Source organism: Anser cygnoides, chromosome 2 (genome assembly GCF_040182565.1).
Source record: "Anser cygnoides isolate HZ-2024a breed goose chromosome 2, Taihu_goose_T2T_genome, whole genome shotgun sequence".
In the NCBI taxonomy this organism is placed as follows: Eukaryota; Metazoa; Chordata; class Aves; order Anseriformes; family Anatidae; genus Anser; species Anser cygnoides.
The window spans coordinates 75,707,049-75,779,137 of record NC_089874.1 but is presented as its reverse complement, the minus strand read 5'-3'; the positions used below and the strand labels follow the sequence as shown (position 1 = coordinate 75,779,137).

Genomic DNA, 72,089 nt, shown 5'->3' with positions numbered 1-72,089 from the left:
CTCCTTTTCAAATCTCAGCTGGATTAAACCTAGGAGCAAGATACAAAGTTCTTTGGTTTCACAATTAATTCATTCTCCTTGAGTGCATCACAGTGAATGATGCTCCCCAAAAATATCATTCCATGTCTTAAGTCCTAACAAATGTCAAATTTCAAAGATTCTGAACAGGAGAGTTTCTTAGGGGTGTTTCTTATACCACTCAATAACAGCATAAGAAATACGATATAATCTAAGGTAAGATAGACCCCTCCACTTTCTGCTAGTCTGATTTCCAGTTTTGCAGACTTCATGGAAACATTTAATCTATATGAAACACACTTGAAAGACGGGTCCTTAGATATAAATATACAGTCATTGTTGGATACCGATAAAAGCAGTTTCTATTTACTATCTGTAGACTGCTGATCTTAGTGAATTTGATGATGCAGTTGCTCTATTAAAAAGGAGAAAAAAAAAGTACTGAAAAAATAGAAATTAGTACTTTAAAAATAAAGCAATAATGTATTTATTAATAAAATATATTCATTTAAATTAATGAAACATAAATAATTGGAATAAAAAAGGGGGAAAAAAAAGAGGGATTTGCCCCATGTGCATATTTCCCAAATAAAGTTAATTGCTGGTAAAACATATGTGGTAGTAATAACTATTTTAAAACTCATGTCTCTTAAATGGTTTCTTGTACCTACTTGCCTTTTCCTTCTTTCATTTTCTTTTTCTTCCTTCCTTCCTTCCTTCCTTCCTTCCTTCCTTCCTTCCTTCCTTCCTTCCTTCCTTCCTTCCTCCCTCCCTCCCTCCCTCCTCTCCCTTCCTTCCTTCCTTCCTTCCTTCCTTCCTTCCTTCCTTCCTTCCTTCCTTCCTTCTTCCTTCCTTCCTTCCTTCCTTTTCTCTCTCTCTTCTTCCTCTTTCTTCTTTCTCTTTCTTTCTTTCTTTCTTTCTTTCTTTCTTTCTTTCTTTCTTTCTTTCTTTCTTTCTTTCTTTCTTTCTTTCTTTCTTTCTTTCTTTCTTTCTTTCTTTCTTTCTTTCTTTCTTTCTTTCTTTCTTTCTTTCTTTCTTTCTTTCTTTCTTTCTTTCTTTCTTTCTTTCTTTCTTTCTTTCTTTCTTTCTTTCTTTCTTTCTTTCTTTCTTTCTTTCTTTCTTTCTTTCTTTCTTTTTCTCTTTTTCTTTCTCTCTTTCTTTCTCTCTTTCTCTCTTTCTCTCTTTCTCTCTTTCTTTCTCTCTTTCTTTCTCTTTTTCTTTCTTTCGTGAAAGTGTGACACCAAACTTCCTGAATATTACCATTCCATACTCAGAAAGACAAGGGACATCTGTCAAAGCATGACTTACCAGCCATAGAAAGATAGAAAGAAATAAGAAGATGCTTGAGACACTGTGTCAAAGACTCTAAGAGATAAGAAAGATTATTTCCTGGACCGTATTTCCACCCCATTTTCTGACCTTCAAAAATAAGGATTTAACCTTTTTCCTATTAAATATGATTACTTAAGACTAAATGAATTTACAGCTCAGTGTCTCCCTCTTGTACAAACATCCTGTATGTAGTTCTGAAATTAATTCATTTAAGCTTTGGAGAAGGAAATAGCTTGCTTCCTGCAGTGGTGAATTTTCCTCTTGTGAATCCTCTCCTCATTCTACCTCTTACATATTTTATATTATCATGTTTATGGCTGTACTCATAATCCTACAGAGAGAACATCTCATTAAGTGTTCTATGCAAATTAAGGATTAGGTGCTAGTTTAGTCCACTAAGTTTATAGGCTTAAATAAAGCCTAAACCATCTGGGAACTAATGTTATGTTCTGCATTCTGAATTTCTAAAACCAATCATCTTTGAAAGGTCTGTGAACTTAATGCTCTCTGCCTTGACTAAACGAATGAGGCGAAAATCTGGAACAGAATTCAAACACTTTCAGGGAGTGCTTGGTGTGTAGTATCTAGCTTTAGGTGTAAGGAAGTGAAAGGTTTCATGTTGTGTAAACTGACAATACCAAGTAGTTTAGCCAGCCATTGGATCATACAGCAAATTATATGATTTTTAATAATAGTCAGTGGAGAAAATGAAGCATCATTTTTAATCTTATAACTACCCCACATACCAGTATTAAACGTACTGTGCTTCAAATTATTCGTATACTGTTAATTTATTGAGATCACTGAAAAAAATTTGTTAGCATGAAGGGTGGCTGTCCTGGTTTCAGCTGGGACAGAGTTCATTTTCTTCATAGTGGATATCAAGTGCTGTGTTTTGGATTCAGGATGAGAATAATACTGATAACACACCTATGTTTTAGTTGATACAAGTTGTTGCAGAGCAGTGCTCACACAGAGCCAAGGTCTTTTCAGCTCCTAGTGCTGCCTTGCCAGCGAGGAGCCTTGGGATGCACAAGGAGCTAGGTGGGGACAGCCAAGGCTGTTCAAACTGGCCAAAAGGATGTCCCATACCATGTGGCATAAAGCTCAGCAATAAAAACTGGGAGGACTGGTGGGGAGGGTTGGCCGGGGGGAACCAGTGAACAGGGTAGCTGGGCATCTGTCAACAGGTGGTGAGCAACTGCATTGTGTAACACTTGATATATATATAAACATACCTTAAACATGCCTTAAACATACACTTATCTATACAAATATATAGATATTTTCTCTCTCTTTCTCTCTCTCTTTTTTTTTTTTTTTTTTGAAAATGAGGGCAAATGCTTTAGTTACTGTACAGAATCAAATTGGGGGTGGGGGTGAGGGCAAATATGAATCTGTATAATGAAAGGGCAGGCATTTTTAGAAGGTGAGCTGGTGCAAGAAGAGAGAGACAGCTTATTGCAAGAAAACTTTGTTGAAGTACCTTGCCCTGAGAAAGTATATTCTTTTCCTAGCACTGCAAAGGATTCCTTAAAATACTTAAAATAGGTTTTTTTAATCACAGGTGGATAAAGGAAAGGTTCTTCATTTTTAATACCTAGCTTGAATTTCTCAAAAATGCTTAGAAGTGAGTGGGGTTTTGCTCTGAAGTGTAAAGTGCTATAAAAAAGAATAGTATTTTGGGAGATCATATGCAAAGTGACAGGTCTCCATGAACGAGTAGATGTTTTTATCTTAAATTTATCTGTCCCCCTCTGTAACAATGAGACAATAAATACTATTCTTTAATCTCACAGGGATGTTGTGAAAATTCTTAGTAAATGTGAAGTACTTAAATACTATGCAATAATGAGCACATACACACGCAAAAAAAAAAAAAAAGAAAAAACCAGAAATGAATGAATAACTCTGAGTTCATAGAAGGATTGAAGAGTGTGCAGTAAATATAGTATGGAAACACATACTGCACAAGGCTGAAAGAGAATATTGAACAGCTGTTTGCTAACTAAACATCATCCTGCCAGTGCACTGAATTAAACACAGGGGAACAGACTACTGCAATCATATAATTAAAGACTGACTCAAGATGCATACGTACTAAGCCTCTGAATTAAGATTACATAGGAAATCAGACCTTGCATTTCTTAAATTCTGAGTGCCCACCGTTACAGTATTAACATTTTGTGTGCAATTATTTAGGCTTTTTCTAAAAACACACACTGAGAGGACAAACTTAATTTTGAATTAATTTTATTTTTGTATTATATTGACACTATTAGCAATGCTAGAACATTTTGTTCCATTCAGACACTTGCCACTTGGCCTAATAAGGTACCCGACAACAGAAGTAAGCAGTTAGTTTTTATGGAAATCAGAACAAGAGCAGAACCAAAACCAATGCTTTGCTGGTGAGTTTCACAGAATTCAATCAGGAGAGCAGAATTTGGAGCAGGATATTTTCTGGCCAGTACTATGCTTTTGTGGTCACAAATCCTTCTTCCTCATCTCTTAAATTAAAATCACATTTTGTCCTAAGAGCTGGGCAGGAGCAGCAGATGGTCACTGGTGGTGGGAACATGCTCTCCCTTTCCCATTACACTGCAATGAGCCAAGCAGGACTGGGGCCAGGGCTAGAGACCACCTAACAAAGCCCTGCCGGACCAATACTTATCTCAATCCTGGAGCTGTTGAAGAATAGCCCGTACTAGATATGTAGAAACAGTACAACAAAAAGGTGTATTATAATGACCCTTCTTACTTTCAGTACTTCTTGCAGTTAGTTCTTCAGGGATTTCCTGAGCTAGAGAGTGTTTTACGGATATTGTTGTATAAAGTCCCCATGAAACACCCTTCCTTGCCCTTCAAACCTATACTCTCATCCAAACTTGGGTTTTATTTCTCTGCTTTTTTACTCTCTAATACTGTACTTGTTCTGCTTGAGTCCCCAAAGTTGTCATTAGCAGTACAGGAGAAACAGATTCCTACTCTCAGATCAGCATCCTGGAAACACTGTGAAACAGCTTGCAATGACATTAAAATAAATACATACATACATACATACATACATAAATCCCAGGCTCTGAGTAGGAGTTGGCCCAATACTGAGAGCAAAATTTAGGTTTCTAGTTTCAGGAGTCCTCCTTGTGTTTACTGAGGCTGTGATTTTTAACTTGAAGAGATATAGATTTTTCAAAAAAAAAAAAGATCTAAAAATTAGTAATCTGGTCAAATCAGTGTCATTTGTTCTGATTTACCTTAGTATTGTTCTCTGGAAAGAATGAAACTTTTTGACTAAAAGTTTGATAAAGAAATAAACCTCAGTTATACATGTATCCCCCCCAAAAATAAAATTTACTAGTCTTTTGACAGTTTGTTTTTCAGACTTTCTGACACATCGTAGCTAGGAGCTACAAATCTTGAAGTGGAAGATCCACCCTGAGGAAGCAAAGTCCTTAGAAGTCCCTGCTGAACATTCCAGTGTGCCTGGGACATTTTGATTGCATGAACCTTAATACACGTTCGTATTTTTTTTGACAAAATGCCTCTTACCTGGCCTAAAGTGTGAGTGAAATGCATGAAGTTCCTCTATCTTTTTAGGACCACATACAGCACATAAGATAAAATAAATGCAAACGATTGCTCTGGGATGTTCAGCACAACTTAAATATATATAATGTGTGTGTGTAACTCAAGCTCAATTAAGAAAATAAACCTTTAATTAATGAGAAGCAAATTATGAGGATTTATTCTATATTACAACGAATACATATTCATCTGTGGAAAATGTGAATTTCTAAGAAAACAATGAGATGAAGACCATGATCCTGCAAGATTTACTTCTGTGCTGCTGCTGAATCTCTATCTGACATAAATCAGATGTCAGATTCCTTTTGCCTCTTAGGAATGCTGCAGTTAATGGACGTGTGAATGTTCAGAAAAAGGCTATCTCACAAAGGTGAAAGGGAAAGCTAAAACCCACATAATGTCTTCTCTTGAGTTTTCTATACTAATTTAATAGCCCATATAATCAAGGGTGATATAGAGCAGGAATGACTAAATCAAAGTTTTACTGACTTGGAGAAGAATTTATGGTTTAAAGTTCGAGTTGTATAATTGGGTATGGTTTTGAATCTTATAAGTCAAATGACAGTCTTCTTATTGAAGACTCTAAGGAAAACGCATTATTGAAACAAACCACTGATTTCTAAGAGCTAATTAATAGTGATAAATACTAAGCAATTGGAACTGACATGCTTTTTACCTCCAGGTTTAAAAAAAGAACTGAACAAACAGTAAAAGAATTGTAACAATACAAAGCACTGTTGTTGAACTAATCTTACATTAAAAACCTGTCAGGAACATGATAACTGGCCCAGATTTGCATAAACTATTTTAACACAGAGATAGATTTTGCACATTTATTTTAACTAGGGGTCTCAATTTTTTGCTGTTCTTTTAAACTTTATTTTTAACAGCACTTTTTTTTTTTTCTCCACTTCTAAGCCTTATGCATTTTCTGTTCCCCCAGGAGTCTTCTTTGGTGTTGCATTCCAAAAGAAAGCAAACAAAAAAGTGTTCTTTTCATGTGCCCTGCTGCTTGAATGAATATTTGCATGATACCATGCTTTAGGTTATGTGACAAAGCCCATCCACACACACGGGAAGGAACTCAAAGAGACAATGGCAGCAGGTGAAATCCCAAATAATCTCCATCCCGGATGCTCCCAGCTTGACCCCACGGGCCATCAGCCCATTAGCATCCCACCTCCACAAGCCCAGAGGAGCACAGGACCCACTGGGGCTCATGGGAACCCCCATTGCAGACCTCCTGAGGAACAACCCCTCTGCCTGGGCACAGGTGAATGAATGAGGGCACGATCCCCGACCAAGGCCAAGCAGGAGTGGCTGGTGGGCAGGTGGGGGCCTGGGGGCCATGGGGTGAGAAGGTCCATGGGGCAGCTCTGGGTGTGAGAGCAGAGGGTTCAGCTGTGGGACCGGGGGGGTTCCTGGCCAACCGCATGTGTCTAAGCCATCGCCTGACCAGCAGCTGTGGCAGAGCTGCAGCCTCAAGGGCTTGGACATCCACGGGCTGGCAACCAGAGACTGGGGCAGCTACTGGGAAGCCTGAGTGCCTCAGCCCAGCCGCTGGAGGGATCCACCTTGAACAAGTGCCTACAGATCTTCTCACCAGTGGACTTCCATCCTGTCCAGGCAGAGAGGGGAGCAGGACAAGCCCATAGGTGCTGCCTGTGTTCATAAGAGTGCACTGAATGTGTCTGTGATCTGTGTGGCTTGGTATGTATATATGCATATATGTGTATGTGTTATATGTGCATATACGTGCTATATATGTATGCTTTGTGTGTGTGTGTGCCTGCTGGGAATACAGCTTCAGCATTACTACTGGTTGGATCTGGAGACATGGAGCTACTGGTTGGATCTGGAGTAGCCTCACCTTCCCAGTCCTGTTGGATCTAGCATGACCTATCTTCTTATAACACAACTGTTCTCTCTTCCTCTTTGGTCTAATGTAGTTTGAAAGTTAGCCACTTGTGATGTCTGATGGTTTTTGTAGCATTTTCTTCCATTTTTTTATTTCTTTTCTATTTCTTTATTGTATCATAAATAGTGCTGTAAGCATAGCAAGTATAGGAATTAGGTGGTAAAAATGCACAACAGGTTTATCTTGCTTCATATACCTCCTGCCTATTATTTTTTCTTTATCCTCAACTGAAGCAACTGTCTGATCTGTATTTGTTTAAACAATGCATTGCACTAGGCCTTTATTTGTATTTGTGCTTTAGGGGTTTTGCCAGGGTAAAAATTATGAAACCCTTCACTAACCCATCTGTTCAAGGTTCATTTTCTCAAATGAAATTATCACTCTCTTTCTGTTTGTTGTGGTTTAACCCGGCTGGCAGCTAAACACCACACAGCCGTTCGCTCACCCTCCCCCCTCCCTCTCTGGGATGGGGGAGAGAAACGGGAAAGTGAAGCCTGTGAGTTGAGATAAAGACAGTTTATTAAGACAGGAATATAATAATAACAATAATAATAATAGTGATAATGATAATAGTATTAATAATAATAATGTGTAAGAAACAAGTGATGCACAATGCAATTGCTCACCACCCGCTGACCGATGCCCAGCCTATCCCCGAACAGCCGGCCCCCCACCCCGGCTAGCCACCCCTATATATTGTTTAGCATGACGTCAGATGGTATGGAATACCCCTTTGGCCAGTTTGGGTCAGCTGTCCTGGGTCTGTCCCCTCCCAGCTCCTGCTGCACCCCTAGCCTGCTCGCTGGCAGGACAGAGCGAGAAGCTGAAAAGTCCTTGGCCTGGTGTAAACACTGCTCTGCAACAATTAAAACATCAGCATGTTATCAGTGCTCTTCTCATCCTAATCCAAAACATAGCACCCTACCAGCTACTATGAGAAAAATTAACTCTGTCCTAACTGGAACCAGGACACTGTTACAATGTTCTTCACTGGAACAGTGGTGACTTTTGGTCACAGATTTTGACTGGAGACTGCTTATCTGTTCTTCCATAACTTACACAGTTTCTGTTCAGTAATAATATAATATTTGAACTGCTCTTAATTTTGCAATGAAAACAGTAAATGCTTCAGAAACTGTGCTATCATTAATCTCTTTATCATGCAAAGCTTCTACAACACCATGACGCGCATCAGATTCAGCTTTTCAAAACAATCATGTATGTGCTTAAAAGCACTCAAAAAATCTCATAGGAAGGTTTTAGTTCTGATATTGGCACACCTGAGGACATGGACAGACCAGGGAGTGGGTTTTTGTTGATGACAATGAAAGACAAAATACTGCATGCAGGAGGAAGAATAGGAAACGGAAAGAGAATGTTACAGAAAGTAGAGTAGAAATAATATTTAAAATACCTTCTTTCAGATACTGAGGAACACATATATGCAGCTAAAGGGTTATATTATCTCTACACCTTGGCTTTCATAAGCTCAACTACTGGCCAGAAAAGATGCATGCTTTATTCCAGCTTGTTGTTTACCTAAATGACACCGATCAGCCAATACTGCTATTGATAACTGCAAGTTAGAGATCAGCGTCATGCAGGGCAAACCCTTCTGGGGACGCTTTTCTGTTAGAATGGGGCAAATCCTCTACAGCACGTATGGAAACACATTGTATTATAATTCTCTACACATTCTTAATATTTGTATGTGTCTGTAGATATATTGATTAAAATGCTACATTTAGAAAAGTGTGTATTTTTCACAGCCTAAGTTGTCATCCTGATCTACTTGGTATTTGGTTAACTTAGTTGTCAACAAGCAACAGAAGTACTGCAATTCTTGTGCAAGTAATCCACCAGTTTTGTTTAATGAACAGTTTTACATTGCTTTTCAAAACAATTTAAATCACAGTAGCTCATGCTGATGAACAAGCAACAAATTATTCCACATGCCCCAAAATGAAATGATTAGCACTGAAAATCTAGGAAATTAAATTTTCTCCTATATGGGTAAATTGAGTGTTTTTGTTGTTGTTGTTTCTTTTGGGACAACAAAAATTGTGAAACAGATGTCAAGGGTAGAAGAAAATATATATTCTCAACAGACTTCAATACCTGAGCTTTCAAAATAAATTAGAAAATGTTTATGTTTATTCTGAATTGCCTATAAGAACTATGGACTTTTAGAAAATTGTAATCTTTTGCTGATGGATGGGTTACAAGATGGTTCATTGGTCTCTCAAATTAAACATGGATGTTGGTGTCTAAAAAATTCCGTTTGCTTTGATAACTTGTAAACCTGAGTGTTGTAAATAATGTATTTAATTATTTCCAGGGGTAAGCAGTAGAATCAGAAAACACATGAATACTCTGGATATAACTGTCTCAGAAAAAAAAATAAAAAAATGTCTCTGATATCATTCCAATTACCTGTAATTCCAAATACCTATAATTAGTTGATTGGTAAACTATTTAGCTTCATATAATATTAAAGACATGCTGGTAGCAGCTCATAGTAATGACAGACAGGCCCACCAAGAAAAGAAACCAGATAACTACAGTACCACCACTGTCTGAAAATGGATGTAAGATTTTGGATGAGTTGGTGGAAGGAAGCAGACAGGCCAGTACAGGTGAGTCAACAACTGACTTTTTCCTTATAAAGGAGGAATTATAAGTGAGACAGACTTGCCAACCATTTTCATTTGGTTCAGGAGAAGGAAACAGTAATACTACCCTAAGACTAACAAAAAGATCCAAGTGCAGAAGTGGCAGCAGATACTTGATCAGCAGGCATCTAGCTAAAGCAGAGGAAGAGTTGAGAAAACAAGTATGTCTTCTTTCAGTTGGCTGAACAAAGGGCCAAAAAAAAACCAAACCAACCAGCCAAACAAAAAAGATGGGTTCTAGGATTGTTGTGCAGACACCTGCAGACAGATTTACTACTACTACTACTCTTATTATTATTATTAAATATCCCTGTAATTTACTGGTATTTTTGCATTGGGTAATACTTGCTTGGTCAATCAAATATCTCAAAAAGAATGGCTGATTGTTGTCTGGGTGGTGATGGAAGTCTCCCTTACAAAGGTGCTGGCAACAGGATTTTCATCTTGAGCCAATGAGCTACCCTGAAATGTTTTTCTGTTGAACACCCAGTTGGTTTGTGGTCCTACATGAGCACTGCTGCACATGCATGGACCACTGCTACTGATTATCCTAAACTACTTATAGACCACTTCCTAGCTGTCTTAACTATGTACAAAATATTGTCCCTCATGACTAATTTTGCATCTGCATGGACATTTTTCCCTGATTATTTATGCTATGTACAGTTTGGTTGGTTCTGCAGCAGAAATGCCAGAGGGAGTCCCTGGAATGCCCAGGCCCCACCCAGGACTTTAATCAACACACTGAAGCACAAGAATTGATCTAGGCACAGGAGAAGCTGCATGGAGGAACCCTTAGGACAGTCCAAATTTCCATCCTGGAAGGCCCCTGCACAAATTAACCAAATATGTACATATGAAGGTAGGTACCAGATCAAGAGATCACCTTGTCTCAGGTCAGTCCATTGTTTCAAATCATTTATACAGAGACTGATTGGACTGTTTCTGGCCATCCAGGAAAAGTGCACTGAAGTGCACTGGGTGTACATTAAGTACAGCCCTGATCCCCAGCTACATCACAATTATAACTATAGGACATTTTTAACCTTATATCTTACTTTTAATTTAAACTCACGTATAACTTGGCACGTGAGCCAGACCAAAAAGCAGGGAAGGTTACAAAAATGTGCAGTAAGTCTAGGGCTGGTATGTGGTCAGGTGCTGCCAAGGAATGAGGGAAATCTTTCTTCTGTGGTCACAGCTACAAAAGAAATGGTGTGTGGAATTTTCCTTTTTCCTCAAACCATTTTCCATACATTTTCTAGTCTGAGGCATGTTCTGACCTCAGCAGAGTTGGTTCAACATTTACGAACAGTGTTTGATGTTTTGTCTGAACTGAAGGATCCATCAAGACTCCTGTGAAGAAAGAACATAACCTTGCCAGAAGCTCAAACATTAATGTTCAGACAGACTTGTGTGTTTTGTGTCAATGGTTGACAAACCTTTGATGTTACAGTTAAAAAAGTAAGTAGAGATCATATCCTTTAGAAATATTTCACTCTGTCAGCACAAATACATTATAATTAATGTTGCAGCTTTCCAGAAGCCTGAGAAGCAACATGGAAAGGTAATACATACATGACTACAGGAGTATCTTTCATTTCAGAATCAATATATTATATTTTCTATCAAAGAATGTGGTCTATATGATAACACATGATGACACTGGTGCCACATTTAGTTCTGATTTTCATCATAATAACATTCAGTCCTTCATCCTGTCTCAGAACAAACAAACAAAAAACCAAAAGTTAGAAAATTCAGCATCAATCACTGTAATGGTTAAAGTCATATTCCAACAGGAGGAAAAATCTTTTGTGTTTATGGGATTTTGTGTTGTTTTAGTGTTTTATTTTTTGTTGTATTTTTTGGTTTGTTTAAACTCATGCAGCAACATACACCAGGCCAAGACAGGTTAGAAAGTGGCATTTCAGAAAAGAACCTGGACATCCTAGTGGAGAAAAACTTGAACTTGAGCCAGCAATGTGCCTCTGCAGCAAAGAAAGTCAACAGCAACCTGGGCTGCATTAGCAAACCTATGGCCATCAGGTATAGGGAGGTGATCCTTCCCCCATGCTCAGCTTTGATGAGACCTCATCTGGAGTACAGGGTACAGTTTTGGGCTCCCCAGTATATGAAGGTCATTGATGTCCTCAAGTGAGCCCAGTTAGGACGTTCAGAGACTGAAGCACATGACATGCAAATAAAGGCTTAGAGAATTGGGTTGGTTCAGCCTTTAAAAAGAAAAGACTAACAGGCTGTCTACAGTCACTTCATGTGCAGGCTGTAGAGAAAAACAAGTCAGACTCATCTTGGACAAGAGGAAACAGCTGGAACTTGGTGAAGTTTGGTTAGATACGATTTTTTTTTGCTTTACTCTGAGGGTGGTCAAACATTGAACTAGATACTAAGGAAGTCTGAGGAATCTAATTGCTGTCCATAGAAATATTCAGCCCCAATCAGCTTGCTCTAACTGGTCCTGTTTTGAGCAGAAGGTTAGATTAGATGGCCTAAAAGGGTTTTTTTTCAATCTATTTTTTTCTGTTTCTACATACATGGTCATGAATAAGAACGTGGGAGGAAAATGTTCCCAGATATTGAAAAATCCTGATCCAGATCACATCAGATCAAGAATCTAATTTCTAAATTGATTTTGATTTCAGGAAAGAGCTGACTTTGTTTATCAGTGTATTAGTCATTATCTTATATTCTATTATGCCATATGAGATACTAAATGAAAACTGAGTCACACTAGTAATAATCAGGGATAGTTCCAGTACACTTGATTGCTTTGAATTGCTCAGTATCTGGAAAACAAAATATGAGGCAGTCATTTTTCTATATTAGTTTCAAAAAAGGCACTAAGCTATAAAAAAGAATAAAAATAATAAAATCTATTTTCATGAAATCATGAAAAATTAGAACAGAAAGAAACATGAAAAAATATATTCATAGTGCTGGAAACACATTTGGAGCTGAGGAATACTGTAAGCATTTAAGACCTACTGATTTTGTCTTATGGATTAAATGTAAGATAAAATTCCAATACATTCTGTGAAGGGAAAACTTCTATGAGATTTCTCAATATCTGATAGCACTAACACCATATACCAAGCTTGTAAAGAGTAAAATAAGTTCATGTGGAAGGAATGGCAGGGAAGAATATATAAATGCCTAAACAATTAGTACCTAAATTGGCAAAATAGCATGTATTATTACTTTCAAAAATTACTTTTTTAATATGTGCATTAATAACAGTGGTTATATGGTTTATACATGGAAACAAGTTAATTTCATTACTGAAGTTAAGTTTATCCTTTTGGTTATACTAGCCTGTGTTTTATGGGTCTGATACGACACTTCATGGAAGGAAGGTTGTTTAAACCTAGTTCTAAAAACAGTTGTGGACACACTGCAAAAACTCTTACAGGAAAAGAGAATAGGCACAGGCTGTCCCATTATTTTAAGGAAAAAAAAAAAAAAGAAAAAAAAGAGAGGCAGGCACCAGCAGGTAGAATCAGGCTTGACAAGCAGTGTGTCTGGTAGAGGGAAGTACTATAGAAAAAAGTATATGTATATATATATATATATATAATTTTTTTTTTGAAACAAGAGGAAAACAGAGAGGTATCACTTTTGCTCTATTTTCAAGGGAAAGCAGCCATGTTCTGTTGTTTGCTGAGTATAAGCCAGGATTTACAAAATGTAAGGACTGTGACACTAAAGCAGATCATGTCCCCATTATTCTGCTCCCCAAAGAGGCCACTAGGGAGAGAACCAACATTACTTACCCTAGGAAACCTGGACAGTCTGTTGATAGAAGTGCTGCACTGAAAAAGGTAGTGAAGAATAATTCCTGATTCATACACTGGCTGAATACCTGCCATTAATTGTGAAATATGGTTTGTTCAACTCAACACTTTTATACCAGTGCTACTACTGTAATGAGTTCCCAATAAAATCAGTTAAAGCTGATAACATTAACTTAGCATTAACAATAGTACTGATTAAACTATGTTATAAGCATGCTAACAGGTAGAAAGATACATTCATATATCACAGTCTTCAACAATTTTAGAAAAAAAAATATTTCAGATAAAAAAATAAATCTCACTTTTCTTTGAAAGGTGAGGTTGATTTAGATATGATCTGTACTCTGAGACATTTCAGCCAGCATACAAGGATAGCAACTACCAATGGATCTTACTCAAAATTGTCAGCATCCATTTTCAGGGTTTTGCACTGAGAACTTCAGGAAGAACTATATGAAGACACAATCTCAGACTATAATATCTTTTCAAGCAAATTACAAGCAATCCCTTTGACAGGTTCATTATAAGCCTTTTTGTACTTTGGATTTATTAACTTTTTTACTCATACTGTGAAAATTATATGAGAAAAAGGAAGAAAATGTAAGACTGGGAGAATTCTATTACAAAAAGGAAGAAAATGTAAGACTGGGAGAATTCTATTACATACCTAACAAACAAATGGCTCAATTTTTAGAAATAGATCTTGATTTGGGTGTTCTGACCTCCAGTAAAGGAGCTTCTGCTTATTTTTTGCAAGAATTATTATTATTATTATTATTATTATTATTATTATTATTATTATTATTATTATGGTAAAGAGATAAAAGACAGAAATGCGTCATGATTTCTGTGTAATGAAAGGTGATTTGAAAAAAAAAAAAGGGGGGATTTGAAGTAATGGGGCTTTGAAACTTCTGGGTGTATTACTTGAAAAATATCCAGCTATTGCAAAGACCTAGGAAAAGTGATGTCTTCATCTCTTCCAGTGATCTATTACTACTTTGTGGCTTGTGGCATTGACCATGTGTAGGATTCTTTTGTGAGTATGCTCATATGATATTCAAAACAGTCCAAGTTCAACCTGGGAAAACAAGTCAGTGTCCACTGCTAATGATAAACTACATTTTACAGTTCATAACGTATAGGTTATCTGGATGCACAGACTAAAATTTACGGAGATATTGTGTTGGAATTTCTAACAGAAGAAGTCTGTAGCTCTATCATTTCCTTTCTCCTTCCTTGATCAATAAATGAGCACCAGCAATTATCAGTAAGGTTTTAGAAAACTTCCCTTCTCTCTGACTGCGTCATATAACATTTATTTTATAAAGCTCATTTATTCTGAAGAAACAACAGCAGAACAGAGCAAAGCATGTACATCAATAACTTCATCTAACCTGATGGTATCTTTATTTTCAGTAAGCGTGTCTAGTTCTACCAGATATCTGAGTGTTCAAAAATACCAAGGATTAATTGAAAAAAATGAATATTACTTATTTTACTTCAACTACTTTCTCCATGTATTATATTACTGAGTTGTTTTACTTTTTAATGTGCACATATACATTCATATACATGTATGTATACATAAATGCATCTGTGGTTGGTAGGGGGAGTCTTATTGACTAGCCCACAGTTTGTTTTGTCTGCCTTTCTATTTTTTACTCAATTTTATGCCCTTAATCTCAACGATACTACTGGAAGGCAACATTTGTAATATAGCTGGAAGAAGGAGTTTCAATTACATGTTCATAAATGAGTCCTAAAGGAAATAAATACTGTTATAAATGCACAGATTGACATCTGGAATGAAATATATTTGTGCAGGGAGTGTCTGGTATTGATCAAGAGAAAAAAAAAGAGATTCAATCTATTAGTAAAAGCTTTTCACAGTAATGATTCGGAATAAAGATACTACACATCAAAATGCAAATTAAAGAACCTAAGACAAGGACTTCTTAGTGCCTGAACAAATGAGATGTTTTTATTACTGTTGTTTTGTACTATTAGCACTTATGTGCTAATTGCTTGATTTTTTCCCCCACTTTTCTTTATGCAAATAGGTAAAAATCTCATTTTCTGTATGAGGGCAACAACTGAAATTTAAACTCTGAAAAATACAGTAGCTGTACACTGCTGTATCCTTTGTTTAAATAATTAATCTTAATGGATTTATTTCTGATAGTTATTTGATATACAACAATTTTAAAAATGCTTGTCAGGAATTTAAGAATGAGGATCCAGTGTGCTAAGGAATATGTAGAGGAAAAAGTCACATTCTGTATCAGAAAGACTCTGATACAGGCAACTGAGGGCTTAGGAGTAATACTTATTGTTAAAAGAATCACACAAATTACCACAGAAATTTAAATATAATAAACGCACAAGACATATGGGTAGGATATTAAACAGACACTTCTGAAATCAGTGTAACATATACTGATACTGCAGAACTTTGGAGGAATGACATGAGCTGAATTTTAAGGCAAAATCTGAGGAAAACAATGTTGTTTCTTTGCAGTATTTGTTGTGCATTCCTGAATATTAGCAGCAAAAGTGAGGAAAATTTGAAGCTGATAACACTTTACTCATCAGTAGTAAGATCATGGATAAAGTGGAAGGGAAGTTTTCAGAAGTTATCGTGCATTAGTATTTCAATAAAATATCACCTATGGAATGGCCACAGGAATTTTTTTGTGTAACTATAAGGCTGCAATATTTAAGAGATTTGAAGTTTCATTTTAGATTTTAGTGCAAGGTGAAAAATGTGTGCCCATTTTGCACAAGACTTAAATGCTAACTGCATTTGCATGATCTCTAGAAATAAAGAATTATTTTTAGTTATTAGTATCCTTTTTGTTCTTACCTGAAGTCTACACATGGATAGTAGACTTTAATGTTAATTTTCTAATTTTTATTACCTTAAAAATATATATGTTCTTCATAATTATTTTTTTTAGCATGTTGATAAGGTGCTTGAACGTAGCTAGGTGCTTTTGTGCACTGAGCATTGCTGAGATCATCCAATAGACCTGGTGCATCCTCTCTTGCTGATCATAAAAAGCATAAAATGTGGTGAATTGTTATGGTAATATTTTCTAATGAGACTGAAATATTATCATCTCCAGCAGAATATTAAAACAATACATATTGTAGTGGATACTAACACAATTCATATTTTATTATTTTTGTTTGTTTGTTTTTGTTTTGTTTTTTCCCTAAAGTGGATAAGTTAAGATTTTCAAGAATATGACTCTTGAAGATGTGTGATGCAATTCAATCTGTATTTATCACCTCCCTACATTGAAGCATAGGAAATAAACAGAAGGAAAATTATACACCTGATTCTCCAAATGTTTTGATGGTAAGCCTTAGATCTTTCTTCTGCATGTTCCCAGCTTTCCTACGACAGCAGGCAGTGCTTGAACATACAAACCAGTAAACTAAAAAGGAAGTCAAATCTTTCTCTGTAGTAATTTCTGTACTTTTATCAGAGAATCAGAGTATTTGCAAAATTCAAGCTTATTGACTGGCTGTCAGATAGTCTTAAATCTACTATTTAAATGTCATAGAAAGAAATATATAATAAATATATATCTTGGTCCTCTGGACAAAGTTTCCTAAAAAATCTGGTAAATTATTAACTGACCTATGCCTACCGAAAATTCTTACTGGGTGCTTTGTATTTACCATTCAAATATATGCTTTTGAGCCTACATTTTATTTTCTATAGCATTCTTTTTTATTTCTATAGACAACAAAAATAAAATTTTATTAACTATATTTGTAAGGAAACACTAAATCACATTGTGCTCATGTGTTGGATTTCAATGTGTGACTGTAGTCATTTAACTTACTGCAGTTTTGTAGGTATTATAAATCAAGGTAAGTCATGCCCAGCTATAGTCTACAGCCACTGCAGCATCAGCTTTCAGAAAGAAGAAAGCAAAACCATAGCTAAATCAAATAAATGTAGCTTGCCACAGAATCATGCACGTCATAAAGCTAGGTATAAATGCAAGCAGTCAACTCCTCTTGCCACCGAGAAAAGCCACAAACAAAACAAACAAACAAACAAACAAGCAAACAAACAAAACAGGAGTTCAAGGAAGTTTGGTTAGCAGATAAAAATTATGCTTTCAGGAGCTGCTGAAAATCGAAGTCTACACAGCTGATACTTTCTTAAGCTATTCAGAACCCAAGCTGTGTGTAAACACTGAGAAAATTGGTATTCACAAAAGCCATAGCCTGTTGCAGAAATGTGCCACATCCCCATATTCATGATGCCAGAAGGCCCGGGGCCTGTGCCATGCACTACCCCATCCTAACTAGGCACCACAGCAGGACTGGGCTGAGGCTGCCAGCAGGCACCGGGTGTGAGGGGCTGGGAGAGGCCAGGGCCAAGGGGCAACCCCATATCCCACCCCTGGCCCTTGGTTGCCCAGAGGCAGTATTTCCAAAGGTTTTACAGACCTGGTCCTAACCTGTGCCTACCTCCATCCACCCCACCAAAGAAAAAAGATCACAGACTTATTTTCAGGGTACTTGCTTAAGATATAGGTAGATCCGGAATTAAATCACTGTGGGTCACGAATTGCAAGGGAGGGCTCACAGTTACTCACCAGGTCTCCCTGTGTCCCTGCAACTGCCTGCTGGAAAAAATACAGAACTTTGCATGGCACAAAGAGGAAAGGGGAGAACGTAGTGAGAGAAGAAGCTGTGCTGATTAAACAGTAAAAAAGGCGTCAAGAAGTAACCCAAGAGTCCAGAAAGAAATTGTGGGTATCGGTGATCCCAATTAAACAGAAAGGCTGGGCTGCTGCAGGAGCTGTAGAGGGAGAGACTGGACAGGCAGTTGGCCTCACTGAAGATCCAGTTGTCATCTCTGAGAGGGCTCTTGAGTGCCTGGCACAGCTGGCGAGGCTGCTGCATCCTGGCCTCATCTCTGAACAGCTCCATCGGCTGCCTTCCAGCCGTGCGAGGAATGTCTTGCGGGCCTGCAGCTGTCTGCACAGGCCTACATTCCCTTCCCGTCCTGCTGAGGCTGACGAAGATCTTGAGCAGGGTTTGTGCGCACAGCACAATTTCACATGCGTGAATTACCTCTTTAATACACTGACTACAGCTGCAGTCAACAGGAAAAGAAGGCAACTGAGAGAGCAAGGTAACCATAAAATTTGAATGAGGCTCCAGGAAAGCTAAGTGAGCCACAGCTGTCATTTTCAACTGTTCTGTCAGTCTGGAAGGGGCCTTATATTTTTCTTAACCTATTTTGTAAGACCAGGCTTTGCAACTCTGAAACAAGACAATTGCTATCACAGACTATTGACTGTTAAATTGACTGTCCTCCATTAAGGGCTCTGAAGTAATTTACTGTGGCTGTCTACAATGCCCTCTGTTAATCAGACATATTTCCACCTGAATTTCTGGAAACCTTGCATGTGTTAAACTTTACACATTGCTTTTCTCATGGTCCATGCTCTTATTTATTTTTAGCTTATTAGTTTTAAAAGAAAATGGTATGAATAAGTATATAAATAGATGAGATAAATTTCCAAAGTCAGACATGGCAGTATGGTCAATAGCTTTTCAAGTCCTGTCTGCTTGGTGGTGAGATATTGAGGTTAGAATCTTTATTACATGGAAGGCATGTACGTACAGGAGCCTATGTGTGATATATATTCAACAGAAAAGAATGGAATAATGTAGAAAGCACACGTTTAAAGTTCAGATTTAAACTTATGTAAAAATATTTAAACTTGCCCATGGGTAAGATTTTCATGTTATATCTTGAAAAAAATAAAGATCTAAGTACTGCGTATCTCTTAACATTTGCTGCAGAAATGGAACTTTCCTCAGAACAGTCATGCTGCTTACTTCTTATTAAATATACATATTAAGGAATATGTTTTAATAATCCTTTTATCTGGGAGTTTCAGAAAGCTGTTCTAAGTTATCTGGCAATATTCTTCACTTTCAAGTTCTGCGAAGAACAAACATTCAGTAGCTTTTGACATAAAACACCATGTGGCCTGTGTTGTCAAACTGCTCTTTGTGGAGAAATTATTTTCTGAAACTAACAGGTTGAGTGTTGTGGATTGTTCTAGTGATGCTCACTGCTGTCAAAAAGTACAATAATAACATTCTAAACTTAGCATTTCAATTGTAACTGACTGCCAAAAGAACCCCATGATCTAGCCCAATTTTGCCTTGCTTTCTGCATAATTTTTCTTTATTCTTATTTTTGGGTTTCTTCTATAGGGAGTTCTGCCATTCAAAACTGACTAGAGCCAGTGGATGAAATTCAAATTCACTTTAAAATTAATATAATATGGATGAATCCTAGGCTATGAAAAGTTAACATAAAGTATTATCAGAACTGATGAGTAGTGTAATATTTGACACACAAAAATTACCAACCCCCCACTGTCTTTCATACCTTTCTAAAGAAATCTTTTTTTTTTTTTTTTCTCCCTTCAAGCTACCTCTTCTACTTCGCATATGCTTTATGCTTTAGCTATTTCAGACCATATCTTACTATAGAGGCCATTCTATCATACAAAATGATTTGCAAATAAACTATTTCTAACACTGTTTAACATTTGCCATTGCAAGTGAATTAGGTGATTTTTAGACAAACCCTTCTTTTGAAAAATGGTAATGATCTGACACATTTCACAGCATCCTCCAAGGAGGATTACTTATGTGAGGGAGATTCGGACTGCTCCTTTTTGCATTAGCTTTTAACATTTCTGTTATTATTCTTTTCATTATTATTATTTATTTTTGATATCAGCAATATATTTTGCAGCAGTGCAGACTCTTAGAAGTGTGACTTCCATGTTCTGTACTGCACCCAAAAGAGAAGTATAAAAACTTTGATTCATCCTGAATCAATGTTAGTAAAACAGGTTTGAGAACCAGATGTGAGCTATCAGTGCTTTAAAGGGAAGGTAGTGGTGGTCTCATGCTTCTTACAAACCTTGGAATGTAAACAGTGAAAATTTCTACACATGACACTAAGGTAGGAAGATACAAACCTTGAATATTGTATGTCAGCTTGTATTTCAGAAACAGAATAGACATCCAGATAAACAATGTGTGTACAGTTTACCTTCAAATATGTATATGTATATATACATATACACATATACATACACATACATGTATATGTATATATGTATATGTATATATTGTACCTTTAATCTTTTCCCCTACATCTTAGCATCTTAGGGGTGGTTTGAACTAGAAAAACTAGAAGAATATATACTAGGAAAACAATCTTGAAATGTAACACAGAACAAACACCAGAAATGTATTACATCACTCCTTTATTCTGTCATCATTTTTTTGACTTTTTTTTTTCACAATTATTAGTATGTTAGCTATATATAGTCAAGTGGATAAGAAGCTGACACATTGTTGGAAGTTACTGTTGCTTGGAGAAGGGAGAAACTCCCATGTCTTTCACTTTCAAATTATTAACCCAAAGAAATTTCTTTAAAGAAATGTGAAAAACACTTCTGTTCACACAATGTGGGTTAAAAATAATGAAAAACAATATAGTATGTTTTGTATATGTCTTCATTTTGAATGTTGGGTGATGATTAATTTTCTTTTTATCTGTTTAGGATTACTTAATAAAAAAATGTGTCTGGCAAGTTCATGATGGTAAGAACTAGTGTTAACTGATTATATATGGCACAGTGCTGATTAATATAACTTTTTAAACAGTACAATAATTCCTCTAATAGACAATCCCTGCCACCTTTTTGTCAGGAAAGAGCATGGCTAGATACGAAAGACTATTTATTTTTAATAGTTAAGATGGACGTATTGGTCCTATTAAAATTCATCTTCACTGTCGTTGTAAAGTTGTATCTTTAATAAGCACTACTATATAATATTAGAGAAAATTCCAGATTAAAATGTGGGGTGATACCTTTAAGATTGGATCTCTCTTTTCTTAATGAAACCTACATCTGATATAGCAGTGTACATTCCCTTCAGATTCTTTGAAGATAAAAATAATCAAATACAGGACAAGATAGGTTTTATAATTATAGAATTTGATGCCCAGCGGTATAAAGTGCAGATTTGGAGTTTCTTTTACATCTCAGATTACTGATATTATTGGAAATAGCTGTTGTAGATTAAGAAGTTATAGAAGAGTAGATACTGATTTAATTTAATAATAACAGAAAAGACCTTGTAATGTGTCAGAATATAAAACATTAAAGTTCTGTTAAAAGTATCAATTTTCTTCAAATAAAAATTTCAAATAATTTTCCTCTCAGCAGAAATGTGAATGCTGACACTTAAAAAACAAAACAAACCAAACAAAAACAAAACAAAACAAAAAAAATGAGGTTGCTCTATTCAGTTTTACAAAGCAAATATTAATGAATGTGTTTGATGGCATACTTGAGGTCTATTGTAATGCAAACTGCTTAAGAAATTGTGTGATTGCTGTGTACTTTTTGCAGCTAGTATGCCAACAAAAATGAGAAGTTTCTTTTCTGTAGGGGGTACTCTCAGGAGAACAAATTTTAAATCAGTACTATAAGTTAAGAACATTACCTGTCAACTAGTAAAAAGAACATTGAAGATAAAATAATTATTTGTATCTGCATCATCATCTGATGATCTTGGTATGTCAGAGTATATTTTATGTAGTAGGAGGTAACAAATTTAAATTTTTTTAAATGAACAGATTTGATTTTTATAATTCTCATTAACTATCCTTCTCTAGCTGTTGAATAGTAACATAGGAAAAGAAAGGAGAGGGTAAAGGCAAATGAAATCCTGTTAAAATGCAAATAATATGAATTTCTAGGTAATAAAGCATGCATTAAACTTGTAACACCAATGACCATAGTAGTAAAAAGTATATGGCATATATTATGTACCTCTATCTCCTCTTTCTGCTCACTTAGATGAAAGTCTTGAGATAATTATAGAGCCTTTGTATTCTTTTTGCTACAAAATGATTAAGAGCTTTAAAACCCCATTTTCTTAACTGCATTTGTTGTTTTCTTTCTCTCCTTCTCTATAAGATATATATATGATATGAATATTTTGTATATATAAATAAATATATATTACATAGAAAATATAAAAATCTTATATATATATATATAAAGATTTCAATACTGCAAGTAACATTCTAAGGAGTTTACTCTGTTTTGTATCAAATAAATAAAGTTGAATCAAGGATTCAAACTTATTTTGCAATGTTAGCAATCTTTGATTAAATCTCTCTTTTCTACATAATTTCAGCAGAAGTGTTTAATAAAACAAACAGAAACAACAACAAAAAAGAAAAACAATAAAAAACAACCCACAAAACCATAAAGCTTAAAAAGGATAAAAAGTATGGGAGGACTTTTTTTTTTTTTTTTTTTTTGTTATCCTAGCATCACTTCTGAAACAAAACTCATCAATATAGCATGTATTTTCAATTTCACATTTTAAAAATAAGATTCTCCAGGTGAAGCAAGGAAATGATGAGCAAATAGTAAAACTTTCAAGAAAACCTGTTAATGGCTATGCAAACAGAAAATAATTGTCACCTTGGGCATCACTATATCCTATTGCAAAAGTCCAGGAAAGTCTGCATACAGGTTAGGTCTTTGAAACAAAATAGCAATCCAGCACCTACTGTGAGCATCTGGCCTTTCCTAGATAGGGGGTATGACCAGAGTTCCTCAGAAATTTGTCTCAGCTACTTATAAACAAGAAAAGTTTCCATCCCCTAATGGGCTATATTATTATGTGCTGTGAGGATGTGCTGAGCTACTGTGGAGACTGAAGGAGATTTTGAAAGTTATTTTGTAGAAACTAGAAAAATAAATTCAGTTTAGGACAAAAATGTGGTTGAGAAATTCAGACAGAAACCCTGAGGAGTGGAGCAGGGAATCTCAAAGAGTTGCTTGCTCCATCTGTCAGGTTGCTCCTACCTGAAACTTAAATATAAAATTTGATGGCAACCTCTATATTTAATTTTATTGATTTGCTTCTGGAAGTAGGACAGTCAAAAACCATTTAGAAAATGAGTACTTAGGGCAGGTGTTTATGGTGTCAACAGGGAGAGGAAAATATTAATTAGAAAATACTAATCAAGACTAAACCCGGTAAGAGGTGTTAAATCCTCTGGCTACAGTTATCACAGCTCTTTCCATTAATCTTTACACTAGAAGTACTGAAGGTTAAATGTGAAGGGTGAAATATAGAACTTCAAGGAGAACCAGGGGAAAAAGAAGACATTTACTTCCTAACATTTCACTAGACTATACAGCACAAAGAGGAACTGACTGAATTTCTGCAAAATATTCTCAAGTTACAGGGTGGTGGGATTAAAACTGGTAAAATATTTCATTTTGTTTACATTGTGAGTTCTTTAAAAGGTGCTTTTCCTTTTCAAATGTTCTTTTCCTTCTCAAATATTCATTTCCCCTTTCCTTTCCTTGCCTTGCCTTGCCTTGCCTTGCCTTGCCTTGCCTTGCCTTTCCCTTCCTTGCCTTGCCTTGCCTTGCCTTGCCCTGCCCTGCCCTGCCCTGCCCTGCCCTGCCTGCCCTGCCCTCCCTGCCCTGCCCTGCCTCGCCTCGCCTCGCCTCGCCCTTGCCTGCCTTGCCTTGCCTTGGGGACAATCACTTCCCTAGTCCTGCTGGCCATGCTATTTCTGATGCAGGCCAGGATGCCGTTGGTCTTCTTGGCCACCCAGGCACATTGCTGTTTGATTCAAGGCTGTTGACCAGCAGCCTCAGGTCCTTTTCTGCCAGGCTTTCCAGCCAATGGAATGTCCAGATCCATAATGTCTCTTCTGTTTTAGCTCATAAAGCACTATGATCATAATAGTGATGATCAAAATGATCATAATGATTCATAATAGAAAAGCTGTTGACAGATGTAACTACCTTACAGGAAGTATGCAGAAATGCAAAAGGTTCTGTCTAGCTTTCTTCTGTGACATTAAAACTTAACAAAACCTGGTGCTTTGTGTGAACAGTTAGGACTAGAAAATCATTGTTCTGAGGTTCTTCCTTTTCTCTTGAAAATAGGTTAAATAAAAAAATAAATTTCTGAAAGTGTTGTGGAGACTTGATCATGTTATTTTGGTAGGATACTGAGTGAACCAAGGCAAAAACTAAGGTTGTTGAGAAAATTCTCAATTGACACCTGATGCTTTCCATAGTCTCTAATTTTATTTTTTATTTTTTCCCTACTTTTCTGTTGTGTGAATTATCTGTATTTCCAGTGTCTCAGAGGCAAAAGTGAAAAGTACATTTTGGTATGAAGGTGGGTAGTACATATCGATGTGAAATATGAGATTGAAAACATTTCATATATTTCCATATCAAATACATTTGTTCCATTGTAAGCAGAGATAAAATTTAGCATTGACACTTGGATTTGGATAATGTTTAGTCATCTGATTTTAGCTTACACCCTTAATTTAAAGCACAAAAAAAAAAAAAAAAAAAAAAAAGAAAAAGAAAAAGATTTGCATTGAGAAATTTGAATTCAACCTCAAGCTAAAATTCTGAGCATTTGGATGTAGTGTCCTGCATTTGTGCTTTTTTTAGTTCTGAATGATATATTACTTTAATAATAATTGTGACAGTAAATCTGATAAGCGGATGCCATCACATCTTAGACACTTTGAAATGAAAAGGTAAGAAAAATGACACATCTATAATCTTGATTTGTTTGCATATTTTGTAATTTACCCGGTTTTAACTGATTGCAGTTCATTGATGACTGCTGATAAAGAATTACAGTAGAAGGTCCCAGCTCTGGTTATATTTGAAATAAAGAGATGTAGTATTTACTGGAGCTATGAATATGGATGATGCTGAAGCTGGATTTTCTATTTGAAATTAGAAATTAATTATAATACTCTGGCTAATCTTACAATGACATCTATTTCTGTATGCAAACATCAATGGAATATCAGAATTTCTGCAAAACTGCAGGCCCTTTCTGATTAAGTGAAAGCACAGAGAACCATAGAACTGGAAGCCATTCTGGAAGTGATTGAAATGATTTTCTTGTATGCCAGAAGGGATTTAGACTGGTACCAGAAGTGGGATATCATGCTTTGTGGGTATATTGAATAAAGATTGCTGTGTTATTTCTGGGAAGTCAATTATAAAGACCTTTCCTTCTACAGGGAGTTAGGGAGTCCTGAGTATTCACTTCTGCTTTAAGGGAAGTCTTCTAAATGTTGATTACAAAGGCCTTTTGTGAAAACGTGAACAGAGACGGAATGCATAGCTAAATGTGACGTCAACGGTTTCAAGGCAGTTGACATGATGATTGCTCTTTAGCTTCTTTTGACTCAGCCAGACCTGAAACAAGAATATCCTTTTCCTGTATACTCGAAATTGCCAGGTGGCTCTCCAGTAAGTACTGTTTCAGGCTTATCCTCAGCACCTGATACAAGGTTTTTGTCTGTAGAGGAATACTGTAGAAGTTTGGCTTCGTGACTTAGTCTTACTCTAGTGGCTGTGATCTCCCACTTTCTGTTTAAGATTGGTTCTGAATGATCTCCATTTCCTACATCTCAGAAGGTGTTTTTTCTTCATTCAGACACTTGTCTTCCTATGAAGAAACATCTCTGTGATTCTTCTCAAGCTTGTTAACCATTTTTGGTGAGACACAGGGTAGAGATCGCGTTTATTCCTCTTTTTATTAAGGGTTTCCTCCCAGCCATGAGAATCCAATAGCTATCACTAATCTGTCATACCTTTTTATTCTCTTTAGCCACAATCTGGGGACACCTCTTGCATGCAAAACAGCTGGAACACAGCAGAAGTTGGCTTGAACTGGAATGTCATGGCTCTGAGGGCACTGCCAGCCTTGCTTATCCCTTCCCCCGCTGCGTTCCCCCACCATGCCCAGCTCCAGGTGTCAAGGTAGCCCAGGGGCTGCCAGCTCCTGCCCCAGTGAGGCTGCATCAGGGCCGGGCCTGGCCTTGGTCCCAGGGAGGTGCCTGGTGCCCTGCGCCTAGTGGACTGCTGGGACGGGCCCTGCCTGCTGGGCCCTGCCTGGCCCACCTGGGTTTGCCGCATGCTTCCAGTGTATAGACAGTAAGCAAAAATAGAAAGGATGTTCTTGAGAGGCTTTGCTGATTAGGGTTATTTGGAAATATATAGAATGAAATGCTGTACCTCAAAGACAAAGCATTTTTTGTATGAACAGAGATAATAGTCATATACTCTGTAATGTGGTGAACTCTTAGAATGAAAATTTCAAAATTTCATGCAGCAAACAATGAGAATATTTTAGCGTAGGATGTCTTAGAAAGTATTTGTAAACTTAGCCTGACTGAATTCAAACCACATGCTTTGAGATGTTTGTGAGGCCAAACTTGAATCAAGTGGCAGAAATGCTTCTGCTAATGTTAAAAGAACATTAATTTAATGATTCATCAACAGAATAAGGTGTCAAAAAAATGGTGCTTTTTTTCTGATGATGCAATTGCTTTCTCTTTTGTTTCATGTTCATTCCAAGTCAAAGAAGTTGTGAATATAAAACACTGCTGGGGTTTTGCTTTCCTGGTTTGTTTGTTTTTAGGAATAGAATATTATGGTACTGTTTTTTCTTTTTCTTTCCTTTTTCCTTTTTTTTTTCTTTTTCTTTTTCTTTTTCTTTTTCTTTTTCTTTTTCTTTTTCTTTTTTTTCTTTTTCTTTTTCTTTTTCTTTTTCTTTTTCTTTTTCTTTTTCTTTTTCTTTTTCTTTTTCTTTTTCTTTTTCTTTTTCTTTTTCTTTTTCTTTTTCTTTTTCTTTTTTTTTCTTTTTTTCTTTTTCTTTTTCTTTTTCTTTTTCTTTTTCTTTTTCTTTTCTTTTTCTTTTTCTTTTTCTTTTTCTTTTTCTTTTTCTTTTTCTTTTCCTTTTTTTTCTTTTCCTTTTCCTCTTCCTCTTCCTCTTCCTCTTCCTCTTCCTCTTCCTTTTCCTTTTCCCCTTCCCCTTCCCCTTCCCCTTCCCCTTCCCCTTTCCCTTTTTCCTTCCCCTTTTCCTTTTCCTTCCCTTTTTCCTTCCCCTTCCCTTTTTCCTTTTTCTTTTTCCTTTTCCCTTCCCCTTTTTCCCTTCCCCTTTTCCTTTTCCTTTTCTTTTTCTCTTCCTCTTCCCCTTCCCCTTCCTCTTCCTCTTCCTCTTCCTCTTCCTCTTCCTCTTCCTCTTCCTCTTCCTCTTCCTCTTCCTCTTCCTCTTCCTCTTCCTCTTCCTCTTCCTCTTCCTCTTCCTCCTCCTCTTCCTCTTCTCTTCCTCTTTCTTCTCCTTCTCCTTCTCCTTCTCCTTCTCCTTCTCCTTCTCCTTCTCCTTCTCCTTCTCCTTCTCCTTCTCCTTCTCCTTCTCTTTCTCTTTCTCTTTCTCTTTCTCTTTCTCTTTCTCTTTCTCTTTCTCTTTCTCTTTCTCTTCTTTCTCTTTCTCTTTCTCTTTCTCTTTCTTTCCCTTTCCCTTTCCCTTTTTTTTTCCTTCCTTTTTTTCATTTCATTTTTATTTTTTTTCCCTGTGGAACAACAACAACAAAAAAAAAGTATCTATTTTAGCTGTTTAAGAGGGAATAATGCAGTAAAGAAATAAGCTATAACAGTTGTTTTTATTTAATAGCATTCTAGTCTAAAAAGTTTGTGAACAAGTAGCTTTCTTGATTTCCCTGCTGTTCTTCTCTGTGCTTTTCTACAGTTGTCATTGTGCATTACATAAATGCCTCATGAGCATGCTCTTACCAGTTGACCCATTACTGCACTCCTTATAGGCCTGTTCATACTATGTGATGTAGATGAACACAACCTTTTTAGAATAGTTAATAGGTGATTATTGTTTAGATTCAGCAGAAAGTTCACTCAGTTTTCTGGTAAATAGCCACATGTTTATCAGTTTCTGGTCCTGTGAAGTCAATCTATGTTGGAAACAGCAGGTGCATTTTGTTTTGTTAAACTCCATAGGTGCAAGAGTACATTGGACTTGACAACGAGCAGAAGAATGAGAACATTCACAGTTCGGACACCATTGATTAACTGATCCATCTCCAGCAGCTGTGAAGTAGGAGCTGTGATAAGTCTGCCAATGCTGAACAATTTCACAAGGAAGAAACAAATATTCCACATTGCAAGGGTATTCAAATGCTAATTTTTCCAATAATGAGTCTGACAGTAACACTAGTACCCATGAAGGTTTGCAGTTCTTTATTTCCTCAAGGTTAGAATAGCACTTCAGATTTGCAGTTGAAATACTTTTTTTTAAAAAAAAAAATCCTGTACAAATGATTTTATATAATAACTGTCATAGATGACTCTAAATCAAACAGGTAAACATTGCAGCTCTACAGAATTCAAACCTATTTCACTTGCTTATATGATTGCTTATGTACTTGTACAAGGAAAACAACAGATAGGTCTAGTGACTTGTCCATCAGTTATGATACAAATAATTAGTTCCATGATTTCTAATGTGTATATAGTAGTCAACAGGTAAGGGGAGAGGCAGTCCAGTTAATGAAGCCCAGAACTGAAAAAGTTTTGAATTGTTAAAATTATTTTCAATGGAAATGAAAGATTTAGAAGTAAAATGGAAGTTTCTACTTAATATTTATACAATATAGGTGTCAAGATAGACTATTTGTGGTTTAAGTCACTCAGTCATCAGATGAATGGTAATTGCTTGCTATTTTTATGTGGTGAGAAAGATATATTAAGGTACTGAGTGGGTATTCACAATCTCAGTTCTGCTCTGCTTTTGCCATAAATTTTCCATATTATTTTTATACCCATTTATGGTACAGCTTACAAAGCACTGTCTACCTGTCTCAGGTGTTTTGAGAGGATAAATGCATGAGTGTGTGAGTCATCAGGGTACTCTGTTGGTAAGACAGAGAGTAACTATGAAGATAAAATGGATATGCTTTTTCTTCTTGTACACAGAGCTTGCCTTTATTTCCTCCTGAATTAATCTTTTCTTAGTCAGTCTTATCTTTACTTCTCTACATTGATCTTTCCTCTTCCTCTGCACAATCTCCCTTTAGGACTCCACAATACCAGCAAATCAGTTAAAATATTCCTGCCTTTATTCTTATTGAATAATTGAAGAGCAAACTGTTTTAGTGAGACATAAGTGTATTTTGAGAACAAACTATGAAAGTAAATGTTTTTGTAATTTCACCTTTCCTTTCTGATAATATTTTGCATAAGTCTAGTATAAGAAAACAGCAGGTCCAATAGTATTGTCTTTTCTTTATTGAAACTTTTTGTTCTTAGAGTCATGGGACAAATTTCTTGATTTAAGGGGACTGGTTTGGGATTGACTGAGGTTACTGTTCTTTGTGTCAGCTGTAAGAAACTAATAGGAACTAAAGGAACTGTAAGGAACTAAATTCCAAACACAAGTGCAGGTTGTCATCTAAAAGTGAATCTAAAGGAAAAAGAAAACTTTTGTTGGCCAACATTTATGTAGCCACTCCATGAAATGGAAAGAGAGAGCACCTTGGAAAGTATCAGGTAGATGTCTGAATCATCAGTAACATTACTGAGAGAAGAAAAAGCTAGACATGAAATACCTTGCAAATGCAAATTGAAAGGAGGTTGGAGCTGTTAGCAAAGATAAAGTTTCATCTTGCTAGGTTCCAGCTCTGTTCAGGAAAATAGGATTTTAGATATCCTTTTTTTAAAAAAGGGATTATATCAGAGATGCCAGTTTCCTTCATCCCCTGCAGAAAAAAAAAACCTGTGGGGTCCTAGATTTTATGTAACTACTTGTTTTAGGAAACATTCATAGATGTCTTTAAAATGGATTGATTTATTTCACCAGCATTAACTTCAGATATTTGCTTTTAATTTTTTCATGCTGTCCTTGTATATATCTTTTGGGTGATTAAGATGGTAATTGCTTCAAATAAAGTTTGAAATAACTCCAGCATGATATCCTTGTCTCTAAATTGGAGAGACGTGGATTTGATGGACCACTCCATGGGTAAGGAGTTGGCTGGATATTGCGGCAACAACTCAATGTCCAAGTGGAGATCAGTAATGAGTAGTGTTCCTCAGGGGTCAGTATTGGGACTGGTGGTGTTTAACATCTTTGTTAATATGGAATTGAATGAACCCTCAGCATGACATCCTGGAGGGAAGGGATGCCATCCAGAGGGACTTGGACAAGCTTGAGAGGTGAGCCTGTGTGAACCTAATGAGGTTCAACATGGCCATGTGCAAGGTCCTTCATATGGTCTGGGGCAATCCCAAGCACAAATACAGGCTGTGTGGAAAATGGATTGAGAGCAGCCCTGAGGAGAAGGACCTCAGGGTGTAGGTTGATGAGAAGCTTGACATGAGCTGGCAATGTGAGCTTGCAGCCCAGAAAGCCAAAGGCATCCTGGAATGCATCAAAAGAAGCATGGCCACCAGGTCGAGGGAGGTGATTCTCTTCCTCTACTCTGTTCTCATGAGACCCCACCTGGAGTCCTGTGTTCAGCTCTGGGGCCCCCTGGACCTGGACCAATTGGAACAAGTCATAGGAGGGCCACAAAGATGATCAAGTGGCTGGAGAACCTCTCCTGTGAAGACAAGGTGAGGGAGTTTGGGTTGTTCATCCTGGAGAAGAGAAGGCTCTGGGGAGACCTTATAGTGGCCTTCCAGTATCTAAAGAATACCTACAGGGAAAAGCAGTAGAGGGTCCCTTTATCATGGAATGTAGTGATAGGACAAAGAGTAGTGGTTTTAAACTAAAAGAGGGTCGATTTAGGCTAGATATAAGGAAGAAATTCTTTACTGTGAGGGTGGTGAGGCACTGGCACAGGTTGCCCAGAGAAGCTGTGGATGTCCCATCCCTGGAGGTGCTCAAGGCCAGGTTGGATGGGGCTTTGAGCAACCTGGTCTAGTGGGAGGTGTCCCTGCCCATGGCAGGGGGGTTGTGATTAGATTATCTTTAAGGTCCCTTCCAATACAAACAATTCTATAATTCCATGATTCTATTTCCATTTCTAATTAATACTATTTCTATTTTTAGTTAATAAAACAGAATAATACCCACTTATATGCTTTGCTCTGGTAACTCTACACTGTAATACATTCAGTTCTGTAAGATTATAAATATTCTTCTAAATCTGGGCACCGTTATACCTGATTTTCAGAAGGGGTCACACATTTTAGGAAAACCAGAAATATTTATTGACAATTTAGTTCCTATGCAAAAAGAATTGAGAGGAACAATTAATGCTATATTAATTTGTCTTAGCCAGGAAAATACTTCCTTCTTTGTTGGTAAATATTCAGTTTCTCCAGAGTGCAGATATACTTCTGTGAGAGAAACGAGCTGATGCCAACTTGGGGTTTTGAAAAACAGATGAGAAAATTAAAGTAACATTGTCAGAAATTTGAAGATCTGCTCCCTAATGAAAATACAACAGATTAATCTACATCAATTGCTGTATCACAGTTACACATTCTTCCAGTTCTGTTGCAAATTTACAGAACATATCTGGTTTCCAAATATGCATACTGCATAACCATTTACAGCTGATGAAATGAATAGAGTATATCCTTCAGAGAGAAATTTTATGTGGGCATATACCCTGGGAGCTCTTAGCATAAAACATAACCTAAATATTAATAAGGACAAATGTTCAGAACCCAGAGCAGGTGTTAAGGCATGCACCTTGCAGGTAAAGCTGGTAGTAGCTGCTAAGTTAAATCCTCTTAAACATCTCTGAAATGTTAACTCTTGTTACGTTTGACAGTTCAGAAAGATGCCAAGCATTGAGTTCCAAGTTTCTATGAGTACTGTCAAGTTTGCTTGAAGACAGCAAGCAAATGATATTGGAATACTGCTAAACATTACTGAAAAAAAAGATAAAAACTAATAATGCTGGATTTTATAACATTAACAGTGTAAAAATATTGGAAATGAATAGCAATAGCACCCAAGGGACCTGAGGGAACAGCAAGAAGTTGCATCAGGGGAGGTTCAGGTTGAGTAGCAGGAAAAAGTGCCACTGAGGGGGTGGTCAGGCACTGGAACAGACTCCCCAGGGCAGTGCTCTTGGCATCGAGCCTGCGGGAGTTCAAGAGGCATTTGGACAATGCTCTCAGACATAGGGTTTGTTTTTGGTGTGGTCCTGTGTGAAGTGAGAAGGTGGACTTGATGATCCTTGTGGGTCCCTTCCAACTCAGCATATTCTAAGATTCTATGATTTGATGATACAGAAGTTCTCTGATTCAATGTCAGGGTGCTACTGGGGCTGGCTGTTCCCTGCAGGCTGGGAGCCAGGAGCCACAAGGGATCTGGAGGCTAAACAGAGTAGGGACCTTACCAAGCAGGGCCCATCCCAGAGCCCCCAGAAACATCATTTAATCTGCCAGAGCACTGGTGGTTTCAAACTGCTAATATTTGCATATTTTTGAAATACTTCTGCAACAGACTTTGAACTGACAGTCAGTCTCTATGCAGGTCTTTATTATAGTTAAAAACTGGACCTGTGTACTCTGAGGAGGATTTTCTAGTCAAGGGAATAAGGATCTTCTTTGGGACCAATACGTGCTGAGTTTTTCAGGTTAATGTATGTTAGTCACTGGTAAAAGTTTTATTTTATTTTTTTTCCTCTTCCCTTGTATGCTGGTAGGAAAATAATAAAATTATTCTCTATTGACAGATGTATTTTCTCATAAACATTGATTTATTTATGAGATGATTATTACAACTGGAAGCACCATAAATTTATCCTATCTATGTCTACAGAGGGTACGTTTTCAGAACAAACTCTCTTTTTCAAGCTCTATGGAATATGGGAGAGCAGAATGGTGAAGTTGGAAATTAGAGAGATGTCTCAATTCATTTTCCTTCTTTCCAACATGGTACTTGGTCAACAGTGCTTTTGATTCTAGTATAAGCAGAAAGATAATCAGCTGTAGCACAAAGGCTTGGCTAACTTTCTTCCCACTAATAGCAAGATAAAATTAAAGATTCTGTGAATAGGTAAGGTGCTCTAGTCTAAAACATGTTGGTAAATTGGTTCATTTTGCATTTTTAGAACTATGTAACTGCAATTATGTATTTATGTAGTATCTAGAAGTTAATGTACCTCTACCTGCACGTAGAAGACTGGCAGCAGAGGAAAAGCAATAGAACACGGAAACTGATACTGTTATTTTTTGTTTGGTTGGTTGGTTTGTTTTGTTCTTCATTTCTTTGTTTGTTTGTTTTCCCGTTTCTGAAAGGAAACTATTAGTCAGGTGAAAAGTACTTGCAGTTCAACCACAATATTTTTTTTGTTTTGTTTTTGTTCATAAAGGCAGTATAGCCTGCTCCAATGAAACATTACTTGAGCTCTAGTTAAATGTTGGAATTGATATATAGAGACGGGCTTGATAATATTATACCACACCTAAATATCAATGAAACTCTAATTTTTGTAGAGTTATTAGTTATAAAAAAAAAACAAACAAATGAACAGGAATACTGAAAAGGCAATATGACATTAAACTTAGAAGCACTTGATAAATAAATATCAACAATATGAAGTATTAATCTAGGACATTTTTCTGAATCCATGAGCAAGACAAAAAGTTTTAAATCCATGTATTAAAGGCAGACAGGAAAATCTTGTTGTGATCTCCCTAATTCACTCTCAGCTCTATACACAGAACACATACTCCTTTTCCTTTCTTATTTCTCTGTTCCACTTGAAACCATGTGCAAAAATGCACTGTTATTGCACACTGCAAGAAAAAGAGCAAGACCTTTTAATGTTCATAACTACCCTAGAAATACCCACACAGCAAAACAACATGTACTTCTGAAAATATACTAAGTAATTGCAGTCAACAAGTCATCTTAAAGGCACTAGCAAAACTGGTGGTCAGTTTACAGATGGATAAGCAGACCAAGATTTAAAAAAAAAAAAAAAGAAAAAAAAAAAAAAAAGTAACTCTTTTAAAGCTCTGCTACAGAAGCAGTGAGGAATAAAAATCAGTGTGTTGAAACAGTTACCACTCATATATGCCCAATGTCCTGCTTTGTGCCATTTATTATGGAAAACCTTACAATAGTACCTGAATGAACAGTTTTATCTTGCTGCACTAACACCAACAAATCCTTGCTTGAATCTTATAATGTACTAGAAAACTGTGGTGATTAAGGAGCTGCTTCATGAGCCATGCAGCCTTCCTTTTATGAATGGCCAGGAGAGGTGGGAGGCAGATGGTCTGGGTAAGTCATACAATTTTAAGATGGCACTGAAGGTGAAGCTATTGAAGGTGAAGAATCTGCTATTTCAGCTGTGGTGCTCAGACAGCCATTCCTTCACATAAAGGTGGGCATAGCAGTGTGGGTAGTTGGACATTCAGGCCACGTTTGTGAAGGTGAGAGGGAAGAAGGAAATGGAGGTTATCTGTAAACCGTAACTATTTTTATATGACACCAAGAGTGGCAATTAATCCATTGTCTTCTCAGCATCGTTGTGTGAGGTACCTCTCTATAGTCAGAATACTGAGAACCTGTAGCCAGTTAATGTTGTCTGCTTATTTTGGGCAGATTTTCTTTCTTTTGAAATAGTTTCAGTGTTCTTCTGGTGCACAAGGATATATCTTCATCTTCAGAATTCTTCCAGATTTGCCCTTTCAAAATCTATTCTCATTCTTAATCTCTCCTTCTTGTCTTCCATGCAAACTTTGTCCTTTCTCTGATAAAGGTCTGTAGAGCTGTCACTTGTAAATATGCAACATGGTACTTTCAGTACAGTTTCCTTGGGGTTGTGTTAGTAGCTGACAGTAACCAGTAATAACAATAATAATAGTAATAGAAGAAATCAACCAAGATGTTTAAAGATTGGAGGACTGAAGTTTTACCTGCAAGATTGAGCATCCTTTCCTAATAATCCCACAATTACTATGGATATTGTTCTTTTGCAGAAATTTTCTTTTATCAGAACTAAAATATTTTCAATAAAATTTCAGCAGAAAAAATGAATATTATAATTTGGAAATTCTCTGATTTCTCAAGGGAATTTTCAAGCAGATATTTTCCCTTTTTATTCTTTGGAATTAGGTCCTTGTTCAAATCACACTGTAGTAGCAATCCCTTCCTTTGATACGAGGAACATTTTGTTATAGGAGTCATCACATACGGTGTTTCATGTACCCTGATAAAATAAATTGCAACCATAAGGTATCCTGGGAGCCTTTTCAAATGCGAAGAGTTGACTTTGCACTGGGAAAGCTAAACTCTCATCAGAACATGTGAAAAGCTTTTTTAGTTGAAAACTCAGACTTTCATTAAAAATAGTCCTGTTATATATATAATGTATATATATATATAGTCTATTTTATTCTTTATTACTTCATTACTTTTCGCGTTATCAGTGCTAAAACACATTCCTTCTTATAAAGTTCTAGTATTTGATGTTTTTCTGACAGTGCCTTGTCTTCATCTTCCTTTCCATTTTGTGTGTGTGTTTTCTTCACTGGCTTTTTTCAGTTTGCTCTTCACAAACGATGTATTTAAAAGGAAGGATATAGGAGAAAGGTGGATGGAAGGGACGAAGCAATAGGAAATGTTACTCCTTCTTCCTTTCAGATTATTTTGACATTGCCACATAATTGATTGAATATCAAGCTAGGGTATCTGATGATATAACATTGTTGCAAGTGCTGGCAGTCGGTCAGACTTTTACAATGGCTCTCAGAGACCTCTACTGAATTGCTTTCAGTAACCACAGATAGAATATATGTAACGTTTCTTTCTCACCGTCCTCATCCACTTAACAAGTCGCAATTAAGTATATTCTTCTCAACTTCCCCTAAAAGTACAACCAACACGTAGGAAGACTGTTCCAGTCTGTGCTTTTTTTCAAACATCATACATCAGTAAAATGTTCATAAATAACACATTTCTAACAAATTAATGAGTGTTTCTTTCTCCATTTGCAGCCCTGCAATGAGACAGTTTTAGACATGCTTCAGATTCATTATTACTTTTTATTCTGAAAAATTAGTTTTACAGCTATTTTTTATCATTAATATGAATCAAAGTAACTGGAGTAATATCTTAGTAAACTGGCCATCATTTCGGTATTATATGTGTGTTATTGTGTGTACAGAGCGTATAAAGGACCTGTAGTTTGAACTTTTGGTACTTTAATGTATTGCTGTTAATGTTTTGAAATATGGAGATAATTTATTACAGGTTATGTAAAAACCAAAGCAACTTTTTTCATGTGTGCCTGTCTTTAAGGTCAAGCAATAAAATTTTACTTTCAAAAGTTTATTAGAAGGACAACCTTTGAGAAGATTTCCATGGCAACAAAAATGAGCCAGAGAGAGAGGAAATTCTTAATTCACATATGTGTTTTTAGCTGAGAGTGTTCCTGAGATGCTTTTATTTGATTTGTTCACAGAACAAATCATTAATAAAAACAAACAAACAAACAAACCCACAAATTTTTGGATGAAAGCATTCTATTACATTTCTACATTTATTCCTATGAATGAATGGGTCTTAATATATCAATAGACTTTACCAAAATGAACAAGATTACTTGTATGGGTTATGAAAAATAAAGTTTTCCAAGGCAACTTCAACGAACAATTTATTTCTTAATGGTGGGTGCTTAGCCTTACTAATAATCTTGTGATCTATTCGAGTGAAGGGTGTGGAGAAATGAGTCACATGAATTCCAGTGTATTCTTCATTTGCTTCTAAAATACACTTGTGACTGGGTTCAATTTCAGGATATGTTTTGATCTCTGTGTTTATTTATTTATTTATTTATTTGACTGTTGTTGCTGACTATTTTATCTATTTAAATTGGAAGATTTTACATGAATGCACAGCAGCTAGCACAGGGACAGAGACCTGGATACTTCTACTGAAAGGTGAATATCTTTGTAGATATTTGCATGCAAGAAGTAAATTGTTCACAAGCTCATCGTGTTTGTTTAAATTATATAGAAAATTCATCTTTTCTTTTGTTTAAAAGAGTTATGCTTTGTGCAGAGTTATTTTGTTTAATGCACTTTCATTAAGAATTACTTTTTTTTTTTCTTTTTTTTTTTTTTTCCACAGAGTATGTTGTCTTATATCAAAAAACGAGCACCTTATGGAAAACTTATTTTAGACATTAGCTTGATGAGTGTAAGGGGGATGATTTCAGAAGACTGAGGAGAAGACAGGAGTGTATTGACTGATTCAACCTGCTGCTTAGCAACTACTGAACTTGAGCTGACTTTTAGAACTTGCTCAAAATAAGATTGTTCAGCATTCTTGAACCATGTCCAGACCTGTAGCAAGCTTCTGCTTATCAAACTAGAGCATCCACCAAGTGAGTATATATCTTGTTAACTACAGCCAGCCACAGAGCTATATCATGCATTATAGTCAATAGTGCACATGTGCCACCTGCCCCCCACCCTAGAAAAAACCTTTGAAACCATTACACACTGCTGCCTCCCTCCTCACCCCCCCAAAAAGCCTCAACCATAGACAGATGCTCTGCCATGCCTGATAATCCCCTGCTGCCTCCCTGCAAGGTCCCTTTCCCTAGGAACTGTGAGGATAATCAATATTGTCATACTTGCTCTTAAGCTGTGTTTGAGTCTTCTTGAAAGCGGATCTGCAAACCCAGTTCCTGTTTCACCAGACAATGAGGATCTATCAATCACCATAACTATCAAACTTTTAAGATCTCATATACATGGTATACAGGGTCAAAAGTCTTCAGTTTTAGATTGTCATTGTCTAACAAAGTACTGTCACAACCCTTGATGCCATAAACAAGAGTTCTGTTTGTGTGGGCGTATCATCGATCAACCTAGCAGGTAAACAACAATTGAAAAATATTAAAAATGCTTGGCTAAAAAATTTCATTTGGAAGGTTTCTTTACAGAAAATCCCTCTTCCTTCCTTCCTTCCTTCCTTCCTTCCTTCCTTCCTTCCTTCCTTCCTTCCTTCCTTCCTTCCTTCCTTCCTTCCTTCCTTCCTTCCTTCCTTCCTTCCTTCCTTCTCTTCTTCCTTCCTTCCTCACTTTTTTTACTACGGCTAGAATTGTCAGCATATCTATGATTTTTGTACTACAAATATTTTTTTTTTCAATTACTTGTTTTAAATTAATATCAACTGAGAAACAACTATCATGATAAATGCAGGAAAACTGTGTTCCAGAAACCTTCACATAGAACTTCCAGTTCTTTTTGTTTGAGCTGGTTTCAAATTCTTCAGGATGTGTGACTCTCTCCAACCACCGTGTATGTACACTTCCCTTCTTATTATATAATTTAAAATCTCTTACATTAGGAAGGATAAATGAATCCATTAATGACATTTTAGGACTGATGATTCTGTAAGCTGGTAATTAAGCATATATTTGTATTTCACTTAATTAATTTTACTTCTTTTGTTAGTACTTTCCACTTACTAACATGAATAGATATTAAAAATTTGACTGTATCTCTTGGACGCAACTTTATGTCATGTCTTTGGACCCGTATAAAACACTCGATCAAATGTTATGTAGTAACAAGCACTGTTTATTGAATAAAGGCATGACACTTCCCTTATAGATATCAAAAGATGTGTGTGGCTTTGACTTCTCAGCATACATGGTAGACCCCACAATTTTATTTGTTTGTTTCCTGTCAGAACAGCTCTAAGCTTGTAAACTTTTGATCAACTAATTCGTTGTTATTTGCTATTAAAGAACTGTTGTATTTCAAGGTATAGTACTGTTACACAAACTGCATTTACTTGAAGGGCAAAATTCTCTCTTATGCAAATAAGAGTAGATTATCTTGAATGTCATCACGCAGCACTTGCAGGGCAACCAGGCGATCAGGCCCAGTCAGCATGGGTTTATGAAAGGTAGGTCCTGCTTGACGAATTTGATCTCCTTCTATGACCAAGTGACGCGCTTGGTGGATGAGGGAAAGGCTGTGGATGTGGTCTACCTTGACTTCAGTAAGGCTTTTGACACCGTTTCCCACAACATTCTCCTCAAGAAACTGGCTGCTCGTGGCTTGGACTGGCGTACATTTTGTTGGGTTAGAAACTGGCTGGATGGCCGGGCCCATAGAGTTGTGGTGAATGGAGCCAAATCCAGTTGGAGGCTGGTTACTAGTGGAGTCCCCCAGGGCTCAGTGCTGGGGCTGGTCCTCTTTAATATCTTTATCGATGACCTGGATGAGGGCGTCCAGTGCACCCTCAGTAAGTTTGCAGATGACACCAAGTTAGGTGCGTGTGTCGATCTGCTCGAGGGAAGGAGGGCTCTGCAGGAGGATCTGGATAGGCTGGAGCGATGGGCTGAGGTCAACTGCGTGAAGTTCAACAAGGCCAAGTGCCGGGTCCTGCACCTGGGGCATAACAACCCCAAGAAGCGCTACAGGCTTGGAGATGAGTGGTTAGAAAGCTGCCTGGCAGAGAAGGACCTGGGAGTATTGGTTGATAGGCAGCTGAATATGAGCCAGCAGTGTGCTCAGGTAGCCAAGAAGGCCAACAGCATCCTGGCTTGTGTAAGAAGCAGTGTGGCCAGCAGGTCTGAGGAGGTGATTGTGCCCCTGTACTCGGCTCTGGTGAGGCCGCACCTCGAGTACTGTGTTCAGTTTTGGGCCCCTCGCTACAAGAAGGACATGGAGGTGCTTGAGCGAGTCCAGAGAAGGACAACGAAGCTGGTGAGGGGTCTGGAGAACAAGTCTTACGAGGAGTGGCTGAGGGAGCTGGGGTTGTTTAGCCTGGAGAAGAGGAGGCTCCGGGGAGACCTCATCGCTCTCTATAGGTACCTTAAAGGAGGCTGTAGAGAGGTGGGGGTTGGTCTATTCTCCCACGTGCCTGGTGACAGGACGAGGGGGAATGGGCTAAAGTTGTGCCAGGGGAGGTTTTGGTTGGATGTTAGGAAGAACTTCTTTACTGAAAGGGTTGTTAGGCATTGGAATGGACTGCCCAGGGAGGTGGTTGAGTCGCCATCCCTGGAGGTCTTTAAAAGACGTTTAGATGTAGCCCTTAGTGATATGATTTAGTGGAGGTCTTGTTAGTGTTATGTCAGAGGTTGGACTAGATGATCTTGGAGGTCTCTTCCAACCTAGACGATTCTGTGATTCTGTGATTCTGTGAAATAATCAGAAGCTCAGACACTAGGAGCAGTTGTCCAAGAGTCAGAAAAAGAAAAGGGAATACCCATTATCTCCTTGAAGTTCTGTTTGCTGGTCATGCCGGTTCTTCATGATAAGAGAGTGTCTGGTATGCCTACATGTATATTTAATTCAAAAATGTAATGAACTAAGTCAAAACCATTTTAATAGCTCCTTTTGTTCCAGCTTAAATCGCTCACATATTCAGTGTTGTTCTTTTATTCGCCATATCCTTGTTTGCACAGGAAACCTTTGCACATCTTTGCTCTTCAACCTGTATCCAACGTCTATCATTCATGTCATAAATGACTTAATGTTTAAAATTAAAGTCAGGTCCTCTCATTTGAAGGTGATGATTAGAATAAATGAACAAAATAAAACCTTTTATCATTTACTGAAGTGATCATGATTATCTCTTTCATATAAAGAAAGTGTTGGAAATGTATCTATGAATCATACAAACTTCAGTTCTCATAGAAAACTGAACGGTGGCTGTCTGGCCATCTGTAGTCAAGTTTAAAATCTTGGTGATAGGAGGCAAACTGTCACCAAAATTTCAACCCTGGTTATGGAGAGAGCAGACTTCAGGTTGCTCAGGGAACTACTTAATAAGGTCTCTTGGGAAACTTATTTTGCAGACACTGGGGCCCATCAGTGCTGGTAAATTTTTAAGTACCAGCTTTTAAAAGCACAGGAACAGACAATTCCCAAATGTCAGAAGTCAAACAGTTGGGGCAGAAGGTGAGCAGGGATATTCTTCTAGACCTTATCTGGAAAAGAAAGTATATGGCCATTGGAAGCGAGGTTGGGCAACATGGGAGGTCTACAGAGATGCTGCTTACCATTGTAAGGTGAAAATTGTGCAGCCAAAGCTCAAATAGTGTTGAAGCTGACCAGTACTGTGGGGGTCAATGAAAAGATTATTATTATTATTATTTTTAATATGTTAACAGCAAAAACAGGATCAGAGAAAACATTGTTCTGTTACTTGATGAGGATGGTGACCTCACAAATAGGGGTGTAGACAAAGCAGAGATGTTTATTACCTTCTTTGCTTCTGTCTTCAACACCAGTGATGGGTCCTGGGACCCTCAGAGCCCTGAGTTAGAGGACCATGAGTGCTGGAACAATAAACTCCCAGCCAGACCTGAATTTGTTGGGATTTGTTGCTCCAGCTGGATGCATATAAGTATATGGGGCCTGATAGGATTCATCCCAGGGTACCCAGAGTCATCATGAGACCACTCTCAATTATTTTTGAATGGTCTTGGGAATCTGGAGAGGTCCTATATGACTGGAGGCTGGCAAATATTGTTCCAAATTTCATGAAGGTCAAGAAAGAAGATCCCAGTAATTACAGGCCTGTCAGTCTCACTTCAATGCCTGGCAAAATTATGGAGATGATTATTCTGTGAGTTATTCAAAAACACATAAAAGACAATACAGTAAAAAAGACAAGACAAAACACATAAAAGACAATATGGCCAACATGGATTCAGGAGGGGAAGGTCCTGCTTAACGAACTTGATTTCCTTTTATGACAAGGTTACCCATCTAGTTGACCAAGGGAAGCCAGTTGAAGTAATATTTTTGGATTTCAGCAAAGCTGTTGATACAGTTTCTCACAGTACCCTTCTGGACAAAATGTCCAGCGTACAGCTAGATAAATACATAATGTGATGGGTGAACAATTGGTTTATGGATTGCACTCAAGGCGTTATAGTAAATGGTGTTACATCAGGCTGGTAGCCAGTCACTAGTGGGGTTCCCCACGGCTCCATTTTAGGGCCAGTTCTCTTTACTGTTTCAATTTAGTGTCATCCACAAACTTAATATATTTTCAAGTCCTGCATCCGAATTGTTTATGAAAACATTAAAGAGAACATTTATGAAAACATTAAAGTTCAAGAAGCATTTGGACAATGCTCTCAGACATATGGTCTGATTTTTGGGAGGTCCTGTGTGGAGCCAGGAGTTGGACTCGATGATCCTTGTGGGCCCCTTCCAACTCAGCATGTTCTATGGTCTCATGATTCTAAATAACCTTTCCAGCGCAGAGAGATATTTAAAGCTTTGCAGAAATATACATGTGAAGAGAGTTCAAAATATGCAACAGAGAACTCATATTCTCTGTAAATATGTAAAACATTCTTTCCCCTCTTTTAACTATTAATTGAAAATATTGACGAAATTCTAGGATTCAACCGTTGTTTTTTCTTCTCTCTCAAGAAAGGAGGAAAAGTGAATGAAAGTCATTATTATGTCTTTCACACCCCTATGGTAGCTGGACCTGAAAAAAAGTAGAGGCTTGAAAATTGAAGTTCAGTTATAGAAAATGGATGTGCAGTCCAAACAGTATTTTTTTTTTCTGAAAAAATGTAGTGTAAGCAATTCTAATTGCTTAGCAACTGCATTAAAATATATATACATATTGTATTTTTAAAGATTTTATGTACGTTGTAGTCCTATGTCTAATTTTCTAACAGAAATTACAGGATATAAAATAGGTAAGTATATAAAATGTACAACAAGTCTGCCACTGAAGATGAATGTTTGTGCTACTGTTGGAGGTAGGTTTTCATGCTGATATTGTTTGTATTTCTTAAAACATGACAACTGTTTTCTATTTACATATCCAATATGTTAAACTATGTGTAAACAAGAAATGAATCCATCTTGTCTTTATTTATCTATTTATTTATTTATTTTTTTTCTGAATTAAACTTACTGTTGAATTTTTCTCTATCTGTGTCAACATAAGTAATTACTCAAGGCAAAGAGGAAAAAGTGGCAGAATTACATAGCTTTATTAACATAACTGAAAACTGGATTTTAAGAATGAAAGGTGGCACAACAAAAACATCTTAAAATAATGATTTAGAAATTGAGATATGAAATAATGCTTGAATGGTAAATTAATTTTTCACGTTTCTTTTCCTGTATATTTGAAGTTTTTCTTCTTGCTGATGCTAAAACTGGGATTTGACTATGAATGATTATTTTAATAACATGACATTACCGATACCTTTTTTCTATTATTATTGGGAATCTTCTGTTAGCTTTCTGTGTGCTAATTATTCACAGGGAAGTGAGGTTTTGTGGTGTCTTTGCCTATGCTGTCTGTCCAGAATATGACCAACTAGTCATTTGGATAATAATCTTTGATAGAGGTTATGTGACTGAGGAAAGGAACTGGTTTTAAAATTTTCAGTGTTTATTGTCAGTCCATCCACTAAAATGGATTGCAATTTTTCTACTGCCTGAAGTGAGAACACAGATAAACCAATAGCTGTATATCCAACAATATCCTCTGCCACAGTTTGTCACGTACCTCCTTAGAGTGATATTTTTCAGGGCATTCCTTTTAAGAGAATGCACAAACAATAAGAAAAGATAAATCATTGTATTTGAGCGGATCTCTCTCTTGAGCACTCATCATACTAGTAAGGGGAGTACTCTCAGTACACTAGTGTCAGAGATTTGTGGAGTTTTAAGATTTTTTTTTTTTTTTGTCCCGTAAGTTCAACCTTTCTTGTTCCCATCACGGTAGATAAAAATCACGAAGAAAAAGCACTCCAAGAGTTAGACAGAGCAAGGGGGTTGGGAGGGGGGGTTGGGAAGGAGGGGAGGCTGAAGGAGGGGGGAGAAAAAGAGACCATCTTCACTCTGAATCACTTGTTCAGAAGAACAACTAAAATACAGCTGCCTAAGCTTGTACTCTAAACCACTGACAAGAAAGCCTGAACAAACAAATCTTAATTATGGTGTAAGGACCTAAAACTGTATATGCACATGCAACTGCATTAAAAAAGTTAAATAAATATTTAAATGAATCCAAATAATTTTGTTATCATTAAAGGAAATCACAGTGCTGTTAAAATGCCATTTAACAAAAAGAGTGTACTTAGAGAGAGAGAGAAATGCAAAGATGTACTTGTATGTGTTCTTTTTTTTTTTTTTTTCCTGAACTAGGACACAGTAAATTATTAAACTATCTTCCCAATGTTTTGCATTGATTTTCTCAATTCCTGACTCCCCATGGAGACAGATATTTATTTAGAGAGATGCATATCCCATGCAGAAAGAACAATCTCTTCTTAATCACACAATATATTTAGGAAGAAAGAATTATTAAATGCTTGATTCTGCTGTCTATATTCTTTATAAGTGGTGTCTGAGACCAGAAAGTTTCTTACTTAAACTGATAGGACTGTTTCTAGAGGAAACCAGCAAGTAGAACTTTGGTGGTATCTGATGACAGATATTAATATCAGAATTCATAAAGATTTGACCCATTTAGGTATTCAGCCCATGAACACTGGTCTAAATATATTGCATACTCTACCCAAACTTTGGTTTCTGTACATTGGTGGTATTCTGTACTTTGGTTACAGTGACCCAAAATCCAGGCCATCATTTCCACGCTGAATCACTTTCATGCAACAAACTGTTTCTGACTGTGAGAGGCTGAGGGACAGAAACCCACCAAATCCATCTCAGTTTTCCTCTCTCTAATATAATGCTATGTACATGCTGAGTCAAGGACATGCTTTTTCATCTCTTAATTCAGTGAAGATAAACTGTACATCAGTTAAGGAAGAAAAAAACAACAGCTAAAATGCTGAACTTTACTATAAGTAAAACAAATTACTTCCCTGGTTGCCATAAACACAGAACAGGTATCTTAGGCTAGAGCAAGTCTAGAGAAGGCACTAGCTGTTTCTTCTTGAAAGCTTTCATCATCCATTGCAATGTCATTTCTTGGTCATAAATGTGCCTTTCTAACAAAGATGTTTCTGGGAATGGTAGTCTCTGTGAAAGAGATAGGAGATAGTCAACTGCAACATGTAAACATATGGGCCGATCACTAATTCATACAGGTACATGATATTAAGAACAGAGAATGAAATAAATAACTTTCAGTTGTTTTTTTTTTTTTTGTTATTGTTTGTTTATTTGTTTTTTTCCTTTCACCAGTAATGGAAAACTATGCATAAAGATCAGTCAAGCACTATGCTCTTTAAAAACAGTTGGGCAACTGAAGACTAGCTTTTCTAGGAAATTATAATAATTATATAATAATTATAAAGATTATTCATATAAATATATCTGCTACAAACTTTTGAAAGATTTCTTTAACATTATAAGGCTGGTACCAAATCTAGTGATGGCCAGGTATAAGAGCAGAACCAAGACTTTTCAAATAGTAGGACACCAATAGGGCTGCTGAACAAAAATTTAGTCTGATTAATCTGAATAACCACAAGAAGTGGTTATGGTTACTTTTTTTCTTTTTTTTTTTTCTTTTTTTGACAAAATAATTTCAAAGATGTTAATTATGCATCTTAGCTAGGCATGAATTAATAAACACTAGTTGGTATTGTTTCCCTGTGATGTAATTTGCCTAACTGTAGGCTATTTGTTAAATACTAATAAAATGATATAGGTTTTAAATGCTGTAGGATATAAGTATTAATTAAATGAACTAAAAACTCACCCCATAAGTTTAAGGCTCTAATAAGAACTGAATTAGTTTATTTATTGCATTAATTGCCTGTAGGCAGGCAAATTAATTACAGGTCATCAGAATTTATTTCATGTTACTATTTAGCTACCTTTAACAAGTTAGCATCACTGAATATTAAATGCATAATGATATTCCTATCTACCTCATTTAGCAAATTGTTACTCTCCATTCCATTGCTGTCAAGAACATACTAGCATCCTTTAGAAATAATTCAAATAATTCAAATACATATCTATTTCTTCCGACATATCAAATGCAATGTGTGCATTTGAAAATTTCCATAGCAAAGATGTACAAAAATCCATAATGAAAATGTAAAACTAATTTTTTCAGATATTTTTGTCTCAATTTAAATCACCACTACTGAGCCCTGTGCCTGATCACATGCCAAGGTAGAGTAGAGGGAACAGCTGAAACAGTGGATCACTGGGCAAACCTTGGTAGATATTGGGGCTACCTACAGCAGCGCTATAGCTAGGACTGGTAGAAGTAAATATCTTAGTTACCCCTGTGAACCATACTTTGGGTTAAATCATTTGAAGACCATAACCTCAATTCCCTTCAGGTGAAACTAAACAGAAAGATAGATATGTTCCAGGCAATCGCCTAATGCCCTCTCATTGCTATGGGGCTACAGGTGTAGGCTGGTATGACGTAGGTTTGCGTCATCTGAAGCATATGAACTCTCAATGTCAAGTCCTCAGTGCCACCTTTTCAGGTCAGAAACACAAGTTTATTGCTTTGTATTGCTTGATAATACAACTGCAAGTAAGGGTCCACTTAATGCATATGCCCTCATCAAGAGGGGAAAGATGTCAGGTTTCCATGTAGTTATGATTAACTAACGATGAATTCTTTTTGACTTATATCTAGTTTAGAATAAAAAATGCCTGAAAACAATAGCTGTTATTCGAGAAGAGAAAAAATCCTTCCATTTTTCAGTTCAGATTTGTTCAAGTAATCTGTCTAGCTTTTGATATTGAAATATATCTCAATCACCTTAGTCAACACTGCAATATAGAAAAGATCTGCCTTTGGCCAAAGCAAGATGTTCTTATCTACAGACAGTGGAACTGTTTTACAGAAGGTGCTGCACAATTAGGCAGTTTAAGTTCAAAATAATATTTTGGGTTCATCTGTCAGTCCAGGAAGAAAAATTCAAAATGATTTTTTTTATTTTTATTTTTTTAAGTTCCATCTGACTTCGTGATTCAGTGTAGGGCCCTTTAATAGAAGAGTGTGGAGTGTCTTGGGCTTATGTGAGGAGAAAATGTTCTCCATGAATACATAAAACAGAAACAAACAACTCACCATGCCAGTTAGTTTCAAATATTAGGTCTCTCATTTCAACTAAGCTGTGGTTTCAGCAGCTTTCATGACTCAGTCAGCCTGTCACTTCTAAAGAGCTACTGCAGCAGTTGAGGAAGTCTGTTGTTTTCGTGTGATCCTGATGAGTCACACTGTGACACCCTGTGAACCCAATATGCAAAATTCTGTAGTCCTACAACCTAAGAGTCCGTACAAATCCTTTGTCAGTTTTGATTTACATGAAATTGAAAATTGAGAGTTCTGATTTGAATCTGGAATGTAATCATATGCTTACAGGCAAAACAAACGTCTATACAACAGCATTTCTTTTTATTTCATGTGTAAGCCCTGCAAAGCTGTGAATTGTGAATGCTTTTGATGTTAACGTAAAAAGAGGATCACATTTGATTCTGGGTTCTTTTAAAAGGTCAGTGAGCCATGAAAAATTCTGGAGTTGTAACTGAGATTTTCAACAACACGTGAGCCCTCGTGAATGGGGCTGAGATTTTGTATTAAAGTTTGTCTTGAACTGGTTTGAAGCTAAGAGAAAGGGTTACTCAGTTTTTATTGCTTTTAACAGAATTGTTGAAAGTGGTATTACTTTATTTTGAGAAAGAATTGTGAGTCAAGTTAAGGCATCTTATGGGCGTTGGTTTTGAAACAAGATCCTGAAGCATATGTTACTGCTAACCTTAACAATGATACCAGATAGGAAACTATGATGATATATTTAATATTTTACCATAAAGGAAAGGGAAAGAAATGAAAAAGAAGTCTCTTATGTCTAGGTGAGCTGCTGCCAATCACCAGGAAGAAAAAAGGTTCATATCTGTAAGTGTGCATAAAGCAATGCTGTGAAACAGAGGACTTAAACTAGTTGGCCATCTTTAGCCTATTCTACAATATAAAAGTCTCAGTAGTCTAACTGTAGCATAAATCATCATTGAAATATCTGACATAAATTATTATATATATTAAATGTTGGTGGGCTTGTATTGCTAGAAGGGATCTTGTACGAACCAGAACATGGGGCCAGATCTGTAAATCATACACAGATTAAACTCTGCCTTCTACTCTACTACTCCTGAGAGCAATTCAGCTGAACCCTCTTGTAGGACAGATTCTAAAATAAGAGTCAGACGTGACAGCTGAAAAATGTTGCAGGTAGCTACTGCTTCTGAGCAGACTAGTATTGACTATATGAGTACTTGTGCTTCAGAACCTGGTTGAACAGATGAGTTTTAACAATTTGAGGGCTCTCACTGGGTCAATCTGGTGGATGAGAGCTCTTGCTATTTTCAGCCGGAAGGTGGCAACAGGGATCACTCTTTTACAGCTAAACCTTGTTTACGTCAACCCCAGGGAAGGAATACTCCTGACTTTGAACTTATTTTTGCAGAACTTCAGTAGCCCACACGCTTATTAAGCCAAGGTAAAGTTTCAAGCTAGGAATGGTAGTGGTGAAACCATGCATACTTGGAAACACACTTTAAAACAGCTATAAAAGGTCTTTTGGGAAAGATTAGAAATATCTGGAATAATTAGGCTTTAGATGGGAATACAATTAAATCTAATGGTATAACTGAAGCTCATATAGATATATTTGATTTAATGTTAAGCTAAATGAATCAAGGAATTATAAAAGTAATTTATGGCACTGAGGGATTCCATGTTAAATATAAAATCTGTCCAAGGTTCTGGATAAACCCTCAGGAAGCTATGCTGTACTCTAATACTTGCTTGACTGAATTATTAACAGGATCTAAGATAATTGTGTTAAATGTACCTGAAGTAAATCACTTTTTTTTTTCTCCCCTTTTCTTAATGCTGACATAGTCAAAAAAAAAATCTGTTGTTTAATTGAATTTGTTGTAATTTGCAGTCTCTAAATTATCTTTCTTTCTTTTCTTCCTTCCTTCCTTCCTTCCTTCCTTCCTTCCTTCCTTCCTTCCTTCCTTCCTTCCTTCCTTCCTTCCTTCCTTCCTTCCTTCCTTCCTTATTATTTTTTTCCCTAATATTTCTTAGCTTATTAGGTATTAGTTTATAATAGGAGAAAAATATACCTCCTATTTCTTTTAAAATGTCAATCTTCACACCACATTTTCTTCAGTTTGGTCAAAGACTAATAGTAATGTACAATGTCATCACCTTGCCTACAGTGAAATATGCAATTATTCAGGTCCTAGACATAGAATACATGAAAAATGAAAAAAGCAGGGAGCAGAATAATATAGATGATATGACATTACTTAAATGTCATTTTGAGTCAAAAGTCATGCTCAGAACAGAATTAGTTTTCATTGTGATATTCAAGATGAATATTTTCTTTTTGTCATGGAGTTACTGCTTTTAAATATATAGTGCTAATCAAATTAAATGTCATGCAATGTCCGCGTAGGCGGAGCCAGCAGCATCAGCGGCGGGCCATTTAAATCGGACGACACCGCCATTTCGCATCCACTTGCCGAGGCGATCAGCTCCGGGGCAGACGCGTTCTGCAGCGGAGCGGGGGATCGGGACAGGCAGGGCTTTTTTTCCGACATCGGCCGCTCTAGGGAGCCACCAGGACCCGGCAGCCCCCGCGAGGGAGGCTGACGAGGCGTAGGCGGAGCCAGCAGCGCCCCCTCCCCGGCCGTTCAAAAGCAGCCCCTGGGAGCGCGAGAGACCAGGAGCGTGGCAAACAGGGCGGGCAAACAGGGCGTGGCGCGTCAGAAGGGTGGGCACGGCAGTTTGCGCAGCAGTTCGCGCAGGCAGGGCGGAGAGGGCAGAGTTTCCCCCCGCCCATAAGAACAACACCTTTAATGGCTGTCGACCGCTAGCTAGGCTGCGATGGTCTTCACAAGGCAGAGTGCTCTCCCTAGAAAGTCTGTGGCCACCCAGACTGACAGCCTGCTCAACAATGCGGCAGTTCAGGTCTCTGGGTGCAGGGACTGTCTGAGCCTGTTGCTGCCATCTGAGGGAGGCAGAAGCACCGTGTGTGTGAGGTGCGAGCAGGTGGATGACCTGGTCCGCCTGGTGGCAGAACTCAAAGAGGAGATGGAGAGGTTGAGGGCTATTAGGGAGTGTGAGCGGGAGATAGACTGGTGGAGTGACTCCCTGCAGGGCCTGAAGGAGAGGTACCAGGGTGAGACACCCCTAATGGGGATGGACCCCCTGCCCTGTTGCTGTCGGGCAGAGGGAGGCAACCTAGAAGTTGAGGAGGGATGGAGACAGGTCCCTGCTCGACCTCACAGGCAATGCCCACCCCTACCGGCCCCACCTTCCCAGGTGCCCTTACGTAACAGATTTGAGGCCCTGGAGCTTGAGAGACCGGTGGGTGAGGACGAGGTAGAAAGTCTACCCAGGAGGACGCCTAGGGCGAGGAAGCCAACTCCACACCTCAAGACTGTCTCCACCAAGAAAGACAGAAGGGTGATCGTAGTAGGCGACTCCCTTCTCAGGGGAACAGAGGGCCCTATTTGTCGACCTGACCCTACCCGTAGGGAAGTCTGCTGCTTCCCTGGGGCCAGGGTCAGGGATGTTGCCAGGAAGCTTCCCAACCTGGTTCACCCCTCTGACTACTACCCTCTTTTGATAGTCCAGGCTGGCAGTGATGATATTGATGAGAGAAGCCTGAAGGCTATCAAACGGGACTTTAGGGGACTGGGACAGTTAGTGGATGGAGCGGGAGTACAGGTGGTGTTTTCATCTATCCCTGCAGTAGCAGGGAGGGGTACCGAGAGGACATGGAAAGCCCACCTGAGTAACACGTGGCTCAGAGGCTGGTGCCAACACAGAAATTTTGGGTTTTTTGACCACGGGGCGCTTTACTCGGCACCCGGCCTGGTGACCGCAGACGGGTCCCTATCTCTAAGGGGAAAACGGATCCTAGCCCAGGAGCTGGCAGGGCTCGTTGAGAGGGCTTTAAACTAGGAAAGAAGGGGGATGGGGCTGAAAGAAGGCTTGTTGGAGCTGTGCCGGGGGGAACAATGGCAAAGCCGGGGAAGAAGGCCATGGCCCAACTGAAGTGCATCTACACTAACGCACGCAGCATGGGTAACAAACAGGAGGAGCTGGAAGCCATCGTGCAGCGGGAAGGCTATGACTTGGTTGCCATCACGGAAACGTGGTGGGACCACTCTCGTGACTGGAGTGCTGCAATGTCTGGCTATAGGCTCTTCAGAAGGGACAGGCAGCACAGTAGGGGTGGTGGTGTGGCTCTCTATATTAGAGAGTGTTTAGATGTTGAGGAACTTGAGGCTGGGAATGATAAGGTTGAGTCCCTATGGGTTAGGATCAGAGGGAAGGCCAACAAGGCAAGCATCCTGGTCGGGGTCTATTATAGACCGCCGACCCAGGATGAGGAGACTGATGAGGAGTTCTACAGGCAGCTGGCAGAAGCCGCGAAATCGTCAGCGCTTGTTCTCGTGGGGGACTTCAACTTCCCAGACATATCCTGGAAACACAACACAGCCCAGAGAAAGCAGTCTAGGAGGTTTCTGGAGAGCGTGGAAGATAGCTTCCTGACACAGCTGGATAGTGAGCCTACCAGGGGAGGTGCCCCGCTAGACCTTCTGTTCACAAACAGTGATGGACTGGTGGGAGATGTGGTGGTCGAGAGCTGTCTTGGGCAGAGTGACCACGAAATGGTTCAGTTCTCTATTCTTGGTGAAGTCAGGAAGGGGACCAGTAAAACTGCTGTCTTGGACTTCCGGAGGGCTGACTTTGAGCTGTTCAGGACGCTGGTTGGCAGAGTCCCTTGGGAGGAGGTTCTGAAGGGCAAAGGAGTCCAGGAAGGCTGGGCACTCCTCAAGAAGGCAATCTTAATGGCTCAGGAGCGGTCTGTCCCCACGTGCCCAAAGACGAGCCGGTGCGGAACTAGACCGGCCTGGCTGAGCAGAGAGTTGTGGCTCAAGCTTAGGAGAAAAAGGAGGGTTTATAATCGTTGGAAAAGAGGCCGGGCTACTCAAGAGGACTATAAGGATGTTGCGAGGCCATGCAGGGACAAAATTAGAAAGGCCAAAGCTCATCTGGAGCTCAATCTGGCTACTGCCGTTAAAGATAACAAAAAACATTTTTTTACAAATACATCAACACAAAACGGAGGACTAAGGAGAATCTCTATCCTTTACTGGATGCGGGGGGAAACTTAGTTACAAAAGATGAGGAAAAGGCTGAGGTGCTTAATGCCTTCTTTGCCTCAGTCTTTAGCAGCAAGACCGGTTGTTCTCTGGATACCTGGTACCCTGAGCTGGTGGAAGGGGATGGGGAGCAGGATGTGGCTCTCGCTATCCATGAGGAAATGGCTGGCGACCTGCTACAACACTTGGATGTATGCAAGTCGATGGGGCCGGATGGGATCCACACGAGGGTACTGAGCGAACTGGCGGAAGAGCTGGCCAAGCCGCTTTCCATTATTTATCGGCAGTCCTGGCTATCAGGAGAGGTCCCATCCGACTGGCGGCTAGCAAGCATGACGCCCATCTACAAGAAGGGCCGGAGGGTAGACCCGGGGAACTATAGGCCTGTTAGTTTGACCTCAGTGCCAGGAAAGCTCATGGAGCAGATTATCTTGAGTGTCATCACGCGGCACTTGCAGGGCAACCAGGCGATCAGGCCCAGTCAGCATGGGTTTATGAAAGCTAGGTCCTGCTTGACGAGCCTGATCTCCTTCTATGACCAAGTGACGCGCTTGGTGGATGAGGGAAAGGCTGTGGATGTGGTCTACCTTGACTTCAGTAAGGCTTTTGACACCGTTTCCCACAACATTCTCCTCCAGAAACTGGCTGCTCGAGGCTTGGACTGGCGTACATTTTGTTGGGTTAAAAACTGGCTGGATGGCCGGGCAAAGAGTTGTGGTTAATGGAGCCAAATCCAGTTGGAGGCTGGTCACTAGTGGAGTCCCCTAGGGCTCAGTGCTGGGGCCGGTCCTCTTTAATATCTTTATCGATGATCTGGATGAGGGGATCGAGTGCACCCTCAGTAAGTTTGCAGACAACACCAAGTTAGGTGCGTGTGTCGATCTGCTCGAGGGAAGGAGGGCTCTGCAGGAGGATCTGGATAGGCTGGACCGATGGGCTGAGGTCAACTGTATGAAGTTCAACAAGGCCAAGTGCTGGGTCCTGCACCTGGGGCATAACAACCCCAAGCAGCGCTACAGGCTGGGAGATGAGTGGTTGGAAAGCTGCCTGGCAGAGAAGGACCTGGGAGTATTGGTTGATAGGCAGCTGAATATGAGCCAGCAGTGTGCTCAGGTGGCCAAGAAGGCCAACAGCATCCTGGCTTGTGTAAGAAGCAGTGTGGCCAGCAGGTCTGAGGAGGTGATTTTCCCCCTGTACTCGGCTCTGGTGAGGCCGCACCTCAAGTACTGTGTTCAGTTTTGGGCCCCTCGCTACAAGAAGGACATGGAGGTGCTTGAGAGAGTCCAGAGAAGGGCAACGAAGCTGGTGAGGGGTCTGGAGAACAAGTCTTACAAGGAGCGGCTGAGGGAGCTGGGGTTGTTTAGCCTGGAGAAGAGGAGGCTCAGGGGAGACCTCATCGCTCTCTATAGGTACCTTAAAGGAGGCTGTAGAGAGGTGGGGGTTGGTCTATTCTCCCACGTGCCTGGTGACAGGACGAGGGGGAATGGGCTAAAGTTGTGCCAGGGGAGGTTTTGGTTGGATGTTAGGAAGAACTTCTTTACTGAAAGGGTTGTTAGGCATTGGAATGGGCTGCCCAGGGAGGTGGTTGAGTCGCCATCCCTGGAGGTCTTTAAAAGACGTTTAGATGTAGCCCTTAGTCATATGGTTTACTGTAGGACTTGTTAGTGTTAGGTCAGAGGTTGGACTAGGTGATCTTGGAGGTCTCTTCCAACCTAGACGATTCTGTGTTTCTGTGATTCTGTGATTCTGTCAGGAATTATTTTATCTGTGTAAATTATAAAGTGAATAATTATTTTAGTCTATATTTCTCTGCCGGTTTATTTGCAGGGTAAAGACGTTTGCCTTATTTTTTAGCATGTAAAAGAGAGCATTTTAAAATCAGGATTATAGAAGTGATGCAGTAGCACTTTTGCTCACCTAGGCTGTCTAAGTACTACTATGGCCATTTGGATGCTTTGGTGACCAAATGCACTAATTCCTGGAAATAACATTGCTTTCAGTCTGGATTAATGACCTCTGTTTCCCTGTTTTCTTCTTGTCCTCACTTTCTTTGAAAGCACATAAGTAGATACGCAAGGAAAGTAAAACCATGACTTGAGTTTATGTTCCCTTACCTTTTCCTCTCTGTATTCTTCTTTTTGCAGTGAAGCAAACAAACAAACAACAAAAAAGTGGACCTATAAGTAAAGAAGGTAATGATCTCTGATTTGACATTTAGTTTTTAAGCCATAAGTTATTTCTTTAGTATATCACAGCTGATTGAGCTTCTTGGATGATTGTAATTAATATAGTTTTTAATGCTTTTCCAAAGTAGTGGAAATCTGGCTTCCTGATTTTATTGGCATGGTGTGTGGGGTATCGGAGCTGAATGATTCTCTCTCATTTAGAGGCAAGCAGGCAAGATTACTTCCACAAGGATACCTGGGAATGTCTTCATCCCAAACTTGAAATAACTCAGATATGATAATTGTCTAGACATGGTGCTAAGGACAGCTGTTGGACTACTGAGGACATTCTGAAGGTTTGGTTGAAACTGGAAGACTTTGAGAGCCAATGGACATCTAGTTTCATTTCTCTTGTAATAGATGGCAATTGTCTTTTTAAAATTTGTGTATAAAAAGCCATATAAATGTATTGCTGAAACACAACAATTCTGCCTTTGGTTAAAAGTTTTTCAAATAACTCTCTACATTAACAAAATTTTATGAAATGCCATCGTGGCGTTCAAGATTAGTGTTAACCTCACTGCTTACAGCTTTTATATTTACAAATGTGTTGAAAACAGAAACATTTCTACCAATTAGCTTTGGTGTTCTGTAGACATAAACGATATAGCACTGGATTTGTGCCATCTGATGTGTTGAGTTGGTTTTACTGCTGGTTCAGTCTAGCAAGTTTGCTCTTTTATTGAAACTATATATTTATTTATTTTTGTACACTTTGCTACCATTTAATTATTAGAAGCAATTTATATGTTAATCTTAGTAATTCAGCAGAAAGGTTACATTATTTATTCATTTCCTTTAATTTACGTTGTCTTAGCAGATCAACAACTGTGCTACTTCTTAACAAGGGTTACTCTGTGACCTCAAGAAGACAGGTCCAGATAAAGACAGATGCATCAGTTGCCATCATTTCCTCTCATCCACTTTCTAGTTCCTGAAAACTCTCTACGCCTAACCCCTAAAAGACCAGGTTATTTTACAAATTTAAGATTTAAAAAAAAATACTTTTGTATGTTTAAAACTGTCATCAAAATATCCACAACAGTCCTGCATTGGGGTGTTTGTGTTATATGTTTCTGTTCCTTGTGATGTTCTCTGCATAGTATTCTTTGATGCACAATCAATTTTAATAAGACATTAGGCTTACAGGGGTACATTTACAGCTTGTGCCAGATAATATAAAAAATCATTACTGAGTTTCTTTTACTTCTCACAATCTTTCCTCTCTCAGCAGAAAGTCCTCTCAAAGAAAAATGAATTTCAAAAAACTGTAGTTTTGAGCTGCCAGCCTCTCACCTTCACAGATATGTAATACTAGACGGAGAGAAAATATGTTGAAGCATTTGTTATTCCACAGTAAAGAATTTGGTAAAATTCAAACCTTTTTGAATACAAGGGTATTTTGTTAATAAATTTCTACATTTTTTATGCTGTGCGTAGCATTATAGCCTGGCCAGAATAAGGCTAGCAGCCCTCAGGACCAACATTAATAAAAGATCACAGATGAAGTTTTGTGTTTTTATATTGCTGTTTTTTGTTGTTCTTGTCGTTGTTGTTTGGTTTGGTTTTTGTTTGTTTTGTTTTGTTGTTGTTTATTTATTTATTTGTTTGTTTATTTATTTTTACCAATCTAAAAATAATTGAAAAGTGTGAAATACATGTATGTTTATATAAGAGGTCTTTTAGTCTTCAAAATTCTAAAATGATCAGTTCTCAACAGAGGAGTCATAAGTTTTATTTATTTATTTATTTATTTTTCTGAGGTAAAAAAGAAAGTTCCTGATTGGTATGTGACATTTCTGTTGTAAAAATACCCACATTTTTACTGCAGAAATACACTAACATATCTATATATATTTTGACTCAAAGTAAAATAATAAAAGTGGACAAATTAGTACTGACAAATTCAAAGGAAAAGTGTGTCTTTGAATCAACATCGAATCTACCTTCAGTAAACCTCTATCATGTTTCCAATATTAGTTATGAACTTCTGAAATGCAACACCGTCATATCAAAGACAGCCTCCAGAATTATTTGTTTTGTGAACATTTTTAATTACTGTGGTTAGAAATAATGATAATAAAAAGCTCTTCCCAGGTCATTAGTAATTGTACTTTTCTATAACACTGCATAAAACAATAAAATCTTAAGAGATGAAAGAAATTGTGAGATAGGTGACAGTTCTTTTCCTGTTGAACTCTGACTTCAACACATGCAGGACTTGGTCTGAGCTGTTGACATCATACTAGAAATGCCATCATGATTGACGCTTCTTGGCTTCTCTGCAGAAAATAAACGTTTGAGTCTTCATGAAAGATAAACCCTTATCAATACCTTGTTCCCAGGGTACTGATGCCTCCATTATAAAGGAACAGTAGTCTGGCAGAGAACCAACCAGCTACAGATCAGCACAGCACATTGAAACAAACAAACATAAATAAGTTAAAATTAATGCATATGTAAAGCCTTGGCTTATCTTAGGTCAGTTGCATCACTAAACTAGTGGAAATTCTGCTTAGTGTATCAGAACTGACCTGTGTTCAGTTGTCTCTACTGAAGATTATGAAAATATATCCAAGTGTTATTGTTTGTCTGCCGGAGTGCTAAAAATGAGAATCAGATTCAGAGACTGGAGCAAATCTTCTAAGAAGTGATAGATTACTTTTTTTTTTTTTTTTTTTTTCCCATGTTCATTTTGTCTCTGGAAGCAAAATCAATGTTATTTTAAACAGAAACAGAATATGAGCTATTGCAATTTGACTTGATGTTTTGGGGTTTGAAAGGAGTAAACCATTTTTGATTTCTGAGGCCCAGGTATTTTCTGATGTACTAATACTATGCGAGAGTGGCTGGGACAGTTATTACCTGAGTGTACTGTTAGGGCAATATAGCATATATGTTGGTCTAAGAGTAATTAAGACAGTGAAACCCTTAGGTGTCACTAGGTTATCAGAATCCTAGCCTAAAATTTCTCCACAGCTCAACAGATTATTTTAAATCTTTTTAGTACAAATCTTATTTGAATTATCAGAAATAACTGCAGAGCCAGATGCTGTTAAAACTAACAAAGGAGCACTACTTGATTGCCACTGTCTAGCAAAGCATTTTAACACTGAATGACAGTACGCAGCCTTTAAAGTCATGTTTTCCAGCTGTCCAGGAGGTATTCCAGGACACCTTTTTATGGACATATTGAATTATATATTTGAATTATACAACGTTAAGCAAGGATGACTGAAATTCTCTCATCACAGATTGTTTTAGCTTTTCAGTAATTTTCTCCTTGGAAACTTGATGAGGTTGAAGGATGAGGGGAGAAGGGATGAAGTTCTAAGGTGGGTGCTCTGAATCTTCCCCAGAAACATCTATCTCCACTGATAACTTTTAAAAGGCAGGTCATAAACTTCATATTTGAGTCATATTCTAAAGGTGACAGCATAGTCAATACCTCTTCTCCACCCAAATTATATATGCCACCTTAGCCTTTGCCTTCTCTCTCAGACAAGTGTTCACCGTTTTCTTCCTCTCTGTGACTAGTATAGGAGAAAGGGGTGCTATCTGTTCAGAATGAGAACCCTATCCATGGTAGAGTGTTTAGTTCATGACACTGATTTTGCATAGTGAAAATTAAGTGAAATTGATTGGATTTTTATAGCACAGAGTCACTAGTGTTGTATTTCAAAGTAGACAGATTTTTAATTAATTGACTGGTATATATTTGACTTACTATAGCTCAGCAGTGGGCAATTTGTTTCTCTTTTTCAAGGTTCAAAAACAGATGGATTTTCAGAGGTGTTGCATGCTTTCTACTCCTACAGAAACTTTAAGTCATTTTCATAATATCATGCTGGCATAGAATCATATGTTATTAAGATCACAGAGTGGATTTTGTTGTTCAGAAATAACTTCCTTTGCCAAAGAGAGAATAATTCGGAAGACGGAAATGAAACTGTTATTGCTTTGTGGCTTATTGCATGGTATCTCTTCCTAGCACAATAGCAGTTCATAAAGAAAAGAGTGAAGAATTTTAGAGAGATCATTTGTTTTTTCTGGCTTTTCCAAGCTTTATAATTTAAATATATATATATTTTTTTCCCTAGGCTAGATCATAAAAATGGAGTGAAATATACCTCACAGGAGTATTATTTACTTAGTCTGCCCCCAACAGGAGTGACTTTCCCTCACTCCCAAAATTGCCACTCCAACTTGTTCTCAGAAACTGTCATTGATGGAAATTCAGGGACCTTCCAGAATACTGCTGCAAGAGAGCTATGCACTTCACAATTGTTTCCCTCTGAATTGAAAAGAAAGGTATGCCTTTGATCAGTTTAAATAATAATGCCAAAGTCCAGGCTGCAACTTGGCACAAGAGACCCATGTCATCCCATGTGGGCCTTAGGTGTATAGCTAACAGAAAGAGCTGAGTTGCTGCCAACACCTTCTTTCTCCAAGGTCAGGTGTCTGCTGTCTCTCCCACCACACTCTCTCAACTCTGGTACTTGGGCATGTGTCTGGGAGTTCGTCTGACTCTAAGTGATGGGGGCAGCCACTCAAGAATACAATTCCTCTAATATTTAGATGCTATAATCAGCACCTCTGTTGCACTTTGTTTCCCACCTGCAAGATGTTGAGATAGCCATGTCAAAATGGATACATATAAGACTGCAAAGCACCCAGATGCTATGGGGGGAGGTAACTTGTCCACATGGTGTTGGAAAAAGCACCAGCTAGGGGAAGCCTTAGAGCAATATTTACAAAGAGCAGAAGATACAATAGAGGACACTGCTTCTTTGCCTCCACAGCAGCTCTCCAGCCTCCACTCTTCTTAGAACCAATTCTGAGATGCAAACAGATTTGTCTCATTTGTTGCCATTAGGGAGAGCATCATAACTATTCTTTACATATCGATTATTTCATTCTTTTCCACTTTCCTTTTTCTCTACCAACCTAGCTACTGGGCTTTCCAAATATATTCTGCTTGATATTCTTGTTTCCCTTCCTTCCTTCCTTCTATTATCCTAGCTTTTATTTTGGTATCAATTTTATCTTAGCTTCACTGGAAATAAACAGTGGGAAGTAAATTCACTGAGACAATCACTGTCCTTTCTGCTTGTGTAAAAAAGCCTAGCACTTATTATGTTTTATGTAACTTAGTAAGCTCAATATACTGGAAGTGAAAGTGAAGGGTTGTGTGAACATTATTAAGGAAGCAATGGCAATCTTTCTTTTCCCACTATTACTGCATGCAATGATGAAAGTAAAATGATGCAGTCACACAGCTCCTCTTTCTCCCTTTCCCTCCCCTTCCTGCTCCCACCAACAATGGAGCTGGTATTGCAGATAAAATTATGAATTTTTATTATCCCTATTTTTGTCAATAGGACTACCCTGATACATGAAACAACATATAATATACTTTACAAAAATTCAAAGGACTAATATTGAAGGAGTCCTCAATGTTTTTTTTGTAGATAAGACAGAATTTACAGACAAATAAGACAAAACTTAGTAAGACAGAACTTCTCTCCTCCAGATACTTTCACAGAAGAATAAAAATACGTCACATTTGGGTAATGATATTTAACTAAGGAAAAGCGGGTGACCAACACAAAAAACCTCCTTAAGCTACCCTCTATAAATCATCAAGCCTACATCAAAAGAGCAAAACAAAATCTGAATATTGTATATACTAATTTGGAGTGTAATTAACAACACTAATCTATGCTTAGATGTAAGAGATCATGAAAATTCTTGTTATTTAAAGCTCATCCAATATTCTCTTCCTCTGAAATAAAATTTCTTAACACTAATGTTGGTGTCATAGAAAATAGTTGAACTTCTGGAACTTGAAACCAGTATTTTGAAACCTTCATGAAAATCCTTTCCAAGTCTTCAGGTGCTAGAGAAAGCCTGAGAATTTCATGGGCTTATAAGTGCCTTAATGAGACTAATATAATACACTAACCAGTTGCTTTAACATACTAGATTCTGCATGATCTTAATCTGTATTGCTTTCTTAATGTTGAATATAATGTACACCTATATTTAAATGCATTAAATACCATCATACAGTGTTAAAAATAAATTGAAAGCGTGCATTATTGCTCGAATTAAACCACTTCAGTAATAACCTCCTGTTGCTTTAACACGCCACATGATCACACTTTATTTCTATTTCTGACTTGTTTTTCATAGTTTCTCCTTGAATGTACTTAAAAAAGAGACATGTATGATATCTTTTTGGAGATAGGTGTCACAATATAAGTTAGTTACAACGAAAGCTCATGAGTAAGAGTTCAAGTATAAGAAGCACACTGCATTATATGGCCACTCATTGTAAAAGACAGAAAACTGTAGCTCCTTTAACACCTGCTGTCATCTTCCAGCCCATATAATTTCAGAAGTAAGCAGTAAGCCTTAGGGACAAGAACTGATGCATATTTTGTTGCCTTAATTTTGAAATAGTAAATAGAAGGGGAAAAAAAAGTCTTGTGGAACCTTCAGAGTCCTCCACAACTTAACTAAACTTAGTAGAGCTATGTAAAGTGATTAAATATATTTATTCACCTTGGTCTCCAAGAAGACTGGAATGAATATCCACCAGGCTGTATTAATACTTCTTTTGGTTGCTGTTCATTGGTGTCTTCTCAGCCTTTTAGGGACTCGGCAGATGCAATGCAACAAATGTCTCTCCTCCTACTCTATGTATGTTGCTCATGAGAAAAGGAGGTTATGTTTCTATTTCTAGAAAGATATCTGCAAAATGTTCCTTTTCTTTTGACAGGACACTGCTAAACTGCTGGTTAGTGAGCCTACCAGGGGAGATGCCCTGCTAGACCTTCGGTTCACAAACAGAGAAGGACTGGTGGGAGATGTGGTGGTCGAGAGCTGTCTTGGACAGAGTGACCACGAAATGGTTCAGTACTCTACTCTTGGTGAAGTCAGGAGGGGGACAGTAAAACTGCTGTCTTGGACTTCCGGAAGGCAGACTTTGAGCTGTTCAGGACACTGGTTGACAGAGTCCCCTGGGAGGCACTTCTGAAAGGCAGAGGAATCCAGGAAGACTGGGCACTCCTCAAGAAGGAAATATTAAAGGCTCAGGAGTGGTCTGTCCCCACATGCCCAAAGACGAGCCGGCGTGGAAGAAGGCCGGCTTGGCTAAACAGAGAGTTGTGGCTAGAGCTTAGGAAAAATAAAAAAAGAGGGTTTATGATCTTTGGAAAAGAGGGCAGGCCACTCAGAAGGATTATAAGGATGTTGTGAGGCTGTGCAAGGACAAAATTGGAAAGGCCAAAGGTCATCTGGAGCTCAATCTGGCTACTGCTGTTAAAGATAAGAGAAAATGTTTTTATAAATACATAAACACAAAAAGGAGGACAAAGGAGAATCTCCATCCTTTACTGGATGCGGGGGGAAACTTAGTGACGAGAGATGAGGAAAAGGCTGAGGTGCTTAATGCCTTCCTTGCCTCAGTCTTTAGCGGCAAGACCAGTTGTTCTCTAGATACCCAGTACCCTGAGCTCGTGGAACGGGATGGGGAGCAGATTGTGGCCCTCGTAATCCACGAGGAAATGGTTGGCGACCTGCTACAGCACTTAGATGTATGCAAGTCGATGGGACCAGATGGGATCCACCCGAGGGTGCTGAGCGAACTGGCGGAAGAGCTGGCCAAGCCGCTTTCCATCATTTATCGGCAGTCCTGGCTATCAGGAGAGGTCCCATCCGACTGGCGGCTAGCAAGCATGACACCCATCTACAAGAAGGGTTGGAGGGTAGACCTGGGAACTATAGGCCTGTTAGTTTGACCTCAGTGCCAGGGAAGCTCATGGAGCAGATTATCTTGAGTGTCATCACGCGGCACTTGCAGGGCAACCAGGCGATCAGGCCCAGTCAGCATGGGTTTATGAAAGGCAGGTCCTGCTTGACGAATATGATCTCCTTCTATGACCAAGTGACGCAGTTAGTGGATGAGGGGAAGGCTGTGGATGTGGTCTACCTTGACTTCAGTAAGGCTTTTGACACCGTTTCCCACAAAATTCTCCTCAAGAAACTGGCTGCTCGTGGCTTGGACTGGCGTACATTTTGTTGGGTTAGAAACTGGCTGGATGGCCGGGCCCAAAGAGTCATGGTTAATGGAGCTAAATCCAGTTGGAGGCTGGTCACTAGTGGAGTCCCCTAGGGCTCAGTACTGGGGCCAGTCCTCTTTAATATCTTTATCGATGATCTGGATGAGGGGATCAAGTGCACCCTCAGCAAGTTTGCAGACAACACCAAGTTAGGTGCGTGTGTCGATCTGCTCGAGGGAAGGAAGGCTCTGCAGGGGGACCTGGATAGGCTGGAGCGATGGGCTGAGGCCAACTGTATGAAGTTCAACAAGGCCAAGTGCCGGGTCCTGTACCTGGGGCATAACAACCCCAAGCAGCGCTACAGGCTGGGAGATGAGTGGTTGGAAAGCTGCCTGGCAGAGAAGGACCTGGGAGTATTGGTTGATAGGCAGCTGAATATGAGCCAGCAGTGTGCTCAGGTGGCCAAGAAGGCCAACAGCATCCTGGCTTGTGTAAGAAGCAGTGTGGCCAGCAGGTCTGAGGAGGTGATTTTGCCCCCTGTACTCGGCTCTGGTGAGGCCGCACCTCGAGTACTGTGTTCAGTTTTGGGCCCCTCGCTACAAGAAGGACATGGAGGTGCTTGAGCGAGTCCAGAGAAGGGCAACGAAGCTGGTGAGGGGTCTGGAGAACAAGTCTTACGAGGAGTGGCTGAGGGAGCTGGGGTTGTTTAGCCTGGAGAAGAGGAGGCTCAGGGGAGACCTCATCGCTCTCTATAGGTACCTTAAAGGAGGCTGTAGAGAGGTGGGGGTTGGTCTATTCTCCCACGTACCTGGTGACAGGATGAGGGGGAATGGGCTAAAGTTGTGCCAGGGGAGGTTTTGGTTGGATGTTAGGAAGTACTTCTTTACTGAAAGGGTTGTTAGGCGTTGGAATGGGCTGCCCAGGGAGGTGGTTGAGTCGCCATCCCTGGAGGTCTTTAAAAGACGTTTAGATGTAGCCCTTAGTCATATGGTTTACTGTAGGACTTGTTAGTGTTAGGTCAGAGGTTGGACTAGGTGATCTTGGAGGTCTCTTCCAACCTAGATGATTCTGTGATTCTGTGTGGTTCTGTAAGAATCTGAGCAGACAAGAAAATATCACCCTTTTGCTACCTATCTGTCTGTAACATTATTGAGGGTGATGGATGATATGTGGTCTTCATGAAATGTTCTTAGAAAACCTGAATGAAGTATATCCTATAATCTTTCCAGGCAACGCAGTTTAAGATGATTGAGTCTGCCTGTGTCATTTTAACTAATGCTCCATGCATGGGTATGATTATGCCTCTTTGCCTTATTGCATTAATGAATTCAATATTTCTTTCATCTTTCTTATTCATTGTGCTGTCCCAAGTGTTTGCTTATCATCAATAAAATACAACATAATTAACCTCTTCTTTAGGAATTTTAATATACTCTATCTCAAGTAGTAAAGTACATCACAAACATCATTGGTGATGAACTTAACAGAATGTCTGGTGGAATTAGCCCCATTCTGCAGAGAAGGAAGTGAGGCATAAGGTGAGGCACACTTCTGCAAGTGTTACTTAATTTAGGTGCTTTACCTCAGCTTCAAAACCTTGGCTTCATTTTTCAGAAATCTCTTTTTTTCCTGTGTTGTTCCAATTTCAAGTACATTTGTTTGCACTTCAGTATTGAGTGCCCCTGTGAAACTCCCCTTGCATATTACATCTTGGGCATATTCTTCTTATTTTAAAATAGTTAGTCACAGTGATACAATCTGATTGGTTAATCTGTCTAATATTTTATTTTGACATGAATAGTACTGAATTATTTTAGAGACTGTGATATCATTTTGATATTCTGACAGTTACAGAATAACCTAATATGAGGACATTTCTATTAAATCCCAGTTTTCTGGGATTTACACTGTAGGTTTTTTTTTTTTTTTTTAACAAATACTTCTTAATTTTCATTATTTCTAGTAGCTCTATGAGTATTTTCCATAGGTTTCTGATTCTTATTGATGATCTCTGATAAGAGTATGGCTTTTAAAATTTTTTCTGATAGTGACTTCTGTGGAATTACTATAAATTAAATTGAAAAGTACTTCCTCTTTCAAAATTTGTGCTGTAATTGAAGTAAAAATCATATGATATTTTGATGTAGATTTTTTCAGTAACACAACAACATCAACGTTACAGATACATGTGCTTGTTTAATTCATAAGTAAATTTCAAAAAAAAGTTATTTTTTTTTTTCTTTTCTTTTTGAGATGTGTCACTTCTGAAGAAAATCAGAACTGGAATGCAGTAAGTAACTGGAATGAACCTGCACGCAGGATCCATTAATGTTTCTATTATCACCTGTGTATTTGTCTATATGATTAGTAGAAATGTGTGTCTAACTTAAACATCTCCACAATTGCTTTGGAGAAAGCTAACATATTTGCTTTAATTAAGCCGGTATTATTTATGTTGGAACATAGTGTCAAAATTGTTTTTCAAATTATTCAGATTATAAGTCATCTCAGAAACATACAATCTTTTTGGTGTTCATTTTGGGCAATTCCTACAGCATTTAGCTAATTTTATATTTCATGACTGAGTCCATGCCAAATTGCTTATTAGACTACAACCATTAAGATTTATTGTGCAAATTTATCAGTTTTGATGCTGTTAGATCCCATCATTCACTTTTGTTTGAGGATGTGTGCAAATCCCTGTCTTTTGTTTATCTAAGACAATATGTTTTTGTTGTTGAGATTTTTTTATTTTTTATTCTTTTTGTTAAATGCTTTAGCATTTTATAAATCAAATTTCACTGACAGTAATTGTTGTATCTTTTGGTACCCATGTAGCTATTTCCAAAAGCTTTCAATTTATATTATCGATTCTCCTGTGTATACCTTGAATTTCACTTATGTGACTCATATAACAGCAAGAAAAAATAATTTGGGATACAGACTAAGGTTTTTATTTAATCTTTATGGAGCTCTACTAGATTAATTTTATTGATGTATAGGCTGATGTATAGGATGATGTTCAGAAAATGCTGAGATTTCAAGTGTGAATTCTAGTTATCACAAGCCTCTCTGTCAATATGCAAAAGAACTGTGCACAGTCCAGAGTTACCCGAACAGTGCAAACCAGTCTGGTGTGAATATAATTTAATATTTTTTGGGTAATTTGGGATGCTTCTACCTGAAAGTTTGCTAGTGCTAGTTTAGTCTTGGGACTATATTTAGGTGAGATTTTCACGAGGACTCCATATTGTCATAATTTTCCTTGTACTCCACCAGTTTCATCGACTTCATTGGGAGCAGACTAGGACTACAAAGAAGCTGGGGAAAATCTTTGCCTTTCCTTCTCTCTTTCTTTCCTCATTTTCTCCTTTCCTTCTTTTCTTAATCCTTTGTTTCCTTCTTTTCTTTCTATTTTTTTATTATATAAATGTATTTTTGCACCTTCATAATAAAATGGTGTTCCTCAGCATCTACCATTTAGCAACAACAGTGTTTCAAAAAAATAAATAATAAAATAAAATAAAATCCTGCTATATTTACAAAATAGCTAACATCATAACATCAAAATGTAAAATAATTTTAGTTTTATGATGTGTTTGAGTGACCATTTCAGACTAAAGCCAGAAATCACTGCTTTTGTCAGTACACATGGCAAAGATAAGTGTGTGCTCGTTTAATTTAGAACAGCCAAGTATTTTCAAATAGCAATGCAGTATTTGAGTGCAGAGATACAACCCAAGACAAATATAAGCAGAGGATCCCAAATTGAGCAATGCTTTCATAAGTCATAAAAGCAATTTTAAAATCAATTTGGCATTTGATCAAATTGCGCTTTAGGTTTTGTAAGATGGAATTGAAATGCTGAGTCCACTTGGTGAGTTAAAATCCTGCTAACAACAGCTCTGCAGTTTGAATACTATACTTTTTTTTTTTTTTTTTTTTCTGAAAAAGACAAAAATAAGTCATTATGGCTCTGACTTACAGGCTGTACACCACCGTGCTTTTTCAAATCTTTGGTGATGATTACCTTTCTGAACTTCTCTGGTAGGATTTTTTTCGGTATTTTTATATGAAGTGACTGGTTATGGCTTCAATCATTTAGATGTGGTTGTACAGCCTGCCATGAAAATGAACAAATACCTATATTGCCTTAGTAGCTTTCCTGGAAAGGGAAGTGAGACCTTGAATCTGATCTGTAGGTGCTGTTCTACTTTTTGGCAGTTTAGATTTCCCACACCCTGTCCTTGTTTTAGCGGCACACATATACCAAGTTATATCAAAATATCATTCCTTGGATTCCCCATACGTTATAGAAGAGGACTTGTCAGCATTGTTTTCAAACTGTTACCCCATTAAGATCCACTGGAATATAGCCCCAGGACATTAAAGTTTATCTATATGTTTCCTTGTACAGTTTCTATGTACACAGGGTAAAAGGCCACCTTGGTCCCAGCATAGCATTTAGCACTGTGCCATTCTGTCCGGCAGGAGAGGACCTGTTTAGAAGAAACAATGTAATGATGATGTCGAACAAAACAGAGTCAGAGTAGAAAAGAATAAGATCTTTCTGTCAGGAGTTAGTAATAAATGTATGGCTCTTTAGAGTCACTTCCCAGCAACTCGGAGTCTCTAGTTTGTGAAATTTAGAGGCTAGAGTCTTATTACACATTTCTGCAAACTTTTACTCTTTGAATCAAGAATACTAGTTCAGGTTCAGTCTCTTACTTACATACATTTATTCTGGACTCTTTGGGTTATAGAACCATACCTTAAAGCGGGACCATGGGAGAATTTCAGTGGATCATTGTATTATACCAAGAGGAAGATCCTCCTCCATGCCTCCATCCAGAATGGGGGCTTCTCAGTGAAATTTGAATAATTTTCCTTTGTAGTTGCAGAAGTTTGCTCAGCCTCGGAGACAATGCAGATTTATTTTCACTAAAAATGTTTTGAATTGCACCTCTGATGATTTGGTTCCTATTACATGTATATATAAACATTTCAAGACTATAAAGTAGGAATCTGGTGAGCAAAAATATTGCTGAAAGTTACTGCATAGCAATATTTTTCCTTCTACTCCATTAATAATGTATTACTCTAGCGTTGCTGAGAAAAAGAATATTTTTTTCATCCATATGTTCAGTACTAACAAAATTCCATTCTGGAACTGAACTTTATTTATTTTTTTTTTATATTTGGCATAGAGGAAAAAGAAATTATACATATAAATATTAAATAAACATATTCTCAATGAATAAATTAAGATGTTTATACTAAATATTTGTCTCAATGACACTGTTAAAATGATTATAATAATACAATTCTGTTTCTAAATCAAGATATTCAAAAACTAAGATAATCCAAATACCCTTAGCTCTACCTTTATTATTATTATTATTATTATTATTTACTGCAATGTTATGTGAATGACTTCATATACCATGAAAATAGCAGCAACATTTTCAGTATACTTGTAAGATAATAATTCATTACATTATTGTTTTATGACTGCGTCATTACAATTGTATACCAATATTAAATCAATAGGCATGTTTCCAGGTGGCAAGTATGCAAAATGTCCCTACTCATCTGATTTGCTTGTTGTATTCAGAGACTTTTAAAACAGTGTCTGGATGTGCGTTTCATTATATATTGAATCCTATAGCAAATACCTTCCGGTTCCTAAGACTCTTTCTTAGCTTATAAAAACAATATGCCAAGGAGTGTTTTATGATCATGACACCAGGTGGCACATCCAATTTTGTGTTCAGATGCTAAAAATTATTCTCTTATTTATTTGTGTGTTTGTTTATTTATTTACTAAGGTAGTTGCACCTAAACCTGCTCTTTGAGAACACTCTGCTCTTGGCACGCATACTGTAACCTGAGCAGTGTCTGTTTCTACTAATGTTTTATTTGCTATGTATATGTGGTCTGAGATACAAATAAAGATGTAAAACAATAAATCTTCATTCCACAGATTTCATTAACATATGTCATATGAAAAACAAACAAACAAACAAACAAACAAAACACTTTTCTGAATTCTAGATGGCAAAAAAAGCTTTTGATTAACCCCATGACCTAGAACTGAACTTGGAATAAAAGAGAAAATGCTGCAGGAAGGATAGATTCAAATTAGTACATGTGGCTTTTGATCAAAAGCATATTGCTATTGACCTGATGAACACAATCTCTTTTCAACTGCTGGACCCATGGAAGATGAAGGTGGGGTATGCACATCCTTGTGGGGTGCATAAATTGCATTCATTGTTCTCTCTAGCAGAAGAGGAAAACAATGACTTCATCTCTCACTGCAGTAACTGCAGCTCTACTCCCTGACTAAGGTTTGCAATCTCAGGGTTCTATTTATATTTTGAATGATGTCTTTCCCTGCCAAATTTTGTTGAATCTGGCCAATAAATTAAACAAAGAGTAGGCAACAGAGATGGGTCTGACAGATAGATAGATGGATAAACCATGCAAATGCACAAGAAATTCATTTCTTCAGAAAAACAAAGTAAAAGAAAGTCTGCAGGTACTTGTTTAAGAGACATATTTACCAAAGGTTTTAGCAGGAGGACCAGCATTAGTTCATGTTAAGACAGCACCTGTGTCTGCAGAACAAACCCCATGACAAGGGACATTAAATTTATTTCTATGAGATGTTATTTTGAACTAGTGCCACCCAGGGAACACAGGAAAGAAACGGTTACAGAAAAATGAAAACACGCCCTGTCCTGGAACAAATGACAAGATGTGAGAAGAGCACAAAGGCTGCATAAGAGGGCTCCCACCTGAACTTATACTGAATTATTAATGCCTGTTTAGGAACAGTAGAAGAAGGTGAAAGTTCTCAAGCTTAAATTTTTGGAGGGAGAAATCACTAGCAGTTCATACTAACTTCACATGAAACTGTGTATTAGGGAAATCAGAAACTATGTAAACAATTCTGTTTGCTTGTTATTTTTTTAGAATGACAAGTTCTCATTGAAAAAACTCCAAATAGATTCTAAGTTTTTTTCCGAGCTTTGCCAACTATGTACGTATGCAACATATATAACAATTTTGACAGCCTGACACCTTCAAATGTGTGTACAGGTATTAAATCACAATATTCATCTGAGACTAGAAAATATTATTGTTTTGTCATCCTATCAATGAGATGAAGTACATTAAACAGGTAGACCAAATGACAGCATGGCCATGTATTTGTTGGTACTTAAATTTGCAACAAATGAGTTGCAAAAGGAGAGAGAACTACCTTTCTGCTCAAAGAGATTGGGTGATAAGGACAAAATTCTTTATTTAAAAGCCTAGCTTCAACCAGGCTAAAAACTTTACATGGTATGGCTTGTCCAGGGACACAGAAAAGGTGTGAGCAGTAGAGATGTAGTTAGTAATCTTGCACTGCATAGTCACAAAAGGATGGTGAAGACTGCTGAATGTCTCACTCCTGATGACACACCATTATTGTAGTTAAATCATGACACTTTTAGAATACACAGTAGAGAATTGCATACCCAAATGAAGTTGAGGGAAGACAGAAAGAAAATATATAAATTGGCCGTCAGCCAGGACACTAGTGTTCACCTCTATCCTGTCAGAGTAGCTATACCATTCCTTAGATAAGACAATAATTCTATCTTATCTTTGATAGCCTCAGACATCTGGCATGGGTACTACTTTATTAGCAGTTCAGTGGCAATGCTTCTATTTGCTGAATTTCTACCTGAGTGTTCCCTAGAGGGCTCTCATCTGAGCACTGAGTCAGCCTGATGCCAGGTATCTTTTGAGATCTGAACTCACAGCTTGAGGTGACACAGGACAAGCTTAATAGTCATGATTAGAACGTTCTTTCAATTTTAAGTGCTTAATTTCTTCTGCTTATAACTTTCCAAACCATTAACTCCTGGAAGGACTTTTTTTTTTTTCCTTTTTTTTTTTTTTTTTTTCTCCCAGACTTGTGCTCAACTCGGAGGTGAAATACTTAAAAAGTTTGATAAAAAGCTATTTGGTTGTTACTGAGGTGTCTGAATACAAGGATAAAGGGGAATGAGGAAGCATTTCCTATGACAAAGGTAATATATTACTGACACTTTCTATGTTTCTGGAAATTATCAGTTTAATTAATTTTCATGCTGACACAACTCAAGCTGTCATAAAGCTGCCATCTCTCTATCAGGTAATAATTACCACATTCACACTTTGGTTTTTCATAAGAAGCACATTTTTTTTTGTTGTCTCCTATTCTCTTTGTGTTTATTTATAGAACTCAGTGGAAAGAACAGAGAAGATCTACTTTTGCTAGAGAAGATTAAAAATGGGGTTAGATACTACAAAAGTATTCTGAGAAAAAAAAAATAAAAAAGGTTGGGAGGCGATTTCAGTCTTTCAGTTAGAGAAATGGTAGAACCTGTTTTACATTAAATTTTGGTATTTTCTTGCATTCTGTCAGCAGGAGAGCATGAACACAACACATTCCAGAGTCTCAAATTGGATTTCCAAAAACTCCAGGATTTTCTTTAAACTCTTTTAAAATCTAAGTGAATGTGTAAAATCTTATTTTTACTTCAGGATTTCTGAAGCTCAAGCTATTCACCCCAAAACGGATGCAGCAAACCAAACCCAGGTTTGAAAAAAATTAGATGTTTCCCAAGCTGCTTGAAGAAAAGATACCTCTTATATGTTAGTTCTCCATCTGACACCTTATGGCATATAATTCATTATATACCCTACATTCCTCCCTGCCCTTTTTTTCCTGCATCTCCTCAGTCTGCCATACGGCACTCATGCTCCTTTCAGAAGTTATTTTCTATCCATCTCCTTGCACTGTAAACTGACAATTGTTTTACCTGAAGCCATGGTGATGGCCTAAGAAGGCACAGCATCTTTGTTATTAGCAACTGCACTTCCACAAGATATTTGAAATGACATTTATCAAGGTAGCTCCAATCCCATCAATATTAATGGAATATGAAAATGATTTTCAATAAGGGAAAATTCTCACAGACCTAGCCATTAATCACGTATCCTTGTAGGAGGAAACTAAGACTCATTAAACATGCAATATAAAATCATTATAATTGTCAACACTGCAGGTACATTCCAGGATCTTAAGATATGAAGTTATTTAAAAGCTACTGTAGCTTTTGTTCATTGCAAGACAAAAGCATTCCCATCAGGTTTTCTAGCTATTTCTTGCACTGAGTTCACCAGGCTACAGACTTTAGAATCCAATCACTTCTAAGGGACAAATTAACTGGACCTTCTGGTGTGTTGGTGTCTGTATCACTTGAAAGTCAACAGTTATGTACAGAAAAGTATATATAATCACAGCATCCTGCTTCTTTGGAGGTACTCTGAAAGGTACAGGCTGCATTTAAAAGTACT

The 72,089-nt window shown here is 37.9% G+C and overlaps 1 long non-coding RNA gene across 1 annotated transcript; it reads left to right on the top strand.

The window, feature by feature from the left end:
* Positions 1 to 17,934: 17,934 nt before the first annotated feature.
* Positions 17,935 to 38,316, top strand: LOC136789917 (uncharacterized). Its single transcript, XR_010828973.1, has 3 exons — positions 17,935 to 18,504; positions 28,292 to 28,460; positions 37,395 to 38,316. It is a non-coding gene; the product is annotated as an uncharacterized lncRNA (long non-coding RNA).
* Positions 38,317 to 72,089: the final 33,773 nt, after the last annotated feature.